This window comes from Micromys minutus, assembly GCF_963924665.1.
Source record: "Micromys minutus genome assembly, chromosome: 5".
Taxonomy (NCBI): Eukaryota; Metazoa; Chordata; class Mammalia; order Rodentia; family Muridae; genus Micromys; species Micromys minutus.
In genome coordinates this window covers 55,534,782-55,606,870 of record NC_137974.1, presented here as the reverse complement: position 1 = coordinate 55,606,870, position 72,089 = coordinate 55,534,782, and the positions used below count along the sequence as shown (strand labels likewise).

General features: G+C 44.4%; 1 protein-coding gene across 1 annotated transcript; it reads left to right on the top strand.

The window, feature by feature from the left end:
- Positions 1 to 19,352: 19,352 nt before the first annotated feature.
- On the top strand, positions 19,353 to 47,592 carry LRFN2 (leucine rich repeat and fibronectin type III domain containing 2; the record flags this gene model as incomplete). Its single annotated transcript, XM_080917191.1, has 2 exons — positions 19,353 to 20,761; positions 46,626 to 47,592. The coding sequence occupies exons 1-2, from the start codon at positions 19,362 to 19,364 to the stop codon at positions 47,590 to 47,592; spliced, it is 2,367 nt and encodes a 788-aa protein (XP_080773317.1). The 5' UTR covers positions 19,353 to 19,361.
- Between the last annotated feature and the right edge of the window lie 24,497 nt (positions 47,593 to 72,089).

Sequence of the window (72,089 nt, the reverse complement as noted above, 5' to 3'; positions counted from 1 at the left end):
TCACATAAGATGCTACACTAATAAGTGCCTCAGATCCCTCTTCATCAGCAGGAGATGCAGTGGTAGGTAGATAAGAGGTGGGTAGGGTGTGCAGGTAGTTCAAAGAAAGGGGCTGAGCCTAGAGCTAAAGGAGACTATGCAGAAACGTGGCAAGGATGGAGTGAGGGAGTAGGAAAGGACAATCCACGGGAACCATCTCAGGGAATGGGCCACAGCACCACATCTTTATCTTAAAGGAGCCCTCCAAGTCCTGCAAATGCTCTCATTCCTTCTTTCTCTGTAGCTCCTTCAGCCTACAGTCTACACTTCATACACTTGAAGATGGGATGTCATTGTATACATTTTGGAAATTGTACAAAAATTATTTGTCTTGTGAATGACAAAACAAAACCATAACAAACCACCGCTAACAAAAAAAATCCTACAAAAACACTACAAAACAAACCCCAAATCAGTAATAAATGGCCTGGGATAAGATACACACACACACCTACACACACACACACACACACACACACACACACACACACACACACACACACACACACGGTAAGTCCAGGCAGCAAGGAAAGCCTTTTAACAAATAGCAAAGCACTCATGTCCTCTGTACTGTGGTGACCTAAGATGTTGCCGCAGAGGGAAGGAAGGAACACAGGGCTTAGGAATCCTTTACACCATCTTTATAACTGCTCATAAGCCTTCAGCTACACCACAGTTAAAATTATGATTTAACTGCCATGATTAGCAGGATCTAAATTCCTTCCACTGAACTGTACGTATCTCTCAAACATGGTTACCACCTCATGATCCAAGATGACTCCTCAAGTTCCATTCACCCACTTACACCCAGTCAGCAGGAAGTAGGAAGTGTGTCTTTTATTAAGGATGCACAGTATATAATTACTTACACCTTTTGGCTCTAACTTAGTCACAAGACCGCACTTAGTGTACTAGGCAGTTTTACGTCAACTCGACACAAGCTAGAGTCATCTGAATAGAGTGATCCTCAATTGAGAAAATCTGGCTGTAGGCATGCCTGTAGGATATTTTCTTAATTAGTGACTAAAGTGGGAGGACCCGGCCTACTGTGGGTGGTACCGTTCCTGGGCTGGTAGTTCTAGGTTTTAAAAGAAAACAAGCTGAGCAAGCTTTGGGGAGCAAGTCATAAGCAGCACCCCTCCATGGCCTCTGCATCATCTCTGCCTCCAGGTTCCTGTCCTGCTTGAGTTCCTGTCCCCACTGCTTTTGATCAACTATTGCATGGAACTGTGATTGAAATAAACCCTGTCCTTCCCAAATTACTTTTAGTGATGGTGTTTCATCACAAAGATAGTAACCCTAAGACACTCAGGTGTAAGAGAGGATGGGAAATGTAGTCTTTTCTGATGCAGCCTTGTAGCAACATAACATCTCAGGACGATGAGCAGCAGCAGTCTCCTCCTAGACTTTCTTCTCCTCCTTGTTTTTCTCCTCCTCTTTCTTCACTGCCATCTCTTGCTCCTCCTCCACTATGCACACCTCTGCTTCTTCTTCTTTTTCTTTCTTATAAGTTTATAACATGTAACTGCATGTACTTAGGGTCTATAAACTGATGTTGTGATTGTGACTATAGTGATGAATAATGACATAATGCCAAATACTTGATGTTTTTATTGCGAGAGCTTTTGAAGTGTACTCTTAGCAATTCTTAAGCATGCAATACTCTATTATTAACTCTATTTTTTATGTACACTTGGGGCCTCTGACCAGTAAAGAAGAGTGGATATTAGGGATGAACAGGAGCCTCTACACAGTCATTCCTTGGTCCTTTATCCTTCTAACTACAGCAGTAAGTTGCTAGACTTCCTTTCTTTAGCACACAAAGCCCATTCCACTTGTACTGATCTGCAGCCCATCCATTCAGTTTCTATGACTCCTCATGGGGATATTTAGCTGAGGTGTCAGCTTCCTTAGCTAGTTTTACATCAGTTGGAAGAAGACATCCATGTACTATGATCCAAGGGAACCATTCAGATCCCCCCACACACACCTCCTTGAATTGTTTTTAAGTTCCACATCCACAAACAAGGTTCTGAAGTTCTAAAATCACTAGGATCTCAGTCCTTCAATTAAGTCAGTGCAGAATTCTCATTTAACACAAGTAGCCATTAAGAGTCCAATTGCCTATTTATTTGATTCTTTGGAGTATTGTAGCAAGTGATGGAACTTAAGAGCTGGTGGTAGACTCAAGAGTTTCCTGTCTTCAAACACAAGTCCTATTGTATGTGTAAAGCAGTCCAGGGCACCAGGGGTGATGTAAAGGTGGTGGGCACAGCCTGGCAGCAGTGGGTAAATCTCTTCTGGTTTTATGTGGACCCTGGCCTTCTGATCCTCTAGATAATTACCTCTTTGCCTTATCTGGGCTGGCTGACATAAAGTATAGAGGAAAGCCTTTCCTTGCTGAGGAGACTAAGGGACTTTCTGTGTAGCACAGAACTTACTGCCTTCCCTGGGGCAAACTGTTCCTTGTCTGCTGATCATAGTTGGCTGACATGAGCTTGTGCCCCCAAACTCACAAATTTCTTGAAACCTCGGGATCAGCAATGGGTAAGAGTCAAGGAAGGTTCAGACTCACCCACTTCAAAGATACTACCCAGGGCTTTGCCAGTGAGCCCCAGCCTTTCAGCCTATCATGCCTTAGAACCATGCCTCACTTTACATAAATCTTGTTTCTGCACCCCCAAAACTCTTGGACATGGTTTCCATTATCATCACTACTTGATAGCTGTTTTATTTAGTGTCTGTGTGGGTTCAATGTCAGCATTCAGAAGGCAGAAACAAGAACTTCAAGCTTTTAAGGTCAGCTCCAGCTCCAGAGTTTGAGACCAGCCGAAGTTACACAAAACCTGTCCCCAAACAAACAAAAGTAAATAAATAAAATCAAAGTGAAAGTCTATTGACAAATATATAAGAGATGGTTATCTCGGGTCCCAAGTTTGCTCAGGAAAGAAAAGGTGTCACCTGCCAGCAACAGCTGTCTGTGATGATGTGAAGATAACCAACATGGAGAAAGAAGAAAGACTGAGAGTGAGGACCACTTTCTCTTCAGTCCATAGTGTTGTAACCTTTTGAGAACTGTGAGGTAAAATGATCCACTTTTGTATAGAAGAGACTGAGACAAACTGTAAGGAAATGCTTTGTCTGGGATCAAAGTTATCTTGTACAGTAGAAATAATGAGACTTAAAGAATTACTATCATGGTGAGGAAGCATTTGAACCATCATGGCACCATGAAGCCCTATCTCAGGACACCCTTAAGGGGCCCATTGTCAAGGGAATCCAGTCAAAGAAAAACAGCACTATCCACAGAAAGATCGCAGAGTAGAAGTCTGTCGTCAGAAATCCCCAGTCTGAGGGAGACACAGCCTTTATGGAGACATGACTCATCTTCGGGGGAGCCTAGTGTGAAGGAGACAGCATATCCTCAAGGAACTCTAGTCAGAGAGGGAACAGGATCTATCCACAGCCAGCCCCAGTCAGAGAGATGTCTTGTCTTGAGGAAGCCCCATCTAAGGGAGATGGACCATCCTCAGGAAGCTCCAGTCTGAGAAAACATCCTCTGTCCTGAAGGAGCCTCTGTTTGAGAAGACATGGTTTGTCCTCAAGAAGCTCTTGCTTGAGAGGCATGGCCTATTCATTCTGATACTCAGCCTGAGACATGACCTATCTTAAGTAGGGGCCTTAAGTAGGAGGAAGGTGAACTGTTCTCAGAGCTCAGGATAAGAAGGATGCCATGATTCTGGTCGTGCTTGTTCAAAGGGAACTCAGGTAGCATTCTTTCTTGTCACCTATCCTCTCCCTGCCTGTGGAGAAAGCTAGTTAATTTGTTTGCTGTCTTTGAGGCTTCTATACCCTCCTGTCATGAATTAAAGTCTCCATGAAGAAACAGAGGCATGCCGTTTGCTCAGACTGTATGGACCCCAGCACAGCAATTGCTCTGCAAACATTTACAGCTTCAAATGACAGTCCAGTAAATTCACAGAATCTTACTGACTGAAATATGGTGAGAGACAACCAGTGAGGAAGTACTTGCTAGAAAGTCTGTGGTGATCAGAGAACAGACTGCTCTTTTCTGTGGTTCCTGCTGCCACAGACAGGGATGCCTTAGGAACACCAAGAGGCCATAATGCTTTTACTCTGGCAAGTTTCTTCCTTCACTAAAACAGTTGTTCTCTACCTCTGCTTGCCTTTCCTTAGGATTATGAGGCATCCTGCCTTAAATCTTGAGATAGGCAAGTGGAGGAGGACTCATCCTGGCCAGGAGCACAGCTTGGGTTGTGTTGGGTCCTCCCATGCATACTGCCTTAGCCTCCTTTCTTTCAGCTAAAAAGCTCAGATCTCCCGAGAGTGTCTGAGAGTTCTGTGAATATGCCTCACACTTTACCTTTTTGCTTCAATGGCAATTGAAAATCCATTCTCTTACAAGTTCCCTTTGGCAGTATCCAACTGCCACAGGAAGACCTAGAGCATAAGAACTGGGGTGTGTGGAGAGCTTTGAGGTTTCACAATGCGCATAAATGTTTTGCACCATTGACCTTAGCCATCCACACAAAAGTCACCTTCACAGTGGAGAAAAATTTAGAGACATCAAGAGATTGAGCAACATAGCCAAGGTTCCCCAGCCAGAAAGAGGAGAGGCAGGGTTCAAGTTCAGGGGCACCCTCAGTTTTCTGGCTGCTGGACTTGGGCCCATGTGACTATGCCTGGTCACCAAATCAAGCTCAGGTCTTCCTTTAAGAAGCATCTGTAATCCCAGAAGAGGCAGATGGATCTCTTTGAATTGGAGGCCAATCTGATCTGCATAGAGTTCCAGATCAGCCCACATGCTGAGTCCCTGTCTCAAAATCAAACAAATAAATAGCATCTGTAATGCTCACCACTCTCTAGCCAACATATCTCTGTTCTACCAACTATCTCTCCAATTAACATCTTTGTTCTACCAACTAGGGTATTCTCTGTAACACCATAGCTTCTGAAATCCTGCCACTCCTCACTTAAGGGACAAGTGAAAAAGGTACCTCTTCCAAGAAGCTTGTTCCCTTGTCCTAGTTGCTGGGCAGGCTTCTACAGAAACCCCACACTTGATCTACCTTTCTTTCCTCTAGAGAGCCGTGGCTGTCTGTGATGGGTGGGGCATGCCTGGTTTGGAATCTCAGTTCAGCCTTTTTTCTAAACCACTGGGCACATAGTATCAGATTCCTGACCCTCCATTTCTTTTGTAAAATGGGCAGAAAGTACTAATCCACGACTGGTAGCTTTCTCTTCTCTAGAGCCTGGTTGTCCAAGTATGGATTTCTAAGCTCCCCCAAGGGAAGGAAGGTGACCCACCCCATCACATGGATTATGGATATCTGAAGGCAGCTCCTCACACTTGCCTGATAGTCACTTCACTGACTGTACCATCTCCCAGCCAGTGCATTGTCAAAAAAGGAAGCAAGGATGAGCGGGTACCAGCATATCTGGTCTTTAGGGTGGTATTTGCCTGTGTGAATAGAGATTAGAGATGGCATATTGGTGTGGTATCCCTACTTTTGGAAGGTCTTGACTATAGGCTACCATCAAGATACCATCCATCAAAGGAAGCTATCCTGAGAAGAGAACCTGTCCCTACATTCCATATGCCTACCTGAGTAGATGCTCCCTAGGAGCCTGGCTGAACTCATTTGCAGAATAGAGCAGGCTCCTGTCAGTGAGGAAGAGGGAGTCTAGCTAGCTACAGGGTCTTTAATCCACAAAGGCTCCAGGGACTAAACCAAAGGAAAAAAAGAAGGAGTGGGAGAAAAGAGGAAAACAAACAGAGAGAAATGAAGAGGCCCTGATCTGAGACCAGCAAGAGATGGTTCAACAGGTAAAAGTACTTGCTGGGCATGCCTGAGGATGTTCCCTGAGTTCGATACCCAGGGCTCACGACGGCTGGACATGGTAGAGGGAGAGAATCTACTCTGACAAGCTGTCCTCTGACATACACACACAATGTGGCATACGCACCACTCTGTGCAATAACATTTTTAAATAAATAAAATTGAGCAAGCTGGAGGAAGGGAGACTGCCCATCTCTTTGTAAGCCCAAGGCAGGGGCAGGACAGAGCCTCTGGGGACTTAGAGAACTGGCCATGTTTTCCCTGCTGTCCATCAGGCAAGAGGCCAGTCCACCCCAACATGACGATAGGAACGATTAGGAATGCAGAAAGCAAACCTTGGGTAATGGAGCCTGGTGTTTGCAATAAAAATTTAAATGTGCCATCTTGGCGACAACAGCGGCTTTTATCTGATCGGCCCTGTCAGACCCTTCGAAGGCTGGAACCTGTAAATGGCAAAACCAAATTGAATTCATATTTACTGCCCTTTAGTCTGTGGGCTTCCTTGTTTCCAGTGGATTAATCTTTTTCTTTTTTTTCCCCTGCCTCCTTTTCTTTCCTCCCCCTCTTTTTTCTTATACTTCTAAGAGGTTTCGAGATCCAGGAGCTCCTTGGGCGAGTTAGTGGGAAAGAGCAGGGGCTCTCCCTCTTGGTGGTTGGTTTTTGTTTTTCTCCAAGTCATCTCTGACCCCTATTCAGCATGACTTGGGCCCTGGAGGTCACACCCCATGGACAGCTGAGCATTCTCCCTGGCCTCTGACCACTGGTGAGGTTTGGCCAATGAGGAAGCATCTGGAGGAAAGTCACTCTTTGGCTGGTCCCTCCCAAAGGATAGGTCACCAGGGGTTGTATCTGTCTACTTTGTGGGGAGCTCTTCTTTCAACCTCTATCCTGGTTGGGTCTGCTTTGGCTCCCTGTCTAACAGTGCCAGGGTAAAGAGCCCTCCTCTGCCAGACTCTGGAGCACGTCTTTGGTTCCTCTAGACCGACTTGCCATGGACAGCAGTCGCGACCTTTCAGCTCCCCTTTGATTATGTCCTTTGCTACTCAGCCCCCAAGATCCTGACAGATAAGTTTTTCTGTCCCCTCTTTTTAAAATTGGGTGACACAAAAGAGCTGCATAACACGAGCAGGTAGAATGACCATGTCCCCGTGCCTGTGTGTGTGTGTGTGTGTATGAGTGTGTGTGTGTGTGTGTGTGTGTGTGTGTGTGTGTGTTGGTGTGTGCTCATGGCTGTAGAGTATAGAGACTAAACAATATTCTCTTCTCTCAGGTGCCATCCACCTTGATTTTTGAGGTACCGTATCTTGTTGATCTGAAACTTGGTTAAACTATGCTGGCTGACCAGTGAGCCCCAGAGATCCACTTGTCTCTGACTCCCCAACACCAGGGTTATAAACATGGGCCAAATGTCCTACTTTGTGTGTGTTTGTGAGCAGGCACACATATGTAGTTATGTAAGTTTGTGTAGTGGCTAGATGTAAACATAGATCTTTAGTCACTCTCCACCTGATTTAATGACTTCTTTGGACACGGAAGAGTGCTCTGCTTGTGTGTGTGAGCACGCACTGTGTGCTTGCCTGATGTAATCACGGGCCTATAGAGGGCCGCAACTAAAGTTACAGCCAGTTGTGAATACCATGAAGATGCTGGGAATTGAACCTTGTCCTCTAGAAGAGAGGCAGGTACTCTTAACTGCTTAAGTGCTAAACCATCTCTTTGATCCATCTACATCATCATCATCATCATTAAGAAAGTGTCTCTCAAGGAACCTAAAAGTTCATTGGTTTAGGTAAGCTGGTTTGCCAGGAAGCTCTGTTAGTCCTCTTGTCTCTCCTCTGTCCCATACTGCAGGGATGACAGCTACACACAATACCTCACTTTTTTACATGGGTGCTGGGGCTCTGGAATCAGGTCCCCATGTGTGCACAGCAGTCACTTTACTCACTGAGCCATCTTCCTATCTGCCAATCACCATTTGTAAAGTGGAAGCAAAGATAAGGAAGGTCAAGACAAATCCAGTCTTTGGGGTGGTATTGCCTGTGCATATCGGGTAGAGATGGCGTGATGGGCTGACTCCCCTTTGACCATGAAGGTCCAAGATATGATGCCCCTCTATTGTAAGCCTGGAAACAACCCAGGGCTGGCCAGAGTATAGGAGCTAGGAGAGAACGTTGTGGGACCTTCACAGATAGGCCTGTTCTCCGATATGGATTTGTGTCACTTACACCTGGAGGGGGAATTTGTCAGATGGTCCCTACTGAAAGACAGTCATGTGTTCAGTCTGGGTATCTTGCAAGTCCAAACTTACCAGCAGAAAAAACTGATATCCCATGGACCCCCAAAAGTACACCTTGGAGAGGGAATATAGAATGTCTTTGTCCCCGATGCCCCATTTCAGGGGTTTTCCTGCTGCTTCACAAACAGGTGATGTTGGAACATACAAATAAACACCCATTGAGAAGTTAGTTTCATTTTTCTAAATTACTATTTTGTTGTAGTTAGTTAAGCCTTGATCTTTTTCCTCTAAGCCCCATGCTCACAAAAATAAGACTCAGACTCAGGATAAATTTACAAATACCTTGGCCACATAGCTAGGCTCTACTCTGATGAGACCATAACAAAAACAACCCAATAATTTCAACCTACCTTCTGCCATGTGGCTGGTTACCTGTGCTCAGAAACCATGTGTCTGACTTGTCACATCTTTTCCAAGGACCTACTGTACCTGGCTCTATCCCAGAATCCTTTCTCCTCCTGGAATTCCTCCTTCTACTTCTTGCTTAATTCATAGGTCATAGGCGTCTTAATTGACAAGTGATTCACCTGTATAATACATAAGATATTCTCTCTACATTATTTTGTTTTCATAATTGTGTTATCCAGAGCCCAAGAGTAAATACATTGTATTTGGTGTTGTACCAAATGCCTAATTACAGAGTAAGGTAATAACCACAGGCTTGTGTATGACATGAGACACTCTCCACAGTACTATGAGCTTTTGGATTATCAGCATAGTCTATGCTCCTGATGAGACCAAAGATGCAGGCTCAAGAAAGGCTTAAGGAGTTCCAGGCCTCACTAGGGACCCTGTCATGAAGCATTCAGCTTCAGACCTAGGAGACTTTATTTTAAGATTGATACCTGAGATATAAAAGTAGACACAGCCCTGCCTGCCCTTAGGGAGCCCCAGTCTCAGGGTGTGGTGGTTTGTTTGAGACATCTCCCATAAGTCTCTGGCATTTGAGTACTTGATCCCCAGTGGGTGGCTGTTTGGGGGAGGATTAGAAGTTGTGGCTTTGCTAGAGGAAGAATGTGACTGGTAGGTGGGCCTTGAGGTTTCTAAAGCCTTCTGCCATCTTGAGCGCATCATCTTCTTCCTGCTTGTGGCTCAGGAAGTGGGTTCTCAGCCATTTTTGCTGCTTTGACTCAGTCCTGCTACCGTGGTCTGTAATTCCTGGAATGGCAAATTCCAAGTAACACCCCCCCCCCCATTTTTTCTTTAAGATGCCAGCCATAGACAAATAAGTAATAGTGAAGAGAGAGACAGTCTTTTCTCAGGGAACCCAGACTGAGGGATCCTGAGTCTAAGAGACAAACACTATTCGTAGAGAGACTCAAGTTGAGGAGGACTCATCCTAGTCTTCAGGGATCCCAAGTCTGCTGAGAAAAATGCAATCGCTCTCTCAAGTGACCTTCAAGTATAATAACTTGCTCAGATGCTAACACATAATTACGATCCGTAACCACAGTGAACTTTAATGCCACCTAGTCCATGACTGCCCTGTAGCCTGCCTGGCTCAAATAGGAGAAGCCAATTTTAAATTTGCCTGAGCCAGACATAATGAGGAGACTAAATCATAGACAGACCATTCCCTGGCAAAATGGATTATCTCCTGCTTTCAATTATCTACCCCACTGCTCCCTCCATTAGCCTAGTTGCAGAGTGGACATGGACCAGTCTGGAAACTTCCCTTGAGTGAGGCACCAGGAGGAGGACTGAGGGTAAGGAAGAGCCAATGAGGCTGACATCTTTTTTGAGGTAGAGGTAGGCAAGGGGGTTGACTTCAGAGAAGGCAAGGGCTTGGTCCTGGGATGTAAGTCTGCTGAGGAGACCCTGGGAGAGAGAGATGGGACTTTACGACGGGCAATGAGTGTCCTCGTTCTCTCTGAGGTGGGGAGGGAAATGGCCCACTCAGGTGCTTAGAACTACCTGCTGGCATTCAACTTTGGTGAAAGAAGGTGCAGATATTGGAAGGAAATTGTTGAGAATCAAGAGCGAATCAGAACTCCCATCTCACTACGACCATCACCCGAGAGTCCCACCGCTGCACTCCGGGGGAAGCTGACAGGCGGAAACAGGATAGCTAGAGGCCTAGACTGGTGCAGAGAGTTGCCAGCCATGAGCTTTCTGCATTCCCAACAGGACAGATCAAAAACTACATGGGGATGAGTGCATGTGACGGTGACAGCGCTAACCTGGCATTTGTCTCCTTCATCAGGGAACAAGCAAGCCCGCTTGCTCCCCATCCCTTCTCTGTAGCCTCATTCCCGCCTAAGATGTGTGGATGGTTGTGTGTAAAGTTTCCTTCGCCCACACAGCACTCTGTCACGGAAACCCACCTGTTCATTCGCTTGCTCACCTCCATTCATGCGACACCCCCTCACACACCCTCGGGAGGGAGCTTGCTCAGTCACACATCACACATCACAGCCCTCCTCACATTCCCCAACCCAACCCCATCTTTATTCACATCCCAATCTCCTTGTTCTTGGACACTTTCACCCCATACCACATGTGGGCGTTAACCCCGGAACATTCATTCACACAGGGATGTGGGCGTCTCCACTGCTTCCTAAACCCAGTCAGGGGCTAGGGCAAATGTTTCTACTGGTTTGCTGGTGCTAATTTTTTGTGAAATGTCTCATGTAGCCCAGGTTAGCTTTAAACTTATATAGCCAAAGATGACTCAAAAGAGACCTTATTGCCTCCTTCCTCTCTCTTAGTGTTGAGAGTACAGATGGTCACTGCCTGGCCTGTGTTATACAGTACTGGGAATCAGACTCAGGGTTTTGTGTATACTAGGTAAGCACTTTACCAGTAAAACTACCTTCCCACTCTCTTCCATCCCAACTTTTCTTGCCTCTCTATTATATGGGGGACAAATGTTATCCTACTAAATTTCTTTCTGGGTTTTATTCTTCATGAATGTCATTGACGGTTTTCCTGCTTTAAAATAGAAAAAAGAAAAAAAAAAAAACTATTCCCAGTATCTTGCCTACATTGGGGGTCTAGCCTGTTGGAAGTTTATGTAATATAATCCTGGTTATAATTATGAAGCTTGCCTGGGGCTAGCACTCCTCGGAAATGGTACAATGATTTGGAACAAGGAATTCAGTGTAAGTGGTTTACGTAGGTTGTAGATTTGGGAAAGACCGGAAGAGAAGTTGGGAACTCAGACAGGGAGGAGTAACAGGTTGCAGTGGAAGAAACTGAGGCTTATGCCTACTGAAGATCCTCCAGGGGGTGTAGACAGTGCCTCAGCATGGTTTGTCTTAATTGAGGGCTGAGAAAGCAGAGGTCCAATAGCTTTTGTCAGACACTGGTCTCTGGGGAATTCATTCCCCAACATTCTTGGCCTACCCCACAGAAACAAGCTCACCCCTGTAGCAAATTTGAGGGTACAGGCTGGCAGAGGTGTGGTGGACTAAGGCTCTTCCTGCTAGAGAAAGTTCATTCGTTAGCCAATTAATTCACTCAGCCCAGGTGCCTCTTCACGACCATGGACTAAGCTTACTACCAGGAACTAAGAACCGAAACATCAACCAATGAGCACACATGGAGAGACCCATGGCTCCAGCTGTATATGTAGCAGAGGATGGCATTGTCTGGCATCAGTGGGAGGAGAAGACTTTGGTCCAGGGAAGGCTTGTTTCCTCAGTGTAGAGGAATGCCAGGGGGATGAGGTGGGAGAGGGTGGTTGAGAGTGGGAATAACTTCATGGAAGCAAGAGGTGAGGGAGGGGTATGCGAGGAGGAGGGAATAACACGTGAAATGTAAATACAGAGAGTATCCAATAAAAAAAAAAAAAAAAGACAAAAGAAAAAAAAAAGAATTGACCTTACCAAAAACAAGGTCCCCAGGTGTAAAGGAGAAATAGGCCAGCAAACATAGTTGCACAGTAAAAGCTACCATAGATATGTTAACGTGGAGGCATAATATGATCTTCCAAAGAGGAGGTAGTTGTAGTTTAATAGCAGATGCCTGATAAGAACTGGTTATCTCATTCGAAGCCTTTCAAATAGCCCTGGAGGGGTTCCTGTTGCCCTTTAGATATAAGTGTCCCCCCTCTTGGCTGTTATTAAAAGGTGGTTCCTGTCCCTGTGGCTTTGTGTGGGGTGCTGCTTTCAATCCTATATGGAGTTGTCTTTCTGTAGCTACCAAGAGAAGACTGTCTCTGGACTGTGAGCCTCCCCTAGAAACATTCATGTGTTCTCTTTTCTCCCCTCTCCCTCCTATTGTCTTCTTTCTTCTTCCTTTCCCTCCTTCCTTTGATGCTAAGACTCCAACACCCAATGTCTGAGCAGAAAGCTCTCTCCTTCCCTGTCACAAACTCACAGACCTTGTTCGTTCTGTCCTGAAGAGTTAGCAGAGTTGCTCTGAGGTCTGATCTGGACCCTGTCATCCTTGGCTCTTCTACCTATCCTCCATAGAATTAAAGAGCCAAGTCAGTATCAAAATCAGAGAAAGCAGACCAAGTGGTCAGTCGCATCAGGAAAAGAAACAAAGCACTCCATTTGGCCTCCATCCCACACCCTCTGCCACAGATTCATCTCTGGGGTCCTGATGTGATTTACCCAGAACACAGAGGAATGGAGACCTTATAAGTTCTAGTCAAGGGGCTGGTCTCACAGTCTCTGTGTGGCCTGACAAATTGTTAGAACTGAGATCTCTTTCTGGGAGCTAAGTTCCCTCTGTGCTCACCTCAGGCTTTTCCTGGGAGTGTGGGGAAACTGCAATTTCTCAGAGTCCATAATCTCAATAGTCTGAGAGCAGGAGGAAGGAACACTGTCTGGTTAGGAGCACTTCAGGCTGGTTACCAAAGGTTCCTGCCTAGTGAACCAGGGCCAGGAAGAGGGCTGAGGAAACCAGATCCCAGCTCATTCTTAAATGGATGTAGGTCCAGACTGTGGCTTCTGGTGTCTGTGTTCCTCGCCCAAGTGGAAAAAAGTCAGGTTTCCTCTCCCCAATACTAGGCAGGACACAGCCTCCAGGGCTCCTCATGAGCGCGAGAGATGTGATTCTCAGGCACAGTGGTGCTTGAACTCAGGAAGACTAGGTGAAAAGAAGGCATAGGTTGCTGCCTCCCTCCAGGTGGCTGATCCCAGCCCCTCCCACCCTCCTACCTGGAGCACTCTGCAGGGGCTTACCCCTTTTTAACGGAAGCAAGAGACAAAGCATCTCACTACATTTACAAGCTTCAGGAGCGAGTGGGGGTTCAGGCTGGTTGCTAAGATATCTTTTAAATGGAAATCAGGGCGGAGAGACAGCACATATATCTAAGCAGCCATCTGCTAAATGTTGCTTGCCTCTTCTGTTGGAAGCAGCTCCTGGTGGTTCAGGCGAAGAGGATGGGTGTGGGGAGAGCTGCAAAGGATGGAGGGTCTAGGGTGGGGTCTGTCTGGGATCAGCCAAAGGAAGTTTTCTTTTCTGTGCCCAGGTCCACTGCTCTCTATTCCCCCAATTTAACTGATCCCCACATTGTTTTAAGTATAAAAATCCATCTGCAGAAGCTGGAAAGATGGCTCAGCAGTTAAAAGCACTTACTGCTCTTCCAGAGAACCCAGAGTTCTGTCTGTTCCTAGCACTTACGTGCTATGGCTCACAATCACCTGTAACTTCAACTCCAGGCTATCTGCACACATGTGCTTACACCCACCTACAACAGGCACACACTGAAAAATAATAAAACGAAATTTAAAAAAGATCTCATCTAGAGGCACTGATAATAAACTAACAGCCTAGCTTCACAATTCTGTATTCATTGCCAGTATGCTTCTGTGTTTGCATATATGTGTGCATGTTTGTGCATACATATGTGCATGTATGCATGTGCATATGCCTATGTGCGAATGCTCCCTGTCATCAGGACCTGATAAGTGGGCTTTTCATAGCCAATGAGCCCTCTGCTTCTGAGAACCCCAGCCTTCCTTCCAAGTTTCTCTCCAACCAGAAAACACAAGTGCTTAAATGTAGTGGAACAGCTGGACCATCTCTGGTTCCTAAGCAATCCCTAGTAGAAGCTGCCAGTTCTGGATACATCAGGCCCATGTATACCTCAGGAGGGGCTCCCTTTGCTTGGAGTATGGCCTGGCGCCAGGCAGTCCTGAGTAAGTGGCAATTCTTTCCGGGGTGGAGAAGAGTTCTGTTGGCTGCAAACTGCTTTGATTATCAATTCCCAGCAGCTAAAACATGGATAACTGTTCACAGGGCACCAAGGTATGGTGGAGGAGACTGCTCATTGTGCAAGGTTGCTCAGTTAGGGTGTTCTGCCAACAGCCAGAGAGGGCATCTTGTTCTCACTACACAAGGGTTCCTTACAGAAGGTGAACTGTTACCTTGCAGAACTGTGAGGACCACATGAAGAAATCCAACAGCATGGTGGAAGCAGGGAGGTACCATCTCCATCCTGGACCAGTGCTCAAGTCTAGGTTAAGTAAGACTCTAGGTTCCTGCTGTTTCATCTCTGTCTCTCCTCCTTCCTCTGCACCAGTGCTGCTCCTCATGGACAGTCCCACCTCCTCTGCAGGCTGACTGTGACATTTGATAACAGACCATCCATAGCTTCTGCTCTCAGAGCACTGCTCACCAAAAGGACTCCAGTCCCTCCTGTTTGATTTCAGGACCCTTTGTCCAGCCAACCCCTGTCTCCTAATCTCCATCCCCCCCACTACATCTCAGAGATGCTTAAAGGTACCTCTCTCTCTCTCTCTCTCTCTCTCTCTCTCTCTCTCTCTCTCTCTCTCTCTCTCTCTCTCAGATTTATTTATTATATATGACTACACTGTAGCTGTATTCAGGCACACCAGAAGAGGGCATCAGACTCCATTACAAATGACTGTGAGCCACCATGTGGTAGCTGGGAATTGAACTCATGACCTCTGGAAGAGCTGTCAGTGCTCTTAACCGCCGAGCCATCTCACCAGCCCCCAAGGTACCTGCCTCTTGAAAGCCAGTCTCCTCTCTCAGCTTTTGTTCAAATTCTTGCTTCAAACAGGAAGCACCTTCCCCATTTTATCTGTCTGAATCAGGATAATTTATCCATTTCCTTTGACTCCCCCTCTTCAAAAGTGGGGGTGACACCGCCTTTTGTTTGGCTGTTAGAGAAATGGGCTAAGTGACAATTCTCAGAATACAATTTTAATTAAGATTCAATAGTCACTTGTCTGTCAGTAATCCTCCACGCTGATTACTTAAAATATATTTACCCAGCTCTATTATGTCACCCATTTGAATTCATTAGACGTTTCCTAATCCTCAACAAACTTTTATTTTATTTTATTTTTAATTGTGTGCTTAACATCACTGGTAGAATGAAGATGTTTGAAGCAAAAGAGTCTGGGATTTCCTGGCATGACGGTGTGAGTCCCACCTCCCCGGCTTCTTTAACCACCTCAGCTGTGTAGCAGAAACAGTTAACAAAAGTCAATGATGGTGAGGCCCAAAAGATATATAGGTGATCACAATCTACACTACCCTGATGTAGAGTGCAGAATCAGCCTCTCAACACACAGAACTGGTCGGGCTGGCTGAGAGGGTTCTGGGGACCAAACAGAAGATGCTAGTGCAAGCCTTAGGTAGACAGCCTGGGACTAGCTCTAGCTTTTCCTGGCTAAAGCTGATGCTGAAGGTTTCCTGCATCCTTGACTAGGCTCTTCCAAGTGTGTATCTAGAAGACCAGAGCTCCTCTTGGGAACAGAGGAAGGCAACAGGTAGAGGTCTCCAGTGATTGACAGTCAGAGAGAGAGGTGTAGGAACTTGGTGGACCCTGGGGCAGGATGGTTGTTCTGCCTCTGCAAGGAGTTTGGTGGCAGTAGGTACTAGCAACAGAGAAGTGAAAAATACGTACTATATACACATACCATATATAAAACCCTCTTCCAATCATATGCTTGGTCACTCAGATTTCAATTCTATTTCAGTACCTCTTTAAGGGAAATGCCTCCCTTGGGACTCTTCAAGGACTAGCGGCTTTCCCCACATTCCACCTGTAGATGGCGCTGTCCTGAGAATGGCACTGTTTGACAGAAACTCACTATGAGCCAAATGTAATATTAGACTTTCCAGTGACGGTATCTTGTTAAAAATTAGATAAAGTTCATTTTAGTAGCATATTTAATTTCACCCACAGTAGCACGTCAATCTCATCAGTGCTGTTATTGATGAGATGTTGAATATTCTTTCATTTGTATAGTGACTTTGAAGTCTGGTGTGTATTTCACACTTACCAGCACACCCCAAATGATCGTCCTCCATATGTGGCTATGGGCTCTCCTAATGATCAAGACCGCTGTCTGCTTTGTAAATAAAATTTCATTAGCACACGGCCCACTTATTCCTTAGCGTCTTTCTTGGGCCATCTTACTTAACTATGTAGCAGAGGTACTGGATGGAAGCGAGAACACTGCCTTCCTCTGTTCCCAAGAGGAGCTCTGGTCTTCTAGGTACACACTTGGAAGAGCCTAGTCAAGGATGCAGGAAATCCTTGCCATCAGTGTTAAGAAGGCAACAGATAGAGGAAGGAGTTTGCTTGTTCAGAGAGTTGAGAATCCTTGGGGGGGGGGGGCGTTGGGAGAGAAAGCAAAGGGCAGGAGCAGATAGCTGAGAGTTCACACCCTGAACCATAAACACAAAGCAACAGTGAATGCCAAATGATGAGAGTCTTTAAACTCACCGCCTGCCTCCAGCAAGATCACACCTAAGTCACCTCCCACATCACAGTACCAATTGGGAAGTAAGTGGAAGACTATGGAGGGCACCTCTCACAAACCATTAAGAAGTATGTATATATGTAAACCGTCTGCTGGGTGCTTTCTCTGGATCTGTGGCACTGAACTTGAGACACTCAGAGTCCTACTGCCTTGGAGTACTAATGACTTGCTCAAAACAAAAATAGGACAGGGACAATAGCTCAGTTGATAAAGTGCTTGCTATAGAAGCAGGAAGAATTGTAACTGCATTTGGGTCCTTAGCAACTGTGTGAAATCCAGCCTGGAATTCCAGCTTGGGGCTGTGAAGTCAAGTGAAGCTCAAGTCCAGCCTAAAGTGGGGCATTACAGGATCAGTGAGATACCCTCTTGCAGCAAATAAGGTGGGAAGCAAATGAGTTTGACATTCAGTGTCAACCTCCAGCCTCCACGCACATATACATATGTGCCTGAACACACAAGTGTGTACATGCACAAGGAAACAAAAAGTTCAAAAAGTAGCACAGAATTAATCATGAATCCAGTGTCTTCCCAACTGCAGACTACCTCAGCTCTTCCAAACTTGTTAACATGTGCAGAGCATTCACAAGAGCCAGCAAGTGGGCAGCATGTCCCCAGCTTATTGGCCTCTGAAGCCACTTTTGTGGAACCTAATTAGCACTCTGAGAAAGCCAATTTTGGAAATTCTATTCTTTAGAAAGCTGTACAACCCAGGATTTTCTCACAGACCAACCCAATGGCTTGGTTTAAGCATTGCACGCACACACACACACACACACACACACACACACACAAAGGTACACAATTGTTACTGCATGGAATAGGGAGATTCTGTAAAACTGTAAGATTGGAAGGCACAGAAAAGTCCAGAAAATTCTCGTCTTTTTCCTACTCTATATATCTATTCAAGAAAAATGCCTACTAAGTGCAGGACAATGAGTGAGGCTGTGAGCACCCTAGGTAAGTGAGTATATACCCAGCAGGGAGAGTGATGTGTGTGTGGGGGGGGGGGCGGTTTCATGGGAATTGGGTATCAGGATATCACCAGAGGCCTTAATGAGAATGTGACTTTTAAATAATGACCCAGGTAGGCTGTGATGCAAGTTCCTGTCCTTGCACACAGGCAATTCCCCCCACCCCACTTTGTAACATGTGCCTCTGAAGCCCACAGAATAGCATGGATGGGCAGAATCTACAAAAAGGACCTAACACCAGTCAGGTTCTTAAAACAACTTCCCTTTAACATTTTGTCTTTCCTAAACTCTCAAGAATTGGCATCTAAATGGCTTGTCCTTGATAAAGAACCACACAAAGCCAGTTCCCACCAACCCTGGCTTCTCCCAGGAGCAATTCTCTTCCTCCCCACCTCCTTCTCCTTTAGCATCACTGTTCTGCCTTAATTTCATGTTTTCCTAGAACCAACTAAAATATTAACACTGAAGTTCACAAGACAACTATAGTATGTACCTCAAACATTCACTACATCAGTGGATGAACCACTAATATTATCTATGCATCTCTCCATCCACACATTTATGAATCCATCCATCTATTTACACATTCACTCCATCCTCCTATATAATTTGCCATGTACTCATCCACACACCTGGCCATCTCTCCATCTATATAGACACACCTATCTATTCGTCTATCCACCTGCCAATCCATCCATCCATCCATCCATCCATCCATCCATCCATTCATCCATCCATCCATATGCAACTACCCACCCATCCATTCATGTATTTGCTTTCTTTCCCACCCACCAATCCATCTACCCATCCATCTATCCATCCATCCATCCATCCATCCATGTCTGCCCACCCATCCATTCATCTACCCATCTATCTACCTGTCCACCCATTCATCCATCTATCCTTTTATCCACCAAGACACTATCTACCACTCTCCTACACATATAAACCATCCATCCTTACCTGCATCCACTCATCCATATTTTTATCTATAGATATACCAACACCAAATCTACCCATTCAGCCACCCACCCATCCAACATTTTTTCCGCAATCTGTCCACTTGCTTATTCATCCAGCTAAAATCTAACTACCTATTTATCTGTCCATCTACCATCCAACAAATACCAAATGAGTAACTAGGTTGTTCTTGACGTTTGGACACGGTGCTAGATATATTGGACACAGCATAAAATATATAAAAGGTCTGCTAGCATGGTACTCACATGGTGCATGTAATTTAGGAAATAATCTAAAACCATACAGATAGTGAATCAAGTTGTTAGGAGATAATACCAGCTGAAGAGAAAAGATACAGTAGAAAAGCATTAGAAGAGTTAAATGAAAAGGTATGAGAACTTGCCTGTGCACAGCCTGTCTCTGTTGTTCGCCAGTGCAGTGTGACATTCCTTGGAGAGAAGAAGCTCTCAATAAGGGCAGTTGCCTGCTAACCTTGATCTTGTGTCCCTCCTTCCAGGTGCAGAGGCTGAGTGACCAGACCATGGAGACTCTGCTTGGCGGGCTGCTGGCTTTTGGCATGGCGTTTGCTGTGGTCGATGCCTGCCCTAAGTATTGCGTCTGCCAGAATCTGTCTGAGTCACTGGGGACCCTGTGTCCCTCCAAGGGGCTTCTCTTTGTGCCCCCTGACATTGACCGGAGGACGGTGGAGCTGCGTCTGGGTGGCAACTTCATCATCCACATTGGCCGCCAAGACTTTGCCAACATGACGGGGCTGGTGGATCTGACCTTGTCCAGAAACACTATCAGCCACATCCAGCCCTTCTCCTTCCTAGACCTTGAGAGCCTCCGCTCCCTGCACCTTGACAGCAACCGGCTACCTAGCCTTGGGGAGGACACACTCCGGGGTCTGGTCAACCTGCAGCACCTTATTGTGAACAATAACCAGCTAGGTGGCATCGCTGATGATGCCTTTGAAGACTTCCTGCTGACTTTGGAAGATCTGGACCTATCTTACAACAACCTCCATGGACTTCCCTGGGATTCTGTACGGCGCATGGTCAACCTCCATCAACTGAGTTTGGACCATAACTTGTTGGACCACATCGCTGAGGGTACCTTTGCAGATCTGCAGAAACTGGCCCGCCTGGACCTCACGTCCAATCGGCTGCAGAAGCTTCCCCCAGACCCCATATTTGCCCGCTCCCAGGCCTCCTTGCTCACTGCCACACCCTTTGCCCCACCCCTGTCCTTTAGTTTTGGAGGGAACCCACTGCACTGCAATTGTGAGCTTCTCTGGCTTCGAAGGCTGGAGAGGGATGACGACCTGGAGACCTGTGGATCCCCTGGAGGTCTCAAAGGTCGCTATTTTTGGCATATTCGTGAGGAGGAGTTTGTGTGTGAGCCGCCTCTCATCACCCAGCACACACACAAGCTGCTGGTTCTGGAGGGCCAGGCAGCCACTCTCAAGTGCAAGGCCATTGGGGATCCCAGCCCTTTGATCCACTGGGTGGCCCCTGATGACCACCTGGTGGGAAACTCTTCCAGGACTGCTGTGTATGACAACGGCACCCTGGACATCCTAATTACCACCTCTCAGGACAGCGGGCCCTTCACCTGTATTGCAGCCAATGCAGCAGGAGAGGCTACGGCCACAGTAGAGGTCTCCATTGTGCAGCTCCCACACCTCAGTAACAGTACTAGCCGAATGGTACCCCCCAAGTCTCGCCTTTCAGACATCACGGGTTCCAGCAAGACCAGCCGGGGAGGGGGAGGGAGTGGGGCTGGGGAGCCTCCCAAAAGCACCCCAGAGAGGGCTGTGCTTGTGTCCGATGTGACCACTACATCTGCCCTGGTCAAGTGGTCTGTCAGCAAGTCTGCACCCCGGGTGAAGATGTATCAGCTACAGTACAACTGTTCGGATGACGAGGTCCTTATTTACAGGTGAGCCAGAGGCTGCAGTGTGCTCAGGTGGGACAGGAGCGTGCTTGGGGAAGAGCTGGAAGGTTACAGCCCTCTATACCTGTCTCACTTCTCTCCAGGGGTGTCTGAATTAACTGGGTGTGGGAATCCTAGGTCAACTCTTCTGCTACACGTAAGGGGCTCCCACCAGGGTAGCTGAAGAAGAGTGTATGTGGAAGTACCATGTTTCCTACGAGAGGGTGAAGGTGTGATAGTTAAGTGGATAAATACTTCTGAGCTTTTTGCTATGAAAGCAGAGTCCGAGCTGAGCCATTGGGAAATCCAGTGGCTGAAGAATCTCAAACTCCTTGTAGTCATGGTGGAAGTGATGAGAGGAGAAAAGAATTGAGTATCACAGCCTGGCTTTCCATTTCTCCTGGTCTGCCTGATATTACTCAGCTATTCTATGAACCCAACCTACCCAAGCTGATAGAAACTTGTGGTGGACAGTAGTTTAATCAAAGTGAGTCAGCGTGTGTGTGTGTGTGTGTGTGTGTGTGTGTGTGTGTGTGTGAAATGGTAGTGAAGCTATCCTTTACTACCTCAAATCATTAAAAGGAAACTACTTGAGGCTTGGCTGCATCAAAGGCCCCATGAATTCCCCATATGCTCAGTTTCTCATTACCCAAAATTCTGTTTTCCTCTGGATTGAATCCTGCTTTGGATTGCCGGTTTTTTTGTTTGTTTGTTTTGTTTTGTTTTTGTTTTTTTATCCAGAGATAAATACTTTTAATACATGCATATCCATGTATTAAAAAAATGTCTCCATTCCTTTGTTTGTTTCTCTTTCCATCATTAAAAAGAGTAAAGCTTCCCCTTGCTGGCCAATTTCTGGCTGCCTGAGACTGGCTTATAGGGTTCTTTCAGATCTTAGAAAAGCCTCATCCTGTTCACCACCCCTCTGGGCCCTGGGCCCCTTATAGAAATGGAATCAATGATACTGACTTTGAAAAGTGGATGTGAAGGTCACTGTGACAAGGGTCATCCCAAGGCCTGGACAAAAGAAGCTAACAACACAGGGCAGTAGGATTGTATACCCCAGCCATATTAATGCATGGATATAATCTCAGAAATCTGAAGGCAGAGGTAGGAAGATCACAATTCCTAGGCCAGCATATGTATAGGTCGCAGTCTAGTCAAAGCTTCATGGTGAGACCCTGTCTCAAAAAAGCAACCATCAATAGAAAAGAATCACATACCACAGGAGCCATAGACAGACACTAGTACCTGCATGAATAAGCTCAGATAAATCTCTTCCCATAATGCCTTGAGAGCTGTGACCTGTACCCCTACTGCTTAGGGAATGTGTCATATCCTGTGACATTCTCTTTCATGATGTCCTCAAAGAATGACTGTTTTGGGAATGGAGCCACAGACCTCATGACATGACCCCCGAGATTACAGTGCATGAACCCTAGTCATATCATAGAGGGCTTCCAGGTTGATCAATTTCTGGATAGAAACCAAACTGATAAGGAAGAAGTCAATGTGTCCTTGAGGGTCAGAACACCACAGAAACAACAGAGCTGAGAATGCTCTTACCTGGTGTTTACTGAGCCTGGGCAGAGAGTGTGCAGAGGGGACAGTGTGCGAATTGAGTTTGGATATACATGTATTAAAAGACAGTTATAAAGCTACACACACTCTCTCAAAAAGAAGTAAATAACACTTTTCGCTGTGTGTCTTTCTGTCTCTTTGTCTCTCTCTCAAGAGAATTATAAAACTATACGTTCTCTCAAAAGACAGAGTTATAAAGCATCTCTATGTGTGTGCATGAGTGTGTGTGTGAGTGTGTGTAAGTGTGCATGAGTGTGTGTAAGAGTGTGTGTGTATGTACATGAGTGTGTGTGTGAATGTGTGTTTGTGAGTATGCATGTGTGTGAGTGTGTGTGGTGTTTGTAGTAATGAAATATAGTCTTCATAGAAAACTAAGAGAGAAAGTTGCAGATTGGGCAGTAAAATCACCTTGCTTCCTACGATGCAGATCTAACTGGACAGCTTTAGGAAGTGCTTCTGCTTTATACAAGCACAGAATGACATGTGCGGTCTGTCTACAGCATTATTAAAGTTTGTCTTTCCCACTTGAGATCTCAGCTGACTCAGCTTGATTAGTCCCCATGGTACTAAAATATTTTGTGTTGATTTAACCATTAGCCATCAATCACTAGAATTTTAGGTCGCTTCTTGTTTTTTAGTATTTAAAGTAATATGGTGGATTTTTTTTTTTTGTACCAAAGTAAAAATACATTTGGTAAAATGCCAGTTCTCAGCACATATTCTCCTCAGGGTTGAAATATTGGCTTAACAAGTTAATTATAACACTTGCTTGTTGAATTTGATTATTTATCTACTCTCTCATAGGCAGCACATAACAATGTTCCTCTTGACCACAGCTTTTCCAGGACCAAGTGTGCAACGCCTTTTATCTTTGTCAGTTGCAGAGGTGGAACACAGACCTTATTTAATTTACATTTGTCCATAGCCTGTGAGGCTGACCTTTTGGAAAATGAGTGTGTTTTCTTCAAGTGTGGGTTTTTCATGTGGCTTTGGCTTGATAAAAAGCAAAACAACTAAAAGACACCAGCTGTGTGGCTAGCTTGAGCATGTGTTGATGAAAGGCTTGAGTTATGAGTTTGCAGAGACAAGATGGGCATACGTAAGCAGTGTGGGCATGTCATTGTCATGAAGATATCACCTTCTACCCTCACCAGGGGCTCATAAATACCTGGAGCAGCACCAGGCCCAAGCTGGGTTCTTGCTGTTACTCAAAGAAAATACAAATTTGTTCTCTGGGCTGGCTGAAGAGCAACCTGGAGAGTAAAAATAAAGTCAAAGTGTCCAGCTGAATGTGGTTGGGTGGGACTTTGATGCCAATGCCTTGGGAGGCAGATTCAGGCAGCTCTCTGCAAGATCAAGGCCAGCCCACTTTATGTAGTGAGATTCAGGCCAGCTTACATGTTTTAGTCACTGTCTATTGCTGTGAAAAGACAGCAGGACCATAGCAACTTGTATAAGAGAAGGCATTTAATTGGGGCTGTCTTATAGGTTCAGAGTTTCAGTTCATTACCTTCATGGTGGGGAGCATGGTGGCACTCAGGCAGACATGTTGCTGGAGAAATAGCTGAGAGCCTTACATCTGAATTGGCCGGCAGCAGAAGGAGAGAGACTCTGGGCCTGGCTTGAGCTTTGGAAAGCTCAAAGTTCACCACCAATGACAAACTTCTACTAACAAGGCTGCATCTACTCCAAAAAGGCCACACCTCCTAATCCTTCTCAAGTAGTGCCACTCCCTGATAACTAAGCATTCAAATATACAAACCTGTATAGGGCCAACAAAACAAACAAATTGCAGAGGTCAAGGGTAACTCTTTAAAGCTATCCATGAAGACTAGATGATATACCACAAGAAAAATGCTTCATATAGAGTCTAAAGAGATGGCTTAGTTGATAAAGCGCTTGCTTCACAAAAATGAGTACTTGAGTTTGGATCTCTAAAATTCACATAAAAGCCAAGCATGGTGGATGCATGGCTTATGTCTGTTTCCCAGCACTGGGATATTTAACTAGGCTAATCTCTGGTGCATTAGCTAAACAACTTAACACATGCATGTTTATGCACATACACAACACACACACACACACACACATACACACACACACACACTCCCCAAAAGCAAAAAAAAAAAAAAAAAAAAAAAAACCAGAAAAAAAAGGCCCTCCATATAGTATTAACTCATATTTAGCAGCAACAGAATATAGGGTTCTGTTAGTATTGTTAATACTAGCTGAAGTAATAGCAGTCCGAAACAAGATCATTATATTCTCTATTGTCCTACGGGAGGAAGTGGAAAGAGGTTCGATATTCCATTTAGCATTATCTGCCAGAGGATAGATTTCCAAAGCTTTGAAGAAAAGTCTATGGAGGCTATGCTCTCAAAGGAGAGTAGGAGCAATCACCAGCACCAACATTATTGAAGCCTCACGCATGTATGAGGCACAGCTTTCCAGAGTCTATTTAGCTTGGTCCACCTGGTTATACAAAGTATAAAGGGATAAGAGAATATCACAAAGTCCCTGAAGGGCTCACAGTCAGAAAAGGGCAGGTCTGTTGCTATGTTTGGGTGTACCAAATGGCGGTACTGGAAGGTGCTGTGGGACCTTTAAGAGGTGGAGACATGAAGGAGGTCCTGAGGTCATTGAAGCATGCTCTTGAAAGGAATTAAAAGACCCTAGTCCCTTCCTCTCCCTTAATCTATTACCTGTCATTTGTCTATCATCTGTTTATGTATTTATATATCTATAAATTTATGTGTATATGTATGTATGTATGTATATAACCTTTCTATCTATCTATCCAACTATCTATTTATTTATCATTTGTGTATTTATCTTCTAGTACCTATGATTTATACTATCTGTCTATCTGTCTATTTATCATCTATTTATCTACACATTATCTATTTATTTATCATCTATCTATCCTCTATTTGTCTACCTGTCCATCTACCATCTGTTTATCTACCTATCATCTATTTATTTATTTTCTACCTGCCTATCTTCTATCTACTCATCTATCATATATTATCTATCATCTATCCATAATCTACCTTCCTATTATCTATGTATCTATCTATCTATCTACCACTTTCTATGTCTGTCTATCCCTGCCTATCTGTCTGTCTATCTATCTATCTATCTATCTATCTATCTATCTATCTATCTACCTACCTACCTACCTACCTATCATTATCTATCAATCCACCTCAAATATTCCTATCATCTGTCTTGGTCGCCTTTGTTATTTATCTGTTTATTTCAAGGAGTACATTATAATTATAGCCACACAAGTACAAGGTAAGAAGAACGGGGCTTGCTTGGAATTGTTACCCAGTCTTGAAGTTGTTGCTCACAAGGACATTACGGCCATGTAACAGTGCAGTGTTAAAAGACACCATAGTTCTCTGCTGTGTCAAGGACACATATTGCTCAGGTCAGGGGACGTTGTGGTTCTATGGAGCAGAACGAAGCTGTACTGTGTTTAATCCAGAATGAACAGAATAGAGCTGTAGTGAGTGCAATACAGAATGGCCCAGCATAGAAATGAGATTCTGTATGTTCCTGTGAGATGAGTCAAATTTGACCTTGAAAATGAAAGAACTTAGAGTTCCCAGTTCCTCTTATGTAGTTAAAGTATTTATGAATAGAAAAGGGCAACACACAGCACGCATGCAGAGATACATGTGTTAGTGCATGTATGTGTGTATATGTGCATGTGTACATGTGCATACATAGGCACTAGCCCATCACAAGAATAAGATCCCACCAGTACTACCCTGCATAGCTCACAGGTGAGGTTAGCTAAGATGGGATGCCATGCTCTGTGGGTGGGGGAGGGGCCGTTGCTCCCCTTCCCATGCTCACTGCCCTCCCCTCAGAGTGGTCCAGCCCTGGTGACTGAGAGACCTGACTTTGCCTCCCTTTTCTTCTCCAGCTCACACTGCGCCAGTGCAGACACCTCCCACCCATGGTCACTGATGAATCTGACCTCATATAGGCTGCAAATTTCACACTTGATGAACAGAAAGGAAACAGACCTCAGAGCTACCCTGTGACAGCCTAAGCATCAGCCATGATAATATGAGACCTTCTAGGGCTCCAGAAGAACCCAGCTAATACCTCCCAGGGAAGATAGGAATGTCTAACTAGTGTGACACCAATCCTTTCAGCCAGCGACTCTTCTTCAGCAAGGCAGCATGGTTTCTGCAGCATTTACTGTGCAGGACCCTGTGTTCTGATGTTAGGACCTCCCAGGCATTGGAGCCCCAGAGCCTGAGGCCAGAGACAGTGATCATGTCAGAGGCTAGAGAGTCTATCCTCACCCAGATCCATGTCACTGACTGATACTCAATGGTTCCACCTAACCCCAGGGGATCTGTGAGCAGTGTCTAATGGGTATGGTTCTAGGTCTTATTCCAGAACATTTCAAGTTCTGGCCTCTCTCCAGATGAGGAGACTTCGCTAATCTCAGGTGACCAAAGACAATTTCTGTCATGAAAGCTCTCTTGTTACCAGATGCCTTTTACACCCCCCACCCATAATTCTTCTCCCCACACAGAAGCGCAGGCCACCCCTCCAGGCAGGTCCTGGGATGGTCTGGGCTCATTTAGTCCTCAGGTGGTTTTTGGCATGCTTCCAGTGTGACTGAGGAAGATTGACAGTCACATCTCACATTATCAGGGTCAGGTCTTTCAGGAAAAGAATAATATTAATGGGGATCCCTCAGAGGGGAAAACATTGAACATGGCGAAGGGAGGAATAGTCCCCCCCCCCCGACTCAAAGAGAGCGACAGCCCATCTCAGCTAAGCCTCATCTCTGGTGTGACATGAAAAGTTAAGTGCCCTGCATGTCATTATCGGCCTAAGTGACATTCTCCAACACTTGTCTCTAAGAGCTGTCAGGAACATCTGTCAGCAGATGAGATGTTGGAACCAGTCCCAGAGAGGGCCCAGGGCACAGCCAGCTTGCTACCTACAGCTTGGTGGGACAAGACAGGCTTTAGGCTTGCCTTCACACTATGTCTAGCACCTCAATGTAGAGGACAAGAGGGCCCTTGAGGTATGTTGTGCCCTTTGAGGGAACAACCACAGAGTCTTCTTGCTCTCTTGGTTTCTAGGCTGCCCAACACCTCACCTTTAGAATATGGAGCATAGATCTGAAACTGTTTAGGGCTCAGGGTGGATTGTTTAACTCAACAAGATTACTTAAGAAGGGGTTGATTCTTATTCAGTCTTTCAGGGTAGAGAAGGCTTGGGGCAGGAGTGTGAGGCAGCTGGTCAGATTGTACTGAGTCAGGGAGCTGAGAGAGATAGATGCTGGTGCTGAGCTTGTTTCTTTATTTCTTTCCTCCTCCTCCTTTTCCTTTCTCTCTCTGTCTCTGTCTCTGTCTCTCTGTCTCCGTTTCTTTCTCTCTTTCTCTGTCTCTCTCTCTGTCTCTCTCTCTGTCTCTGTCTCTCTCTCTCTCTCTCTCTGTCTCTGTCTCTCTGTCTCCGTTTCTTTCTCTCTTTCTCTGTCTCTCTCTCTGTCTCTCTCTCTGTCTCTGTCTCTCTCTCTCTCTCTCTCTCTCTCTCTCTCTCTCCCTCTCTCTCTCTCTCTCCCTCTCTCTCTCTCTCTCTCTCTAAGTCCTCTACCCCATTCCACTAAATGGTGCTGACTACATTTAGTAAATTGGTCTTCCTGCAGCTTCCGCAACTAACCCATCCCAGAAACTTATTCCCAGACTAGCCAGAGATTTGCCTCCTGGATAGTTCTAGAGCTTGCCAAGCTGACACTCGATACTCACCTTTATGCCCATTATTGCTGTACCATCACACCCAACCCTGGGAAGGGATATAAAGATGGAATCTACACTACCAGGATTCCATCGGATCACATCTCAGTTCCCTGCTCTCCGCCACCCAGAAAGTTTACTCATGACTTTGGAGACAAGAGGGGAACACATCAGAATATTTGTTACCTGAAGAGTGAAGGGTATGTGAGGTGCAGGGGCCTCTGCCTCTGCTCAGGACTTGCTTATGTCTATAGGCAGGCTGGCTTTTCCTGAAGGGATATAGAGTACCCACAGATAGAAAGAGAGAAATATGTGTCATTTGAAGTTGGGGAGACAGAGACAGCGCTGCTGTAAGGGGTCACATCAAGTCAGCCTCCCTGAGGATGCACAGTTTTATAACTTCTGGTCCTTTTGAAATCATGTACCCACAAGTAGAATGGATAGGAAGGCAAGAATGAACCCTGGCTCTACCCACCCCAGGTCTTACCCTTTGGGTCATTTTACCAGTGCCCCTAATGTCCTGGAAAACTCGGACATAGGCCAGGCACCCACTGCAGCCTCTGTTTCAGGGCATTTTCTGAGCAGTGTCACTTCTTCATAATTTCAAGTGCCAGCAATGTTGGCATAAGCTGGGAGCAAGGGTGACAATCCAAACCCTGGTTCTATCCAGAAACAGCCACCCAGGGCTACTTAGCAGCTAATATGGGCAGGATGTGGCTCTCTGAAATCCAAAGCGGTTCTAATGGCAGAGACCAAGTTCCCAGAGGCCTCACAGTAGTAGCGGCAGCTGCAGAAGGATGATGATGATGAGGAGGAGGAGGAGGAGGAAGAAGAAGAGGAGGAGGAGGAAAGGATGAACAGGGGTCTCACCAGTATTCCTGCTTTTAAAGAAGAGTCCAGGGAAAGAGTTGGGGTTCTGCTTTTCTGAGCTGCCTAGTCACCAAGGATCCAGCCCGCTTCTGTTTTTCTCCCTTACCACCCTCAGCTCAGTTTCTGCCTTTAATGTTACCTCTTAGTACAAAATGTCTGCTGCAGCCAAGCTACCAAAAGCCCCTTCTACATAGAAGGAACAGGAAAAGATGGGAGTAATTTGCCAGAAGAACCAACCAATGACTTCCATTACATTGTGTGGCACACACCCGTGCACAGCTGACTACATCTTGAAATACAGAGATGAAGGGGCAGCTGGCACTCTTGAAGCCTTTGGTTTATTCCCATTTACTAATCCTGCAGCAAAAGGCAAAGCATGTCACTGACGTCAGTCTTGTTATGTTCATCTGTAAAATGGGACAAGATTACGTCTTGCAAGTTTCATGGTCTAGTGTGATAAAGCAATTACATAATGAGTTTGAGTGAGTACCCTTCATAGTCAACCAACAAGTACTAGGACCAGCCAGTACTGTGATCAGAGAGTACTGGGACCAAGAAGCATTGGGACTGGAAAACACTAGAAAATAAGAATTCCTGGGACCAGGAAGAACTGGAACAAGGGAATATTGAGACCAAGGAGTACTAGAATCAGGATATACTGAGTTCAAGAAGTACTGAGCCAGGAAGTAATAGTACCAAGAAGTACCAGGACCAAAAGGTACTTGAATCAGGAGTTATTGGGACCAGAAAGTACAGAGACCAAGAAGTACTGGGAGTAAAGATTCCTGAGACCAAAAAGTACTACTAGGACCGGGAAGTACTGAAGCCAAGAAGTTCTGGGATTGGAAGTACTACTGTTGAGAAGCCTCCCCACCTTCCCTTCTGGACAACCTTGTCCTGTTCATTTGCCAGGCTGACTTGTGTGTCTTCATTTTCCTGAACCAGGAGAGCTATAAAAGGGACAACTGATTTGATGAGGGATGGGGGTGGAAAGTATATGTTTGCCTGGTCAGAAATGTCTGTCATTCAATTGGGAATTCCAATGGACACACAGGAGTGACAACAACAGACAGTCAAAATCCCCAACAGGCCTGTGCATAGGGTGACACTTCACAGGGTGCATTGTCAGAGATCCAATTACACTGCCATGTTCCCATCCTGCCTCCTTTATGATGGTAGAATAAAGGTGACATGTCTCAGATTCAAAAGCACCCCCATTGGGGCTGTTGAGTGGTGACCAATTCTCCTTGCCATCCCCCTTGCTCTGGAAGAGATTTTTGGCTGGGAACATCTCTGCAGTTGAGAGGAGCTCTGTACCCTCCTAGTAAGAGTAAACCAGACCTATAGTATCCATGCATGTTTGAGTGGTATGGAGGTAAGAGAGCCTGGGGAGCATCAAGAACCCCAAGACAGCACTAGTGGCCACAGGTCTCAGAGCAGTACCAAATACCAAATACCTGCTGGATAGCTAGCCTTTCCCAGGGACGTTCATATGATCCAGCTCTTTTGAGACAGCTAGGGCATGCTGAAGGCAGGGAAGCATGGTTTCCAGGCACTCAGACCTCTGCCTGATGTTCTGTAGCACTGTGTCTCCAACCCGGATTGTACTTTAGGACCCCTTGGTTGCTGTGTCACCCGCCACCATCTACTGAGTTGTCTTAGGCTGGGCATCTGATGTTCTAGTCTCTAATGCCTCCCCAGGCACTTCTGGGATCACAGCCTCATGGATGGCATTGGTCTACATGGATGCAATCGATTGCTGGGGTAGGTCCCTATTATCAGGAGAAATAGAAACCCAGAGCTCCTGGTCCAGCTTGATTGTACCATGTGCTCTGCATCTCTGGCTCTGAGACTAGAGCTCTGAACTCTCCAAAGAGACAATGTGCAGAGTCTGTGGGGAGACCCCATGCAGAGCCCAGAGCGGCCTGGGTATGAACTACCAATACAAGGATGGGGGTCAGTCAGGGCTCTGTTCTCCACTCTTTCCTGGTTGCTCTGGTTTCACTTCAGTCACTGTGATAAAACAACCCAATAACAGTAGCTATAAGAGAGAAAAGGTTTATTTTGGTTACAGTTGCAGCACGTGGTCCGTCTTTGCAGGTAAATCAAGGCAGAAAATAGTTACTGAGTATCTGGACAAGACCTCTGGGTTGCAACAATATAGTCAAAGGCTGGGTCTTGAAGAAACTTTCAGGCATATGAGGGGGAAGGATGGGAGGGAAATAATTTAAAATATGGGACCGTAGATTTAGCCCATTAGAGTGCCAGCCTAGCATTCTCAGCATCACAAAAACTGAATATGGTGGTGTGTACCTCTGATCTCAGCACACATGAGGTAAAGGCAGAAGGATGGAACATTTAAGGTCATCTTAAACTCTTATCTTGAGTCTGATCATCTTGAGCTACATAAAACCTTGTCTTAAAAAACAAGACAATGTTTTAGAGGCTGGAGAGAGACTCAGGTTAAAAGCATGTACTATCCTGGCAGAGGACATGAGTTTGGTTCCTGACACCCATACTGGGCAGGTCACAATAATAGTAACTCCAGGTGCCAAGGATCTGTTTCTTCTTTTGGCTTTCAATGGCAACTGAACTCTGATACACACACACACACACACACACACACACACACACACACACTATATATATAATATATATATCTTTAAATTATTTATTTATTGTAATTAATTAATTTCATTTAACATAAATTTTGGTTTTTTGAGATAGGGTTTCTCTATGTAGCCCTGGCTATCCCAGAACTGAGAGATCTGCTTGTATCTGCCTCCCAAGTGCTGGGATAAAAGGTATGTGTTACCACGGCCAGGTCTAAAGTTGTATTTTAAGTGTGCACTAGGAGAAACAAAGCAAAGTGACAGCCTTGGGCTGTCGTTTTATGTGGGCAATCAGAGATGGCATGTAAAGGGAGTGGCATGGGGGCAGAGACCTGAAGTAATGGAGGAGTCAGTACCCTCATGTGCCCTTGGGTAGGAATGTGCCTGTCCTGTTGGGAAGGCAGTAAGGACCCCCGGGTATCTGGGGCAGAGTGGCAGGGAGTGATTGGGGGTGGGTCAGGACTACTTCAGGTAGACCTTCAGAGGCCAGAGCGAGACTTGGGTTTTTGCAAGAGGGGGAGCCATGAAGATTTAAAAGCAGGATGGAGGTACGCTGGGGTGAAGGACATGGGTATAGAGTATGTCCAGGGAGAAGATGGATGGGGTGGATTAGATCTAAACGGACGAGAGGCCTGCCATGTGTGAAGACTCTTGTCTCCAGGCATCCACACATATTCAAAGGCCACTAGGATGTGATGTGGGAGTAAGCCAGATGTCTCTAGACAGGGCCCTGGTGAGTCTTCTGAGAGAGCCTTGGCTTTGTTTTTCTCTGCTGGGGAACCTGATTATGGCCCTGAATGACTCCTGGTGAGGAGCAGGCGCTCGGACTTCTCAGTGTGTAGCCGAGCCTCCCCTGCATCACTGACCCAGCTCCTCTGCCACTGTGCCTCACCGCTCTCTCCTTTTTACTTTTTCTCCCCCCCCCCATTACCTGACTTTTTAATAGGGTCTCATGTAGCTCAGGCTGGCGCCTAACTCTCTGTGTAGCTAAGGATGACCTTCAATGTCTGGCCCTCCGGATTCTACCTCCCAGATGCTAGAATGGCAGCTGTGGATTACCGCACCTGCTCTGTACCGTGCTGGAGATGGAACCCCAGGGCCTCGTGTATGCTAAGCAACCTCTCTACTCACTGGGCCACATCCCAGCAGCCCTGATAGTCATTATGTCTGATACCGTTTAATTAGCCCATTAGGCAGGCCACAGCACTCTGTCAGCCCTTCACATTCTCCAGAGGCTTAAAGGCTTTTTGTACTAGTATCTGACCATGATGACAGGAGCAGCCATTACAGGGATAAGAGTGTCTCTAGACTGAGGGCTTGGTGACCTGAGTTCTATCCCTAGGACTTGTGCACAGAGTGCGATTTTCAGGTTCCGGGCATGGGGACAAGATCTGAGAAGTTACGATACTGGCGGGATGGCAGCTGGCCCTGAACACTTGGGAGATATTTTTACCACCCATCAAAATGCCACTTCGTGCTCGCTGAGCTGTTGCCAAGGCTGCTCCGAGCCTGTGCCTGTCTCCTCCCCCGGCTTTGACTGTTGCCAAGAAGGTCTGAGTGGAAAAGCTTGGAAAACTCCATGTGGGTGTGGCTCAGAGTCAGCCATTCTCTCTCCCTCAGGACAGAGACTGGGGAAGCTTCCAGGTGCTGGGCTGTGGCTGAGACAGGCCTGCTGTCCTCACCTTACAAGTAAAAAGGCTCAGAGGAGCCCATCCCAAACCATTACAGATCAAAGGACCCGGAATTCTGCAGTTAGAGGTGTTTTTGTTGTTGGCTGGTTGGTTTTTGTTTTGTTTTGTTTTTTGCCTATGATGGGCAGAAATCTGGGAGGGAATGGGATGGTCTCTTTGGGTAATAGACAGTAGAAGAAGCCGATGCTATGAAGGTACAGTCGAAGTCTCATCAGCTGCGGAAAGAAAGCAGAGAGCATTTCCTGGATATATGGTCAAAAACCTGAGAGAGCTTGGTTTGGGAAAGGAAAAGTCAAGGTCCTTGGTTTTTCTCCAGTTCCATGATCAGCACATCCATCTTGGACTTGGTTCTTCTTTAAAATGGAACTTTTTTCTTTTTCAAATTTCACAACCAGAGTAAGAATCAGACCATCCAAGCTCATCCACACAAGTCTTCTTCTTCACCCATTACCCCACCCTCACTCCCACTACCCACATTGCTGCAGTGGTCCCTACATGAAAATAAGTTTGGAGCCAGGCCTAAGGACAGGCCTCACCTAGTGAGATCTGATATGTGTGTGTGTTGAAAGGGGACATCCCCCAGAAAGCTTAGCAGTGAATAGGTTTCCAGATGTGACAAAAGAACCTAGCATGTACCTTAAACTCATTTCTTAGTTTCTGGACTCCTAAGAGAGTTTTAACCTAGGTCTGCCATACTCTACAAAGATTGTCTCCATACCTCTCCCAGGACAAGAGAGGATTGGAGGTGTGAGGTGGATCTGGGGTTGGAGGTTACAGATGACATGTTTAAGTCAAGACCAGAGACTCCATTCACTTTCACACGACCTTGTTCCCTTGCTGACACCCTCAGAATTATCATCCATTTCCAGTGGAGATGCCGTAAGAAAACAGAGGATGTATGAGCCCAGCTAACTCTCCTACTATCCACCTACACATAAGTAGAAAGTGGGCAGGCACTTTAGAGAAATTGCACTTGCACAAGTGAAAGAAGCTTCCAGGCAGTGCTAATGATATCTGAGGAGCAAAACTTTGAATTGAGGGCAGGGTGTGGCTTCGAGGGCCTGGAAGAGACCATCTAAGTCAGGTAGATGCATGTCTTCTTCCCACAGACAGAACTCATGGCCGAGCCATGAGTGTGCTCTAATTTATAACTTACAATTTGAGTCATGGCTACACTGGCTGCTATCACCACCTTTGAGGAGACTGAAAACACCAGGCTATACCTTGACCCTAAAAGCAGGCAGATTTGGGGCAGACAGCAGAGAGCAATGGCCTGGCCTCAGCCCTTCAAGAGCCATCTTTTCCCTAGAGACATGCGGTCACAGATTTTTTACCCTAGCACCACGTGCCAAGCAGGCAAGAAGAGGTAAGAGAAGATCCGTGACTCTCTTGTGTGAGCTTCTGATGCAAGGGTATCTGGCGGACAAAGTCACTGGTAGAGCATAGCTGGGCTGTTGACCTTGCGTCTTAAACTAAGCAAAGGATAAAAGGTCATATTTACTCTAGCAAAGCCCTGGGAGCCATGAAATATCAGAGTGTGGATAAAGACATTAGTAACTCATTCTCTGCCAGGAGTGACTGCTCTTCTTCCAGCCTGTGGTGGGTATCTTGTGGGCAGAAGGGGAGGAAAGAAGGTAATGGCGTCTGGGGATTCCAAATAAAACTGTCTCTGGGCTTCAGTGGTGTTGAAAACCCATGAGCTGTAGACGGTCAGCTCTATCCATCTCACAGAGACATGGCCCTACCCAGAGGTAAACAATGGCGGTTTTCTCTATTGCTTTCCACCTTGATTTTTGAGACAGTCTCTCATTAAACCTAGAGCGTTCCAGTTGTCTAGACCAAATGGCCAGTGAGCCTCAGTGACCTCTATGTCTCCACATACTGTTTTTTTTTCATGTGGTCCAACGGCCTGTCAGCAGGGCATCTACTGAGAGGTCAGGAAAAAATAGAGTTGATGAAGGATGGGTTAAGTTAATGAGTAGACAAGTTATGGGTCTAGCCATCCTGGACAGCTTCCCTTAAATATATGATTCCAAATGCTCACTCCTTAGTACAAACTCATCCATCCATCCATCCAGCTATCCATCCATCCACCCACCCATCCACCCACCCACCCACCCACCTACCCACCCACTCACCCATCCACCCACCTACCCATCCATCCATCCATCCATCCATCCATCCATCCATCTATCCATCCATCATCCATCTATCCATCCATACACCTACCCACCCACCCACCTACCCATCCATCCATCCATCCATCCATCCATCCATCCACCCACCTACCCACCCACCTACCCACCCACGCACCTACCCACCCACCTATCCATCCATCCATCCATCCATCCATCCATCCATCCATCCATCCATCCATCTAAACCAAAAGAATGCCTCATGAAGTCAGGTTAGCCAGAAAACCATGACATAGGATTTGAACTTGATCTTCAGACCATCATGGCTATTTTACAGTATATATTTTTGGTGTGTGTGTGTGTGTGTGTGTGTGTGTGTGTGTGTGTGTGTGTGCATATGTGTTCTCAGATGTGCATCTATTTTCTGTACATGTGCTTGTTGAGATCATTAAGTCAACTTAAGATGTCCTTCTTCAGCAGCGTCATTCAACTATATTTTATAAGATTTGTTTTTATTTGTTATTTCTGAGTATGAATGTATATGCATGTATGCCACATGTAAGGCACTGGATAACTGGGATCTGGAGTTACAGGTGTTTGTAATCACCCAGCAAGAGTACTGGGAACCAAATTTGAGTCTTCTATAATAACAGCAAGCACTCTTAACATTCAAGCATCTCTCCAGCCCCTTTTCATTTTATTTCTGTAAAAGGGTCTCTGGATTGTCTGGAACTTGCCCTTTTGGCTATACTGGCTAACAAACCTCATACCCAGTTTTCTTTTTTTAATTATCTGTTGAGATAAGTCCAGATTTCAGATTTTGGCTGAACATAAACTTACTCTTGTGAGGCTTTGGGCAAGTCACCTCCCTTTAACAAGCTTCAGTTTCTTTATTGATTCATAGGGATAAACGATAGTTTTCTACCTCCTTGTACATAGGTTGCTAAAAGGATTAAATTAACATGTAAAACATATTCAAAATAGCTTCAACATTAGTAAGCATCAATAAATGTCCTTCGGGACCATTACATGTGTATTTTTTCTTTGTGAATTATGGTAAAACAGTCTGCTTTAATACTAAAATGTGCTTCTTGGCAAGCTCTAATTGTGCAGATGCTCTAATTCTAGCCTGATGTTCAGGGTAACACAGTGCTGTTATTCTTTGCTGTATGCAGACAACTGATTACAGAGCACCTCTCTAGCACACTAACATTCACATTCAAGAGCTTTATAGGCATGCAACCTGCACAATGCCTGAGCACCCTGCAACTCCTTCCTACACACCTCTTTCAATACTGAAAACAATGTCAACACTGTCAAAATAATTGGAGAGCTATTTGTTTCAGGAATATTGACCAGAAAAAAAATGTATACAGGATATGTGAAAGTAGCTCAGTAGGCAAAGAGTTTGTCTTGCAAGCATGAATTCCTGAGTTTGGATTTCATAATCCATGTAAAAAGCACAGCAAATCAGAATGTATGTATATGTGTAACTCCAGCACTAGCAGGATATAGATGGGGACCCCTAAGTTTTCTGGATCCCCAGGATGTTCTAGCCAATTACTGGGCTCCAAGTTTAATAAAGTAACTATGTCTTCAAAAATATGGCTCTGGCATCCACATGCACCTGAAAGATACTCATGCACATACCCAAACATGTTCATGTACATATTTCACACAGAGAGACAAATATAGGCAGCATAATATACCTACATTCAGAATTTTTGTTCACATAATTCTAGGGCATAATATGTTTAATTTGGAGACACAGCACTTGCAGATACAGAGGGCCAAATGGCTTGTCACACTGGCTCAGACACTTTTGACTGGGTGGGACTTAAAAAGTGATCTATCTACTTGGGACTAAGTTTCTCCATCTTTGATTATTACTGTATAGAATAGATATGCTGTTTGATAAGCTGTGAGTAGCTGTCACAGGGTAATAACTAAATGAGTGTGCACAAGTGTGTCAATAAACCAGACCCAGCTCCTTTCTACCTGGGAAGGAAACAATCCACTTTGAGGCTCATGGGCCTACATGATGCTGGATCATAGGTTATCTGCCTTTGTTTAGTGGGATTTTTTTTATTGTTATTATTATGGGTGTGAGATGTGGAAACTAACCAAAATGGGTTGTAGATGTGGGGCTGTGAAGACTGATGATACAGGTGCAGAAATGGTAAGTAAAGCAGTTAGTTAACAGTACCTCACTAAATGAGAGCTGCAGCTCTGTAGGCAACATTGTTATGTTCTCTGATGGAGGGAAGGAAGACAAGCTTCTGAAATGACTGGTTCCGGGGAGCTGGAAGAGATAAGACTGAAGGAACGATGAAGATAAAAGAGGGAGTATTTGTGGATAACTTAAAACAGGCAAGAGCGAACCTTCAGACATAGACTAGTCGCTTCCACTAACACAGACCCACATTTGTCCTTGTTTTGTTCACTGGCAAATAACAGACTTTTCAGATCTCCTCATCTTGCCAGGGAACTGTATGAGGCAGGCGAGCCTCACTGTTCCAGAAGAATGGTGCAGTACTGTTCAGTACTTTGAGATTTCTACCATTCAGCATGTCACATTAGGAAAGACACTTGATTTTGACTTGTACTCTAGACAGGTAAATCCCTACACAGGCCAGAACAGAAGGAACATGGTAGGGATGCATTCCTGCTTTTAAAAGTCCACCACATATGATGTCTTTCCATCTGTGTGCCAAAATGTAGCACTTAGACTTAGCTGCAAGGGATACTGGCAAATATGAATGAAGATGGGAAACATTGTATATTAGTTACTTGTCTAGTTATGGTACCAAGGAGCATCCAAAAGGACTTTAGAAGGTACAGGTTTATTTTGATTCACAGTCTGAGAGTTTAGGTACATCATCAGGTAGGGGGAGGCTAAGCAACAGGAAAATAAAGTGGCTGGTTATGCTGTGTTTGTAGTCAGAAATGAGAGGAAGTTATAGGTAGATAAAATAGATAGCTAGATAGCTAGATAGCTAGATAGCTAGATAGCTAGAAAGCTAGATAGCTAGATACCTAGATAGATAGATAGATAGATAGATAGATAGATAGATAGATAGATAGATAGATAGATAGATAGATAGGATAGCCAGTGCCCTTTTTTTTTCCTTCTTTATTAGTCTGGACCCTAGCCTATGGGTTGATGCTGCCCATATTCTGGGCAGATTTTTCCTCCTCAGTTAATCCTCTAGAAAATCTCTCTCCAGTTACAGAGCGTCTTCTAGGCGTCTTCCAATCCTGTAAAGTTGACAATGGGGGTTAATCATTGTATCATGGAACCAGAGAATGAGTTGTGGCACTCAACCTAAAAACTTGACCTATTCTTGGAGGCAAACTGGGTCATTAGGAAATAGTAGACTAAATCTGACATAGTCTATAAGAAGTTACAGAACATCAGAGGAGTAAGTATGTGAGTGTAAGCATAGATTTTTTGCAACCCACATTTAATAAAAGTCCAACCTCTCCTCTAGCCTAGCAACCACCTAGCAGAGGTAGTTGAAAAGAAAAGTTACTAGGGCATGGAGGGAGTGGACTTGTTCAGCAATAGTTTTTTGAGGGGTGAGTTTGATCTTTTTGGGCAGCAGTTCAGTCCTGTAGCAAACACCAAATACAATTTAGCAGCTGCAGACCAGTCCTTTCAATAAGCAAGCACTAGGCACAAACTGGCAGCTACAGTCAAATCCTTTCAGCAAGAAGACACCAGGCAGCTGTATGTCAATTCTGAAGAAACCACCTAGCTCAACAACTGGCCTGAAATGTCAAGCTGCTGCCAGAACTTTATGATCCATACTTGAGCAAGTTTCTCTCAATGTCAGAGTTATCTCAATTGAGCTCAACAATGCTATGTAAGGTGAACCAATACCTGCGTGTCTTTAGAGAAGAATAGCAATGTGAAGCAAGCTAAACCAAAGCTCAGTGCTCTTTCTCCACTGTCTGTGGGGTCATGTTTAAACTCCTTCATCTTGGGTCCTTTTACATGTTTGCTATATCAAAACCTCTTTTCATCTGTGTCTGCTTCAGAAAAAGTCTTTTGTGTGTTTGCTTTAGCAAGACATACTTTCACCTATGTCTGCTTCAGGAAAACAGTCTTTCCCATGTTGGCTTTAGCAGGACTTATGTTCACCTGTGTGTCCCAGCAAAACATCATTTGACATAACTAACTTTCCAAAGAACTAGAAGTTTCCAGTTTCCTTTGGGCAATGGAACAGAGTAGTGACTGATATGACCAAAATTTTATGGACCATACCAACACAAACACATACACACACACACACACACACACACACACACAGAGAGAGAGAGAGAGAGAGAGAGAGAGAGAGAGAGAGAGAGACAGAGAGACAGAGAGACAGAGAGAGACAGAGAGAGATTTATAACACAGACACATATACATACACACATAGAGAAACATATATGTAGTTATATATACAGGCATGCACACACATAATTACAATGATACTTCTCAGACACACCAACAACCCCCACATATTTTTATCTCTCACATAATGTTTTATCTATACACATGCTCAAAGATATCAAACCCATATACTTGTATTTACAAAAGGACTTCAGATGTCCATATAGTAATCACCAAGGAGGGAAATGTACTTTTCTGGAAAGATCTCCTCAGACACATTCAGGGTCTGAGAGATAACTATGAGAGACAGAGAGAGAGAGAGAGAGAGAGAGAGAGAGAGAGAGAGAGAGAGAGAGAGAGAGAGAGAGAGAGAAGAGGGACAGAGGAGAAACCGAATCAGCTATTTAGGCCTGTTTTGTTTTTGATAAGTACTGAGTTTATGTTTCAAATTGTATTTTAGAACATTTGAGTTTAATTAAATATAACACTTCAGAGCATCTTAATTTAAAATAGCAATTCATACTTTCAGCTAACAGGGATGTTATCGGGATAAATGATTTTTAAAATGGGCTAGAGAGATGGCTCAGCAATTAAGAACACTGGATACTCTTCTGAGAACCTGGCTTCAATTTCTTGGCTCTATGTGGCAGCTATATGGCCGCTCACAACTATCTGTAACTCCAGTTCAAGTGGCTCCAACACCCTCACACAATATTCATGTAGGCAAAAGACCTGTGTACATTAAAATAAAAACAACATCAACAGCAACAATACTTCAAAACTTTAGAAATATGTTTTTCACAGACAGAGACATTACCCTGCTGGATGTTAACTGCTGTCTTTTAACCCACACCCCATTTTTCCCTGCATCATTGATTTATATTATGGAAGGGTGGTTAGTGTGATCATGGAATCTAGACTTAGACAGGTTCACCAGGGTGATTAACAGCTGATGGTTGTGGGTGTGGCACTGGAATATTGGGTGACATCTTCATTTGTTTCTCACCTTTTGTGGTTACCCCAAAATTTTCTATTCATTAACCAAATTCTATGTCTTTTAATGTCAACAAACTGTGATTTTTGTCTTCTGGAAAGCCAACAACAATGTTTAGCAACTTTTTAGATTGTCAGGGCTTAGGAAACCTGACAAGGGTTAGAAGTAAGGAATGCTGCCAAACCTTTTATAAAATGAAAAGAAATATACACACCCCATTTTAGAACATATCAAGATTGTTAGAGGAGAACTAGAGGATCCATAATGCTGAAGGATGTTAAGAAGTAACTTTCTAAATTAGTAACTATCAGAGCATTCCCTAATACGATCTCACTTTGCCTCTTCTTAATTTATTGCAGACCTAGGATTTTAGGAGAATATAATCAGAATAAATTCTCAGAAAATATATCACATGCTTACATGTGACAGGCAGTGCTAAATTGATGTAAAGGGTATTCTTAGTTTTTGTATTGTCTGATCATTAAGCAGAGACAGCCATTATGTAGACTAGTACCAACTTGTGGACTGTATTTATGTAATTTTTCTCTCCTCTCTGGAGCAGCAATATGTGACAGCTTGGCTGGTATTGAACATGGTTATTGCCATTCATTTTGTTCCTCTGTGCCCTGACTCCCCCTTTTTCAATCTATCAGTCCTTTTGTATAATCTTTGCTTCACTATGTAATTCTTAAACTATTCCCACTTGGAATCCCTTACTGATCAAGAAAGTCACATTATTCCAAGTATGTAGGTCTATGAAATAAATATACAATTCAAAGACTTATTTATAATATACCATTAATAAGTTAATTTTTTAACAACTACTTGGTATACATATAATTTTATACACGTATAATGGTATACATGTGCTGAAAAGCAATGCAAATTTGCATTCTAATGAGATGGATGCTCTTGTTTATTTTTAAATAAAGAATTAAATCTTGGCTGAATATTTGAAACTGAAGGATGTGGAGTATCTTCAACATTTTTCAGAGTTGATTGATATTTTGATTTTGTAATCTACAATACTAAGAATGCCACTTTGCATAAATACATAATATAAAATGGCAGAAGTATATTTATGACCATTTCATAAGAAATTGACAGAAATTCTGCTCTAATTCTAAGCCAAAAAAAATAATTTATTTTGAATTTTTATAAAACTCAAGCCAGCAACTCAACAGTTTTTTAAATCAATCACAATACAACTCAAAGATATATAATTTGATACTTACATGCTAGGCAAGTCTGGGAGGAAAATAGTAAGTTTTGCTTTCTATATTTAACCCAGTATGTTTCTATAGGAGCAGAACTCTCTGCATGTACAGTAAAAAATATAGTAAAATATACAACTGTCTAGTTTGAGGTGTTTCAGGCAGAGACTTTTGGCTTTGGTTGGTGTGACATCACAGACAGTAGAATGTATACACGTTGTGTGTTCATAATCAAGGCTTCAGTGTAACATGATACTGCATAGGCACATGCAGCCAGAAACACATTAGATCAATTGTGCATTTGACCTTGAATTAATTTGAGGCAATAACATTCAACTGTTTCTGAAATGTTTATAACAGTCATGGTTACATGTTAAATGATTCTATTGAGTAGCCATGATCTATAATGTAAAGAATCACTAATATCTTTTAATTATGTGTATGTATGTGTGTTTGTGTTACTATGTATACATGATTGTTGTGAACTGGGAAGTCCACAAGATGGCATTGGACTCCCTGGAGCTGGAGTTACAAGCAGCTGTGAGCCACACCGTATGTGTGTTAGAAAATGAACTCAGATCCTTTACAAACGTAGTATGTACTCTTAACTGCTGAGATCTAGATTGTGCCTAATACTACAATTATTCCTGACTGACTTGGGATGCTCCTACCTAAGCAAGAAAAATTAGTGGGTTTCTAAGGGAGTGGGTAAGAATATAAGAGGTAGCCTAGGTTGCAGTCTCCGATGAGGAGTTGATGGTCACTTGTGAGTCACAGGCAGTTCTTGACCTTTGGAAAGTATCTAAGGAGCTAAATTGTTTTACATCTAGGTCTCAAATTGAAGAGGCCCATGTGTAGAGCTGAAAAGCTTGTTAAGATATTTTACTGATGAGGCATAGGCAAGAATGCATGTGAAGCCCAGGATTCTGGACTTGCTTTAAGGATAAATAGCTTTTCATAAGGGGTTATGATGGGGTTTAAAATTTTTCATGGATAGGAGATGAGATCCAGTTAAAGCTCTAAATTTTTACTAGCACCAACTTTACATGGGTCTCCTGTGTAGTTGAACTACTAGATGCCTGAAGACACTTATGGTCTTGCTTTGGATTAAGAATATTATTTCTGGATCTAGGAAGACTTTTCAGACATTAAAGCTCTTACTGTGAACCAAAGTCCTGAGTTCAGGCCACAGAAACTACATGAAAATCTCAGTGGGAGATGAGACCAGAATTCCTGGGGATTGCTGAGCAGCCATCCTAGCCTAACTAGTACACTCTGAGCTAATGAGAGATGTTATTTCAAAAAGTCAAGGTGGACAAGCCACCTTAGAAACAATGGCTTACATCTGGCCTACAAGTACACACACACACACACACACACACACACACACACACACACATACACACTCACATTTGTACATCTTTGTCCTAGCTCTGTCATTTCTCAAAAAAGTAAAAAAAGTTCCCAGTGATAAGTTTTCTCCTTCTCTAAGTGGGAGTAATGAAAATGGGGCAAATAATAACTTCCCCTGAGGTGACAAGAAATTTAATGAGTCTCTGTGTGTAAACCTCCAAGCACACAGAGAGGTCCAGTGAGACCTATTGCTAGTTCTCATTGACATTGAGGCTGCTACTGGTAAAGGCAAACTTGATTCTGCCAGCTTGGCTCTCTGATCTCTGTCTCTGTCAGTTTCTGTCTCTCTGTCTCTGCCTCTCTCTCTGTGTGTATGTGTGTATGTGTGTGTGTGTGTGTGTGTGTGTGTGTGTATGTGTGTGCTCGCACACATGCATGCGCTGCACACACAGATTCCTAGGTAGGCCATAAGAGCATGTCAAATGCCCTGGAGCTGAAGTTGCAGGCAGTTATGAGCTATCTGACATGAGTGCTAGGGACTGACCTCGGGTCCTCTACAGGAGCTGCAAGCTCTCTTTACTACTGAGTCAACCCTCTTTTCTCCCCTCTGCCACTACAGTTGCTGCTACCGGCAACATGGGCATTTCTGTTTTCCAAGAAAACGCAGCGAACCTCAATCTGACTTCTAGGCTCATAATCCCACGTCTCATGGCTGCTATTGTTAGGCTCATTAAGTGTGGAAATTTGTGCTACACAGCAGGTGTCCAGGCAAAGGGACATGATACCCCCCTCAGGTGTGTATTCTGTCAGTGCCCACAAGCCAGTGTGACAATTCAAGGCTTGACTCACCACAGCCCATAGCTACACTACCTGACCTGGGTATGGCTCTGCCTTCTCATTTGGAAAAGCATCATGGCAACCAGCCCTGAAGAACCTAGAAGACAAATAATCATGTCAGGTTGCCTAGCTTACAGTCACCAGTGGGCTCTGTTCTTACTGGGATTAATCAGCATCAGCTTTGACTGGCATCACTGGACCCCACAGGGAGCTGGTGGATTTCAGTGTCTTCTGAAGTCTTGCAGTCCTGGTCACACCTTGACCCATTCTTAGGTCCTGCCCAACAGATAACCCAACAGTCTTGGAATTTTGTAGGTGGTTATGAACCAGAGAACTCTGAACAGTGGTCCTGAGAAATGGTTGGCTAATCAGCTTGAGGCTACTGAGGACTTAAAACAAAACAAAACAAAAACCTTACTTATAGCCTAGCAAGATGGTTTGGTGTGTAAAGGTACTTTCCCCAACGTCTGACAACCTAAGTTCAATTTCTGGGTCCCATATGAAGGAGAAGGAGAGAACAGACTCTGGTCTCCATATATGCTTCATGACATGCATGCATCACCCTCTCCACACACAAATAAATAAATAAAATATAACAAAAAGAATAATTTCATTTAAAAATCACAGGTTTGTTAGTGCGTGCATTCACCTGTGCAGTGGCACATGAATAAAAGTAGGAAGAAAACTTTGGAAAGTTGATTTTCTATATCTACCATTATGAAGACTCCAGGGTTGTGAGGCAAACTCTTTTACCCACTGAGCCATCTTGACATCCCCCCTACCAAGAAAGTTTTTTTTAATGAATGGGAGAAAACATTTCCACATCTGTCAATGAGTGAGGGATAGTCCTATTTATGTAACCTTTGGCAAACCATCTACCTTCTCTGAACCTCGGCCATTTCTCTCTACTCTGCAAATGAGGAATACAGTTATTCTCTCTAAATGGTCATGGTGTCTGGATAAAGAGAAGGTTGCAAAGTACCAGACAGACCTATGGTGTTGATCTGTGGGCTCTCTGCCTAGCAGCGGCGAGGATGGCAGCCCCTAGGGCTGTACTCTTGTGGATTGTCAATAACTCTCAGCTCCATCCTCCCTGCGGATTCTCAGGTAGAAGTCTTCAGGCGTTGATATTTTATATTTGATATCTTAATTGTGTTGCTTGGCTCTGAGCTTGAGGAGCTGGGAGAGGGTGTTGAGGAGCCATTTTGTTCACAAGGGGACAGGGAGTGGAAGGCATTCAAGATGGAGTAGAGGGTATTGGAAACCTGGAGTGGGTACCCTTATGCTTAGACTGACCGCTCTACAGGTTTGCCTGTGGAGCAGCCCAGAAGTCATCTCTGGGAACAGCAGAAGCTGGATGCCACAGCAAACGTATTAAAGCTTGTTTCCAGGCTTCTGAAAGGTTTGCCCAGAAATTCTCAGGCTACCGCAGACAAACTCCCATGTGAGGTCATTGCTCCCAACTAATCCTTCCTCTAAGGAGGATGAACCAGGCAAGGATGTTTTAGCCCAGGAACTCTGCTACAGGTCTCATGAATGAGCCAATTTACTAGCTGGATGTGACATGATTTGAATGCAATGTCAGTGTTCTTGTCTCCTTGGGTGTTGGGGTGGCTTCCTGGGCTTCAGTGGGTCACTATCTCCTCCTCTGAGCAGTATGTTCTCTCTCTACTTCATGCTTTCTTGTATTAACACCCAACAACCGGGAAACAGAAACTGTTCCCTTTTCAGCAAGAGGATCCTTGTAGGTGAGAGGTGCTGGATGCAAGCTCAGGGTAGTACCTGGGTTCTGATTCTCACAACAAAGACCCAGAGAGGTTTCCAGGATCTCTGATGCCCTCTAGCATTAGGGAAAAGGTAGGGGGGGAATGTTAGCAACAAATGTGGGGGGAGGGCAGCCCACTAATTCTGGAATCATTCTGCCTCTAACCTCTCTTCTTCCCAGGTGCCTTTGCTCCCTTCTATGACCCACCCCACCCCACTACCACCATTTCTTCCTCTGCTCCATGTCTACAGCCCCCCCCCCACCATCCATATTCTCAACTAATTTTACACCCTTACCCATCTTTGCATTCATTTCCTCAATTTCTGAATCTTTTGGGCACTTAACCAGACCCGGAGAGGATACTTTCCATCTCCCTCCTTTCTCTGACATGCCATCCCAGAATATTTCTCTTCCATCTTTTCTTTCACCCCAGTTGTCTCCTAGATCTTCCAGGTCACATGTATACCTTTGCTTCATTGTTCTCTATGCCACACTCTTAACTGTTTGCCCCTCCTTCCTCTCCTTTCTCCTTTTCTCTCTCCTACCTCACTTCACTGTTTATTCATCTTACTTTTCCAGTCTCCACCATCCTGTCAGCGGGCCTACACGTGTCTCTATATCTTCATCACCCTTCCATATCTTATTCTTTGTGTCTGCTTCTCTCCCCAGGATGATCCCGGCCTCCAACAAGGCCTTCGTGGTCAACAATCTGGTGTCCGGAACCGGCTACGACTTGTGCGTGCTAGCTATGTGGGACGACACAGCCACAACGCTCACAGCCACCAACATTGTAGGCTGCGCCCAGTTCTTCACCAAGGCTGACTACCCACAATGCCAATCTATGCACAGTCAGATCCTGGGGGGCACTATGATTCTGGTCATCGGTGGTATCATTGTGGCCACACTGCTGGTCTTCATTGTAATTCTCATGGTGCGGTACAAGGTCTGCAACCATGACACTCCAGGCAAAATGGCAGCTGCCACTGTCAGCAACGTATACTCGCAGACCAATGGGGCTCAGCCTCCACCTCTGGGTGGGATACCTGTTGGTCAGCTTCCTCAGGCACCACCCAAGGTTGTGGTGCGAAATGAGTTGATGGATTTCAGTACCAGCCTGGCCAGAGCCTGTGACTCTTCTTCCTCCAGCTCCCTGGGCAGCGGAGAAGCTTCAGGGCTGGGCCGGGGTCCCTGGAGGCTCCCGCCCCCAGCTCCTCGACCCAAACCCAGCCTTGACCGTTTAATGGGAGCCTTTGCCTCCCTGGACCTCAAGAGTCAAAGGAAAGAAGAACTTCTAGACTCCAGGACTCCTGCAGGCAGAGGGGCAGGGACATCAGCCAGGGGCCACCACTCGGACCGAGAGCCACTGCTGGGGCCCCCAGCAACCCGTGCCAGGAGCCTTCTCCCTTTGCCCCTGGAGGGCAAGGCCAAACGAAGCCACTCTTTTGACATGGGGGACTTTGCAGCTGCAGCTGGAGGTGTTCCTGGTGGCTACAGTCCCCCTAGACGGGTCTCAAACATCTGGACGAAGCGCAGCCTGTCTGTCAATGGCATGCTCTTGCCCTTTGAGGAGAGTGACCTGGTGGGTGCTCGGGGGACATTTGGCAGCTCAGAGTGGGTGATGGAAAGTACTGTGTAGCCAGGGAAGGCATACCCTTTCTCTTACCCTCAAAGTGGAAGAGGAAGGAGTCAGAGTTTGCACTGGCAAGTATTTGTGGAGTTTCCATGGTGATGTTTACATCCAGGGACAGTCTTGTCTCCCTGTCAACAGCCTCATGTCCTTCTGCCCAACTACACCCTTTTCCCCATGTCACCTTCCCAGGCCTGTCCCCACCACCCAGCGGGGTGTGCTCAGGGAATGGGACTCGCTCATGTGTCAGACTGAGCCCTGAGTGTTTGGAGAGGCGAACAACTGCCTTTCTATTCACAAATGTAGCGACAAGCAAGCGGCTTCAGATTGCTTACGGATCCAGTGTTGTTTTGATTTCTTAATTTATTTTTCCATTTCCCAGACTCCTCTTTATTCTTCTGGATAATTGAGAGTGTCCTCTACTTGTGAAAGTGTGTGCCCAATAGCCTGGAGGGTGAGGAGAGAGAGAGAGAGAGAGAGAGAGAGAGAGAGAGAGAGAGAGAGAGAGAGAGAGAGAGAGTTGGGGAGGGGTAGTAGGTAATTATTGAAAGCCAACAAAGCTCTGGGTATATTGTAGTACCACATGCCCAGAGACCCTATAACCCCTGGCCAATCCTATAGCTTGCTCTGGGATGTGTGAATGAACTAGTTTTCTTTGTTTCCCAGACACAACACCCAGCCCAGCACAACAGACAAACGTATAATGCTAACCCCAGGCTGCAGGTTGGGATTGAGAAAGGGCTTTATGGTACAGGACAGAATGGATCTTATTCTATGGATGCTGTCCCCTTTCCTGGGAATCTGCAAGAGCCTCTGCTGATCAGAAGCACTCTTACGGAAAGTCGATGAGGCTCAAGGCTTTAGACCCTAAGTCTGGTTTCTGGAGCCATGAGAACAGGCCACCAAATGGCATGGGGAAAAAAAGGCCCTTTTTTATTTTGAACCTTGTTTTCCCACCTGGAAAAGCCCTTGGAAAGTTCTAGAAAGCTTGCAAACATGAATTAGGTCTTCCCAACTCTAGATCTATGACATGTACCAGAGAGGAACCAGGAACACAAGCCACTAGAATAGTCCCAGCTCTCCCCGGCACAATGGGAATATGCTAAAAGTCTGAAACAGAAGCCGAACCTTCTTCAAAGTATTCTTTCAGAGCTTGAGAAATATCTGTGATCAACCTGTTCTTTAACAGCCCTCTTTCTCCCCAGAGCATAAAATTTGTCTAATGTGATCAAGCCACAATGGAGGCCAAGGCTACTTACCTTCTAAAAAACGTTTATTTTAGATTCCATGACCCAGACACCACTCCTCCAATTACCCCCTCCAGGGTAATTCTGAGTGCAGAGTTTATACCTAGCAAATGATGTTTTGGAGTGCTCTTGTTGGGGCGTGTGTGAGGGTGTGTGTGTGGGGGAGGTGCCTTTTCATGGTTCCCTATGGAGTATCTACCCATGGAGGTAATGGAATGGGAACAGAAGAGGATCTTGGGCTCATGCTCACCTGGGCATGAATTGCCCCCATGCTGCCACACAGCTAGGGAAAGGCTGCTTTAGACAAAGAGTGACACCCTGCCTCTGTCCTTCCTGGTGTCTCTCTTCTGCCTTCCAGCTCTTTCCTCACAGAAAACACACTCCCTATCTCTCTTTTCTGTCTTCCTGATTCATTCAGTCTAGCCTAGACTTACTTCTTCTACATTCCACACAGCCTGCAAACCATGCAGGTAAGAACATTCTGGGCATCACCCACCCAAGAATACACAGTAGAATTGATGCTGTCTCTGCAGATGACCTGTGGCTCCAACCAGAGAGCCTCACACTCCACACCTGTATCCTTCTCCCCACCCAGCCATCTCTACTCCTTCTTCTGCCCTCTGCTCTCATTTTCTAGCTCTTACAGAATCAATTGAACATCAGACGCATGTCTCCAGAAACCACAAATTCATTTTCTATGCTAGCCAAGGCACCAGGATGTGTCTCTTCTGTCATACCAACCCAATAAAAGGACATTTCTAGGGCCAGGGATGGAGCTCAGTTGGTAGAATGCCTGCCTCGAATGCATAAAACCTGGGGTTGATCCCCAGCCCTGTCTGAACCGGATGTGGCAGCACATGCTACAATTTCAGCACTTGGGAGGTGGATGTAGAAGGATCCAAAGTTTAAGGTCACCCTTTGCTGTATGATGAATTTGAGGCTGGTCTGGGCTGTACAAAAGCCTGCTTCAAAACAAAACAAAACACAGCCAAAAGGAAACCTCTTTTTCTTCCTTACCTACTGCTTTTCTCCCCTCAAAATTTCCCCTGCACATTTTCCACCCATCCTCTCTGAGTGATCCATAGAGGAAGTAGTCCCAAAGATAGAAGGAGAAGTGGAGAGACCAACCTATGGTCTCTTCTGGTTGGTGACTCGGGGCCATGGTGGCATGACATGGACCTGTCTTTGGGTCATCACCTGGGTAGGGAAGCAATGCCATCAGCATCAGAATGTAAGTGGCTATCTTTACTTTTTAAAAAAGTCAGGTAAAATGTACACTTTTCTAATACAATCACACCACACTGCCTGGAAGGAGAGGAAAACGAATCTTCTTGTGACTGTATATGACTGATGTTTATTTCTCTGGAAACTCTTGGTTTTCTAAAGATGACATTGAACTATCCATTTTTCCTCATACCTGTGTCTGTGAATACATTAGGAGACTCTGGTTCCTGCCAAGTTCACACACAAGCTGTGGGAGTCTTCTGACATACGGAGTGGGCCTGTCTCCCTGGGACAAATGAAGAAAACTTATCTCCAAGAAGGGATGCATTTGTCTTTAGCCTCCCTTAGTGTTCCTCTGGCACTTCTGGCCACTAATAGGCAAACTCTACCAGCCAAGTCCAGCCTCCTTAATTTGCTGGTTTGTGGCTATTGCCTTACAGGGCCTTGGGGAACACAGGTGCCTTCCATCACTTTAGCCAAGCAGCAGATAAGATTATGTTCAAAAGCCTGCCTGCAATTGCAGCAGTAGGGGCAGAGGTAAGAAGATCTGAAGTTCAAGGTGAACCTTGACTACACAGTGAGTTGTGAGCCAACCTGAGCTACATGAGACCCTGCCTTAAACTAAGAATGGTGGTGGATGGAGCTGAAGAGATGATTTCAGCAGTGAAGAGTATTTGTTGTTCTTGCAGAGGACCTAAGTTTGGTTTCCAGCACAAACATTAGGCAGCTTCCAACCATCTATAACTCCAGACCCAGGGGGACACAGCACCTTTTTCTGGCTCCTTGGGCACTCACACACTCATGGCATGCCCGAACACAGATAAACATACCTACATATTTTTTCAATGTCTTGCTGGGTAACCAAATACAAAGTGAAAAGACAGTGAGTTTCTAGCAAACAGCCTCTGAGCCAGACTTCATTCATTGCATGTCTACCCAACAGAAGAGCTCCACTCTGATTTTGAATGTTCTTGTAGATTGCACTTGTAACCTTAATTTGTACTGACTACCTCTAAAGGGATGGAATCCTACTTGGAGCTAGTTCAGACCAGCACATTGGACAGTGTGACTCTAAACATAGAAGGCCTTGGAGGTGGAGCTTCTGGAAAATGAAAGAGATATTTGTTGAATTCCTGGGGGTTCCTATAGTTTCCAGGTACAGTGCCTCATGTGCCACCAGGAATTTTTACTATGTCACCTCTAAGGTTCTTTCATGGTAGGTATTAGCACAACGAATCACTCAATGCTTAATAGGGTTAGGGAACTTGGGCAAAATCACTTGAGAAGTATGATCATATGGCCTGAGCTCTTGATCTGAAGACTCTGAGGCATTGTCTCTGGGCTCAAACTCCTGGTTAAAGGATCTCCCTGAGCCTACTTTAGACTTTCTGGGCCTTCTTCCCCTGGATCAGGAGATATCTATAAACCAGACCATACTTCCAAGTTCATCTTGTGGTCACTGGCTTCTCCCGTCTGAGGGACTTTCATGGAGTCCCTTGGCTAGTCAGCCTAATCTGGTCCCTTCTGCTTGTAACTTGTTTTCATGAATATAAAAATGAATATAAAAATGCATATACATGGTCACAACCATATGGCCACAACCAATCTTCTCTTTCTTTTTTTGGTCCCCAACCCTTGTTCTTCTCAGGATGCTTCTTACTTCAAGATCTACCTTCCTTGTACCTTTTGGTCAGCCATCTTTAATGGAGACTGTTTGTTCCCACCTGATTGTCAAGCATTTTGACTAAAAGCTAAACCCACTTTTCCATTATCCTGATATCAACACATCCTTGGATTTTCCCCACAGAAAATGTTTTTTTATTTCCCCAAGGTAACTATTGAAATTCCAAGAGGTACACCTTTTCCCCCAGAGAATGTTAGTTTTCAGTTAAGTTAGAGAAAAGGTCAAGATGCCAGGCTTGTGTTTTTAATGTGGAGAAGAACTGGCCCTAGAGTCTGGGATATGGAGTTTTTCCACAAATATGACCCATCTTCAAGTACACTTAGTCCAGGTCTCAGGGTATCTGTAGACTTCTCTGCCCTCCTCCTGTAGCCCTTGAGAATTCTTCAAACTGCTGCTGGAGACACAGCCTGGCTGCCTCAAAAGAAAGATGGTAGGCAGGCAGCAGTCAAAGCCTGAACATGCTGGAAATATCACACGTAGATTCTCACACTTGGATGTTCTATGCCACACACTGGCAGAGGCAAGAGTTTGTTGTGACAAGACAGCTTCTCACAGATAAGCACCTGAGCTCCCTAAGCCTTTGTAACAGAATCAGACCCAGCCCACTGTTCTCCCATCATCATAGGAACGATGCCGATTCATACTTTAAAAAATATCTAAGCGTTTTACACTGTAGAGTGTCAGCTTCTGCTGCCTTAAGAATGAGGCTTTCCAGGTGGTTTCTACAGTGAAATTCTTGGGATTCCTTCTGGGCAACTTCTAACTGAAGGAAATAGTGTGCTTCCCCTAAACCAGAGAGGGGAGTTATCCTTTTCCTCATATGTTAGTTAAATTTCTTGATACTGAAACACACCGCAAAAGCTCCTTGAGGAAGCAAGACTTTCATCAGCTCATGGTGTAAAGGGATACGCTCCATTATGCAGGTGAATACACAATCATGGGAGTGGGAGGCAGCTGGTCACATTGTATTCAATCAGGAAGCAGGAAGATGAGGTCTGGGTTCTACCTCACTTATTCCTTTTCACTCAGTCCAGAATACCAGTCCATAGGTTAGTGCCACCCACACCTATGTTGTGTCTTTCTTTCTCAGTTAAAGTTCTTTGGACAGAGCTCACAGACATACCCAGAGATCTGTTGCCTAGGTGATGCGATATCCTATCAAGTTGTTCAATATTAACCATTAATACTGTATTTCCGAGTCCACACCATTGCCATGGTAGATTGTCTGATAAGGATGACCTTGTCCCTGTCTTCATCTTATGTGACATCTGACAACTCTCTTCTAATTAGTCATTCCCAGGAGAAGTGGAACTAGGTTATACGGTCTTCCTCATTTTTGCTTCTGTTTTGAGTGAGATTATTGATGTTGTAGTTCCTCAAAACACCAACCAATGTGCTGCTGGCCAAACAGAATCAGTATTCTTCTCTGCCATTTCACACTGGTGACTTGGGACAGGATCTCAGGACCTGACCATGGAAACAGCAGTGGATCCCACAGCCACATGATGACTCCCCTGAAGATAGGAGGGAAGCTCCAACCATCTCCATGAGATTCCCTATGTCCATCAGTCCTTAGTCATTCATCCCACTGGCCAGCCTACCACTCCATTAGCCTCTCCATTCAGACTGTCTGTCTGGAAAGTCTGGAATACTAAGGGAGAACACATCCTGCCTTTTTTTTTTTTAAACCTTCTCTGTAATCTGTCTACTTGGAGCACTTCATAGCGACTCTTAACATTTATTATTTTTATAGTAGTTAATTTTTTTCTCTGAATGACTCAGGCAACTTCCTTCTTTCCCCAGTTCATCCCATTCTATAGTTACCTGTGTTAGCTGGCCTCTCTGTTGCTTTAGAGCATCACTAATTTCTTATTATATAAGACTCAGAGGCCTACCCCTGTTCCCTCCAGCAGGTATTCCATACATTGTGCTAACTGTTTGAGAAGGAATATTGCCAGAATGGAGAAATGGCTCAGTGGATAAGATTGCTTATCATGTAAGCTTGAAGCTCTGAGTTTGGGTCCCCAGAAGTCATGTAAAAGTTAACCATAATGGTTAGTGTCTGTAACCCTATCGGTGTGGCTTGAAGACAGGATAATTAGAATTCACCTGCCCTCCAGCTCAGCTGAAAAGCACCAAGTTCCAGATTCAGTGAGAGTACCTGTTTCACAGCAATACAATGGACAATGAGCCAGCAGGCCACCAATGTCACCCTCTGACCTTCACGTGCCCTTCTGTGGATGTGTATACCGCATCCACCCACAAAGGTATAGATAACACACGCACAGAGAGAGAGAGAGAGAGAGAGAGAGAGAGAGAGGGAGAAAGAGAGAGAGAGAGAGAGAGAGAGAGAGAGAGAGACAGAGAGACAGAGACAGAGAGACAGAGAGGGAGGGAGGAAGGGAGGGAGGGAGGGAGGGAGAGGGAGAGGGAGAGGGAGAGGGAGAGGGAGAGGAAGAGAGACTCCCCTGTTCACCCATTAGGCCTCAACCCAATCCTAGTCCTCCACCATGTTTTTCTGATCAATTTCTGGGGAAGGTAGGAGGTACTTGAGGACATGGTTTTGCATCTCTGTTAAAGATAGCCTAGTTGTTCCTATAGTCAAGATCAGTTATGAGAAATTTCTTGAACTTTTTATAGGTAGATAAAAGCTAATATTTTCATATCAAACAGCAAAACTGAACTGATCATCATAGCTAAGATTTATCATGACCTTCCAGTAGACCACAAAGTTCCTAAAAGCTCAAGATGACTTGCCTCAGTTTATCACAATCTTCAGGAGAAACAAGGAAGTGCTTAACTTGCCTTGGCTTTACCTACTACCAAGCAACAGAAATAAACACTGGATGATTAGATTTGCTATGAAGTCTCCAACAGAACTTAGGGAGGATTATAAACACAATGTCACTTGTGTCTCATGTCACAGGTGTGGGAACCTTGCTTTTTAGAAGACTGAGCTTCCCAGAGAAAGAGAGAAATACATAAATCCACAGCGACTCACTTCTGATGATCTGAATACCAACACCAAGCCCAGTATTAGGGAAATCAGAGAGAAAAGGATATCACTTGCCAGAGGGCATGTCAAGCTTCTCTGAGGGGCAGTGACACAGGCTGGTTCTTATAAAGGTGCCTCACATGCCTTGAGAGAGCCTAAAGCTCTAGAAAGTTTATCTAAGGAAAGATAAACAGATGGACTAGCTAAATCCTTACAACCCAAGATGGCACCTATGGCTGGAAGAATGAGTTTTTATAAGATGTTTGATATTCTTGATTATGTGCACAGGCTGTGTGTATGCGCAAATAGCTCTGGAGGCAATAGGTGAGCTTCGCCCTACGTGGGTTCTGAGAGTCAAACTGAACTCTCCAGCCCTTGCCATTATTATATCTTAAGTCCTAAAATCTTGACACACCTTAGAGAAGGCAAATTAAGACCTGGAATGAGGAAATGATTGGCTTTGAGTCGAGCAGGGTCGCTCTCATGGTTGTTCTCTTGTACAAACAGGCTGAAGGAGGTGGTTCTAGATGCTACAGGTGTAGAAAGGTGGCGGTGGGAGAAGAAACAAGGCCCACTTGCTGGAAAGACAGCTGCAAGTTAGAGGGTCTTAAGTAACCCCAAGCAGAAACAGTTGCTCCTGGGAGAGGGTGTGTTCAGTGGGAGAACCCAGGTTGCCATCCTGTTTCTTGGACTTGGCTTCCTTTTCTGGCAACTATCAATCAGTATTGACTCTAGTAAGCCCACCTGTAGAGTACCATGTTCTCATAAAATTCTAACCAAGGAGGAAAGGTAGAGTGAGGAAAACCATTAATACTAATGACAGGCAAGATTGAAATCATTATTATAATTATAGCATAGTCGTTTCAAGTATGTCAGCATCTCAGGGTTGTCAAAAGGAGTCATCCTCCTCAGCCTCCCTATATAAGCATCAGAGTTCCCTGCTCAATATCCATGAATATTCTTATTAGTCTTTTTTAACAGCAAAGCAATGTATGATTAATTTCAGCCTTAGCTCCAGAGCCCAGTCAGAAAGCAGCTCCCAGTACATCTAAATAATGCTGGAAACTAGGTAGATAGGATTGGGGATGTAGCTCAGTTAATAGAGTGTTTGCCTAGAATGTATCAGGCTCTAGGTTTTATCCATAGCCCTGCATAAACAAGGCATGGTGAGGCATTCCTGTAATGCTAACACTTGGGAAGTAGAGGGAGGAGGATCAGAAATTCAAGCTCATCATGGGCTACATAATAAGTTCAAGGCCACTCTGAGATGTACAAGGAAATGAAGGAAGGAAAAAAGTAGAAGGGGGAGAGAAAGAGATGGGGAAAGAGGGAGGAAGGAAAGGAGGAAGAAAAAATAGACAGAAAGAAAAAAGGAAGGAAAGAAGGAAAAAGGAAGTAAGACAAAAAGAGAGAAGAGGAAGGAAGGAGGGTGGAAAAGAGGAAGTGAGGAAAGGAAAGAAGGAGAAAGACAGACAGAGACAGAAAGAAAGAAGAAAAAAGAAAAAAGGAAGGAAGCAAAAAGAAAGAAAGAAAGAAAGGAAAGAAAAGAAAGAAAAGAAGGAAGAAAGCAAGCCAAGCAAGTAGGCAGACAGAGACAGACAGAGAGATAGGAGAAGGTAAAGAAGTAGAGAGAGAAAGTGAAAACAGAGGAGAACCAGAGCCTGGCAAGGAACTTCTCAGGGATCGCTGGACCCTTGCAACATCACCCCTGATCTCCATGACACTGAGAAAATGAATGAGACAGAGGACGGGTGGAGAGCATGAGATAATTTCTCCAGTCCACTGCACTTTATGTCTGAGATCCACAGTCCCCAGAGCACCTCTAGGAAACTGTAGCCCTTACTGCTGGATTGAGAATAGCACCTCCGCCCCTCACAGTAGGGTACCCAGTTCTTGCTCACTCTTTATCCCACATGCAGGCAGTGTAACAGCCAGCATAGAACAACCAGGGCTCTGGAGGAGAGAGACATGTCCATTGGTCTCTCCCTGGCTATCCTTCTTGTATCTGTTCTAAAAACTTTTATAGGATGGTAACCAACCAGGGAGGACTTCATGTGAGAGCCTGGCCCTGCTGTGAATTGTGAGAATGGCATACAGAAGTAGTAAGGGTGTTGCTAGGGTCTGTGGATAACCATTCAGCCCACTGACCATTGTTTCCTGCTCAAAGTCTCCTGCAGCCCAAACAACTAAGGTCTAGAGAGGACCTCAACAACGGCAATGTAGAGGACACAACTTCTGTAGAGTCTTCCACACTTAAAAAATATCTGTCTCTCTGTCTTTCTTTCTCTGTCTCTGTCTCTGTCTGTCTGTCTGTCTGTTTGTCTCTCTCTCTCTCTCTCTCTCTCTCTCTCTGTGTGTGTGTGTGTGTGTGTGTGTGTGTGTGTGTGTATGTGTGTGTGTGTTTGTGTGTGATGGCACTCATGTGAAGGTCAGAGGTCAATTTCAAGTGTTGGTCCTTGCCTTCCTCGTTTTTTGAAACCAGGTTCTTGTTGCTCACCTATACAAATGCCAAGCTAGCCAGAGCTGGAAGAGGCTATGCTTTGGTGGTCCTGTGGCCTTCTTCCAAGTAAAGCTAGGAGGCAAGAAGGGTCACACAGGAGTCAATATTGAGCTTTGAGCAGTTCTGTTTGCTTTGAGGCTTCACTGACTCCTCCCTATGGGAAGGCAAAGACTCCCCTCCCCCACCACATAGAGACATGCTGGTTAAGTTCCACTGTGTGGCATCTGCCTACAGCCAAGGAGAGCTAGAGAGTGGTTCTCTGTAGCTTTGAATCCTGGATCCTGTATAGCAGAGTCCCACTCAAGGGACCCATTTGTTTCTTCTGGGTCTCCATGAAGGAATAGATGAAGACTTAATGTGTAAAAAAAATCGGCGAAGATCGGACTTCCAGATCCCTGCAGAGTGCACCGTGGCTCTGTCCAGTTTCCTGGGGGAGGAAGGCTATCATGCAGAAGGGCAGATCACCAAACACGGTGATCGCCTCATGTGTATTATTTATTCTCTCACTACGGTGAGAAAATACTTGATTCAAAGCAGCTTAAAGGTTTACTTTGACCATGGCTTGAAGGGATACAGAAGTGAAATCAAGGCAGCCAGTTACATTGAATCTTCACTCTGCAGCCCATAAGCAGAGAGAGACAAATATTAGTGTTCAGCATGTTTGACCTTTTATTCAGACTCAGAACTCCAGTCAAAGGGATGCTATGGTCCACACTTAGGGTGGGTCTTCTTTCCTCACTTAAACTTTTCTGGAAACAGCCTTATAAACACCCAGAGGTATGTCTCCTCAGTAATTCCCAAGCTTGTCAAGTTGATGTTCACATTATGGGGGTTGTTTTGTATTTTTGTTTGTTTCATTCTTTTATGTGTTATTTATTTCTCAAAAGCTTCATCTTACTATGATATAGGGATGAGATGGTCCAGTTTAGACATAAACAGAAGCTAATCAGTTTGTAGAGGATGATGACATGTGAGCCAGGGGAGGAGTCTCAGAATCACCTAGAACATAGCCAAGGGCACAGAGATTTCAGTAAATCTTCTGAGTCAAGTGGAGGTCAAAGAGTAAACTTGATGTGAAAACCCAGAAGTCATATAGAACCCATTGGACAAACAGCTTTCTGTCTCAGTTCCAGGACTTCAGAAAGCTACTCTTGGCAGCAGCAGGCATGGGGAATTCCTTAAAATTGTTCCTAATAAGCATTAAATAATTCCCAAGCCATTGCATTTTAGAAGTGTGTTTGGCTGGATCAGCAATTAAGAGCAGTGGATGAAAGTTTGGTTCTCAGCATATACACTGTACGTCTTATAACCACTTCTAATGCTCTGTCTAAATTATGTGAGTTCTCTCTCTCTCTCTCTCTCTCTCTCTCTCTCTCTCTCTGTCTGTCTCTCTCTCTCTCACACACACACACACATACACACAGTTAAAATAGTCTGTAGAAAGAGTGGGGACTGAACAGAGGAGAAAAACAAGATAGAAGAACCTGCATAAGCTATGTGGGTTCCTGTAATAGTAACTTTTATTTTCCTGCTCTAATTGTTGTCTCAGAGGCTGTCTCTGTCTGCAAAACTAGGCCAAGTCCTGGAAGCTGTTCTGGTTCAAACTCCTCTCCATGCTGACTGATCCAGTCTTGCTTCTCTGTTTCTACTGAATTGTTCTGATTGGGCATACTACTTTAGCAACCTGTTCTAATATTCAGGCTCCTCCTCATTCTCTGGCTCATCCTGTCTTCACCTGTGTCTCGCTTGTTCTTTCTCTGCAACTTGTCTCTGTACGACTTTCCCAGTTAAACTGCCTCCTTTGCTCTTTCCTCTCTGTTCTCATGAGAGTTGGGAAGATCCCATTCTGTCAAATCTTTCTCTGACTCATCACTTTGTCTGACATTCAATTAGACATCACTTTCAAATGTGGCTGCTTCCTTCTACAAACTAACTTTATCTTCATTATTTGGGATTAAAGATATGTGCTAAAAGTATGTCTATATTCCAGCCAGAGGAATTAAAGGACTGAGCCACACCACAACTAGAAATAGTTGTTTTGTTTTTCTCCCAGTAAATAACACAATCTCAGGATTCACAGTGTGATCAAATATCCTGCCATGGTTTTCCCCTCCAGCCAGAACAATGGCCCCATTCATATCCTCCTTTAAGGAACTTGACTCTTTCCCCTGCTTCTAGAATCCTCAAACAAAAAATGGCTCTGGTCCTTGGGGAATCTCAAAGGATCACTGTGTTGTAAATTACTGGCCTCTGCATGGAACACAAACACGCCATAGGATTCCAGGAGTCTCCAACTTAAGATGAGGAATGTAATGGGTCACTGATAACACAAATCACAGGACATTAATGCTCTTTATATGCATATTAGACCAGGCTCTCAGGGCTAGGAAGGATCAGAAGTCTCCAGATAAATGCTCTTCTCCCCCATCAATATCCCCATCAGCCGGCATTATCCTGATTATATGGGATTTCATTGTTTTAATTCGCAACACCTGCAAAACAACAACAACAACAAAAAACCCCAGTATAATGTCTCTCACATTTTGTGCTCCAAGAGGTCATGGTGGCTACAGATGTGGCCAGGCTCTACCATTCAGGTTCCTAAAAAGCCCAAAGTTGATACAGAAGCAAGCTCCCAGACTCTTCCACGGTTAGCACAGGGCAGAAAAAGTCACTAGGGTCACTGCTGAGAAGGCTTATGGGTGGCTTTGAAATCTTAGGGGGTCTCTGAAATCAGTTATAGTTTCCATAACAGAAAATGGAGAAAAGGCAAGCCACTGGGCAGCTCGGAGGTTCTGCAAGTGGATGTGTGATGTTCTTGTGTTTAACATTTGCATATCTGTGTGTTCTATGCAGATGAAAATTTTATCTCGTCTGTGCACACATTTAGAGTTCAGAGTCAACAGCAGGTGCCTTACATTCTTCCCTATATTGAATAATGAAGAAATGACCCACCTTATTGAGACAGGGTGTTTCATTGAACATACATACAGCTTACCACTTCTCCAAGGCTGGTTGGCTAGTACCAGAAATCCTCCATCTCTTCAATGCTTCCATTATAGAAACAAGACACTAAGCCTATCTTTTAAAGTTGTCTATAATGCATTTATAGCATACGGTGTTTGGCACGTGTGTGCCATTGCACACATATGGAAGTCAAAGGACAACCTCCCTTGATCCTTGCCTTCCCCACTGAGACAGTGTCTCATTGCTGATGCATACCCCTAGCCTAATTGGCCATGAACTTCTGAGGATTTCTGTCTCCACACACCCTGTTCCACACATGACTAGGGGTGTGAACTCTGGTCTTCATGCTGCCTGGACAAGTGTATTACACACTGAACCATCTCCTTAGGCCCCCAGGCCCAGCTTTTTGCATGGATCTTGAGGATATTAACTAAAGTCTTCCGGTTTACATGTTGGGGCTGAGCAGTTTCCCCACCCAATACAAGTCATACTCTCTATCAAGCAAAGATTCAGAGGATTTCTTGACCCCAGCTCTTTCTTTACAGCATCCCTAACAGGACCACCACCACCTTCCCACTAGGAGTCTCTTCCCTAGTAATCTACCTCTCAATGACTAGAATATGTATATATATGCACACACATATATAACTTGTAAGATTTCAGGACTTCCACATGAATCACCACTTCCACCCTCCTACACCATTCCCCAACCATCTGGCAATTCTGGTGGAAAAAAATGTTTCCTTGGGTCTTCCCCACCACAAATTAAATTTGCAGAGAAAACCAGGCCAGATGTCCAGTAAGCCAGCTAGGATCACATTTTTACTGAACAAGAGGCTCATTCAAAGGGACTTGGAAGGGCCAAGGACATGCTCTTGGCCCAGTTTGTGTAGGAATGGAAATAAAATCCTGCTCAGTCGATACACCAAGCAACTCAAAGCAGTAAAGCATTTCGCAAAGTCTTTATTAGGTCCCTCTCTCATCCATCCTGTGGTATGAGGGTCTTTATTTTAGGGCCTGGGTGGCTGGCCAGGCTCCCTGCGTTCCACAGGCCTTCTTCACAGGGAGAGCAATTTGGAGGAACCAAACTGCACAAAAGAGGGAGAATACACCCAGGCAAAGAGGCAAGTTTCAATGTTGATGGTAAGTGGGAAAACCTCTGTGATAAAGCTCAGCTCTGGACAAGGAACCAAAGGCACTCATCCCCCACTTCCAGCCCTCAGCCACAGGAGAGCTAGCCAGTCCCCTGTCAAGTCCTTCCGAAGGATCCTACCTCTGAGGGCTGAGTTTTCTTTCCTTCTGCTGTCTAAGGCAGAGGGCTGGAGAGAGGGAAGAGTGAATCTGAAGAACCAAAGTTCCAATCATCCTAAAAGATCTTCTTTTAGAGAGCTGGGGGTCCAGCAGGCTGGGAAGACATTGGCTCAGAACAAGGTCTTCTTGGGGTGAATGTTCCCTTGAGGTTGGCTTCTTAGTCCCTACAAAAGGTTGCTGTGGTTTCAGGGACTGCCTCGACGGCGCTTTTTGTTAGAGTTTGACAGATAATCTAAAGCACTAAGATATCATTGAAAACAAAAACAAGACAAAATTTAAAATCCTCCATGAGATGACACATGGAAAAGCAACGGGGAGCACCAAGTGACTGGAAGTATATGTTCTCACTAACACACAACCATTGCCCTCACACTTCTCAGGCAGACAGAGAGGCGTTCCTGACCTTCAGCTTCTAGGGAAGCCCTTGGCTGACTCCACAGCTCTTCTGATGACGTCATCTACCCACTGTCCCAGGAGGAAAAGACCAGAGTCAAGAGAGCTGAAGGGAAGAAGGAAAGCACTTGCCAATATTGGAGAGGTCACAAGGTCCGGAGAGGTTGGCTTTGCTACACACCTGCTGGTTCCAGGCCATTAGGTCACAGCTCTCTACAAATAGAAGGGTAACTTTCTGGGTAGGACAGAAGAAACACAAAGGAAAAGCATAGGGGATATCTGCCCGGCAGCTGCCCCAATGTGTGGGGTAAGACCCCACTCACTGTGGGCCTGAAATACTTCTTGGTTACCACCACTGAAACCAGCAGGGCGCTCAGGGTCTGCAGGTCTCAACCTGGACCTGGTGGGCATTCTTCCATCTTCACAACGGTCCCTGACTACCTGAAGAGTCCCCACCAACCAGCTGATCAGCTGAAGCCAGCTTGCCTTCACCCCCGAGAAAAGCCTCCTGCAAAACAACTGCCAACTGCTCTCCACTAGCTGTTAGCCAAACCTTTGGCCACGCCCATCAGAGAAGCTCCTCCAATCAGAGACCTGCTAGGCCCTGTCCACTCTGGACTGAAGGAATGTTCCGGAGACTTGAAGTTATCCCTTTCTGTGCCCACAAGAAAGCTGGCGTGTGGGACCAAAAGAGGCAGAGGCAGCTTCTAAAACTCAGGGCTGTCTCTGGGTTGGCCTCAGAAGGCACAGACTACTTGAAGGTCACTCAATGTTGCACCCCGGTGACCCCAGGGGAGCCATTTCCACTCTACTAGAAATGCATTCATGAAGGCACTCTCTCTGAGGTCACTCTGAAGTTGGGGAGACTCCTTTTTCTGGCACCAACCTAAGCTAACCATAGGCTTTTTATTACACAGATGTGACTCAAAAAGCTCTACCATCTCCTGTGCACCAGGCCCTCTAACTTGAGGCATTGCCAGCCCCTATTTCCCATTGTAGCCCCTGCCCCACTGTAGCGCCTTCCAGGCCCCAGAGGCATAGCATTAAGCTTCCAGCCAATGGGAGATGGCTGCAGAGTAGAGGTTTGTGTCTTTGACCACTAAGAAGTGTTTCAAATGGTAGCTGAAGGACTCTCATAAGTTACTGTTAACACTGCTGTTTTCTGCTTTAGGAAAGACTGTGTCAACCAATAATGTTCGCCATTGTGCTTGAGCCTCTATTTCTTTTTTGTAAAGAATGACTGACATAAATTGCAGATGGCACGATATAGTTAACAGATAATGAATACATAAATAATTTGCATGTATACATATAAAGATTTTTGACATGCACAGATTGTTCTGTCCCCAGCTCTGATTCCAGAATTTTCCATTATCCTCAAATGAAAACCTATTCACATCAGGCACCCGGTCTCATTTCCACTCAGGTTCTAGTAACTTGTAGGCGGTTTTCTGCTTGAATACGGACGCACTGTCCTTTGGTTGCCCAGCTCCTAGTGAGAAATCCGCTCTTAGCCCTATGGAAGATCGCCTGGACACAAGTCTCTCCTATCTTGCTACTCTCAAGAGTGTCTTTGGACTTCAGCCATTTGACTACAATAATTCTTGCCCTAGATATCTTTGGGTTTATTATTTCTTTATGGATTCTTTGAGTGTAGGTTCATGTCTTTCATCAAATTCAGGAAGCTTGGAGCTATTCCTTTGAATATTGCTTTCACCCCATTCTTTCCCTCCTTTTCTTCTGGGTTTCCCTTGTATGCATTTGTCTGGACATGCTTTACAATGTCCCACAGGACGGAGCCCCCAAAACTTGTTTTGTTTTGTTTTTTCATTTTTTTTTTAGCCTCTGTGGTCTCTGTTGGCTTTATCCTCACAGTTGATTCTTTCTTTTTATCTTCTCCAATTTCTCAAGTGAAAATGTCTGTCTATGGAAAGTCAGTGGTTTTTAGTGATTTCTGTGTCTTCCTTTTGTGTGGTGTGTGTGTGTGTGTGTGTGTGTGTGTGTGTGTGTGTGTGCGCGCGCGCGCATATATTTCTATGTTTTTATTTATCACTTATAATATATTCTATGTTTGTAATTATATATTTGTATGTTTGTATTTATTACTGCTTCTCTAATCTCATTGTTTCCTTAAATGTTATATATAAGGCTTCGTTTATAATTCTGAGTACATTTGAAATAGTCGATCTAAATTCCTAGTATCTGGGATCCTCTGGGGATGGTTTCTTCTCATTCCCATTTGCTCTGATTTATGAGTCATACTTTTCATTTCTTTCCATACCTCATGACTTTTTTGTTGAAAACTGAATATTTTGAATGTTATAATGTCCTAATTTGGAAACATACACACACATGTGCCCCAATTCCCTGGTAAAGCAGGCAAGCACAGTAAAGAGTTCAGTAGTCTGGGATACCCATTTGGATTGGAGTTACAGTGAGTGTTCTTAACTGCTGAGCCATCTCTCCAACCCGTGAAATAAGCATTAGTGACCTGAGTCCCACAAAACTTTAGTCACTTATCCAAAAGAGAAGACCAAAGACTTGGACCCAGGCACCTTGACTCTATAGCCTATTCATTTATTCATTCACTCACTCACTCATTCATTCACTCACTCACTTATTCATTCACTTATTCATTCATTCACTCATTCATCCATTCACTCACTTATACTTATGGAACTGAGGAGATGACACCTTAATTAAGAGCAAACACTCCTATTACAGAGAACACAAGACTAATTGCCAGCACCTGTATCAGGTGACTCACAACCATCCGGAATCTCAAGGCATCTCTGCCCTCCTGGGTACTTGTGCTCACGAGCACGTGCTCCCACACAGAAGCACATACATCCAGATAAATGACAACAAAATACATTTTAAGAGTATTTTTAATCCCCTCAGGCCTAGACATTAATGACTATTTGATTGTGCAAAAAAGCAAAGATTCCTGTTCCCCAGAGCCAGAGGTTTTTATGGAGAGTGGTTTGTAATTAACATAATAAATAGTCGAACTGGGGACAAAGATGCATTGTGGCCTAAAGAAACTGAGGGATTAGTTACCATTTCCCTCTTAGCTGCCATCTACCTGGGACAAGAAGCAACTTAAGGAAGGGCAGGATAATTCGGGTTCATAGTTCAAGGGCATATTTTCACCCACCCCACCCTGAACCCCACCACCTGGGTGGGGATGTGGTGGAGAAAGTGAGCCAATCACTCAAACTGTCAGCACTCAGGGAGCAGAGAGACGAACAGGAAGTGGGGGTGGGTAATCAAACCTCAAGGTCCACCCCTAGTGACTCCAGCAAGGCTTTGCCTTCTCCAGATCTCACACCCCTTCAGAGCAGCGTCAACGTCTGGGGACCCAGAGCTCAAACCGGCGAGCCTGATGCGCATTGGGCACCATGACTATACTGGGTGGTACAGTTGTAAGTTTTAAGATTTACTTTGTCATATTGCCCAATTATCTTCAAAAGCTGCAAAAGGAATGCTTGAGTTTCTCACTATGCTTGCTCAGATCTGCTTATAACGCAGATCGGTTATTAGTGGACCAGCCCTCCCCGCTTCGTCTGATGGTGAGATGCGTCCTGTCATGTTTGTTTTCGCCTCGTAATTATTTCTGAAGACATTCTGTCACATAAGCTCAGGGCAGCTGTCAAACAGGAGAGCAAACATTGCTGCAATTCTATCAGCTAATCAATTGCTTATGTTTTAATTCCACCCATTATTCCACCAGCCTCCTTTATGAAAACTGTGTTGTTTGTTTTATGCAGAATTCCATTTTCTTCACTGGGCCTCCCCGGTCTGGAACAGTCTCCTCCCCTTCCTTTGTTATACACACCACTGGCATTTTAAAACACTTCCAACCTGTCATCTTTTATGATCTCCCACTGTCTGGATGGACCTAGTGTCTCTTGTGAGTGATAATCAGTGTACTTTTTTAAATTTTATGGATTGATGTGTGTGTATGTGCATAAATACATGTGTGATTTGTCTGTGTGTGTGTGCATAAATACATGTGTGATTTGTGTGTGTGTGCATAAAAACATGTGTGATTTGTTATAAATACATGTGTGATTTGTGTGTGTCTGTGCGTGTGCATAAATACATGTGTGATTTGTGTGTGTCTCTGTGTGTGCATAAATACATGTGTGATTTGTGTGTGTGTGTGCACTCCTACATACACACATACTTGGCGTCCACACACTAAAGCTGATGTGATTTGAATGAGAAATGCCCCTTATAGAATACTTGGTTCCCAGTCTGATGGTGCCAATTAGGAAGGTTATAGAACTTTAAAGAGGTGGGACCTTACTGAAGAAAATGTCACTAGTGGTGGACTTTAAGGTTTTGTAGCCTGGCCTCTCCTCCCCCTTCTCCTCCTCCTCCTCTTTCTCCCTTCCTCCCTCCCTCCCCACCTTTCTCTCCTTTCTGTCAATGGAATGGTCAATTAGGCAGCTTTCTGGATCCAAAGCAGGCCTCAAGTTCCTGCTGCCATGCCTTCCTCTGTGTGTTAAAACTTAAGCCTAAATAAACCTTTCCCCCCAACTTGCTTCTTGTGGGACTATTTTATCACAGCGACAGAAAATTAGCCAATACCGAAGTCATAGGAGGTGCTGTTTGTCCTGCTGTCACTTTCTACTGTGTTCCTTTGAGACAGGAGGAGATAGACTGGCAGCCTGCAGGTCTCAGCCACTCTCTTGTCTGCTCCCTACAGTGTGAAAGTTGCAGGCATACATGAGGCCACGCTTGGCTTTGGTGAGTACTGGGGGGGGATCTGAACTCTAGTTCTCACGCTTGCGTAGCAACTGCTCCGACCTGCTACATTACCTGCCTGGGACTCATAAGGTGATCTTGGTGGGAACAGTAACTAAGTAATTTCTGTTTTGTCACTGAAGAACAGAATAGGGGTTATACTGGTTTTTTTTTTTTTTTGTTTTTTGTTTTTTTTGATATTCTTAGATCCTTTAATTATGATATTTTGAGCTACCATTCTCTGTTATTTTTTTCTTTTGTATTTATCTGGGACTTTCATGGAGAGTACATAGGATCATATTTATACACTCTCTCAGGTTGGTTCTGCTTCATTCTCTGAATATGTGAAATACTAACGTGATTCTACATTTCAAAACATATGCAAACTTACAGTCTGTGAACCTGCACCCTATTCCTTTCTTGTTCTCCACCTCAACTATTAATCCACTATACATTAATTATTTTTTCTTGCATTTTTGAGGACGCATTACATATTTTTAAAATTAAGCCATTTTGATTCGTCAGTGTTCAAGTCACAAATGACTCTCTAATTATTACTTTAAATGTGTTTTATAAATGCAATAGTTTGTGGTTTGATTATCTGTGATTTACAGAATTCTCTAATTTCCCTTACATTTTAATTATCTTTCCAGAGTTCTTTGATAATAAGCTGCTCTAAGTTGCTGTTGGAACAGCATCATTAAAAATAGTTTGGAATCCAGGCAGAGTGTGTTTCCCTGTCACTCAGGCAGAATCAGGAAGACGCCTTCCAGTTTGAGATAGATCTAGACTGCATAGGATTTCAGGCCAGCCAAACTAAACAGAGACCCTTTCTCAAAAGTGTTGTGTGTGTGTGTGTGTGTGTGTGTGTGTGTGTGTGTGTGGTGTGTTTGTGTGTATTTGTGTGTGTATGTGTGTGTGTGTGGTGTGTTTGTGTGTGTGTATGTGTGTGTGGTATATGTGTGTGCATGTGTGTATGTGTGTAGTGTATGTGTGTATATGTGTGGTATATGTGTGTGTATGTATGTGTGTGGTGCATGTGTGTGTATATGTGTGTGTTTGTGTGTGCATGTGTGTGTATGTGTGTGGTGTGTGAGTGTGTGGTGTGTTTGTGTGTATGTGTGGTGTGGGTGTATGTGTGTGGTGTGTTAGTGTGTGGTGTGTGACTGTGTGGTGTGTTTGTGTGTATGTGTGTGTGATGTATGTGTGTGTATATGTGTGGTATGGGTGTATGTGTGCGTGTATATGTGTATGTGTGTGTATGTGTGTATGTGTGTATGTGTGTGTGTATTGTGTGGTGTGTTTGGTGTAGGTGTGTGTGTGTGTGGTGTATGTGTGTGTGTATGTGTATGTGTGTGTGTGTGGTGTGTTTGTGTGTATGTGTGTATGGTGTATGTGTGTGTGTATGTGTGGTGTGGGTGTATGTGTGTGTGTGGTGTGTATGTGTGTGTGTATGTGTGTGTGTGGTGTGTATGTGTGTGGTGTATGTGTGTGTGTGTGGTGTATGTGTGTGTGTGATGTGTATGGTGTATGTGTGTGTGTGGTGTATATGTGTGTGTGTATGTTTGTGTGTATGTGTGTGTTTGATTTGTGTCTGTGTGTGGTGTATGTGTGTGTGTGTCTGTGTGGTGTATGTGTGTGGTGTATGTGTGTGTGGTGTATATGTGTGTGTGTGTGTGTGTGTGTATGTTTGTGGTGCATATGTGTGTATGTGCATGTATGGTATGTGTGTATGTGTATGTGTGATTTGTGTCGTTGTGTGGTGTATGTGTGTATGTATGTGTGTGTGTATGTGTGTGTGTGTGCATGCTTGCAAGTATAAAAAATACAGAGATTTTAAGGTAGATACCCCTGGTGCTTGACTGTACTCTTTACTATTCAGGAAGCTGAGGCAGGACAGTGGTGAACATAGAAGACCCTGCCACAAAAATCTTTATATGAAAGTCTTTTCTTAACACCTTATTGAAATAGAATTACTATTCAACAAACTGTATGAGTTTAAGATGCACCACTTGACATTTATGAACACTAAAGAAAATGCTATCATATCAGGATGGTGAACATGACGCTCGAACACAAGCCTGTGGGCATTCAGGATCCCCGCCGTCTCACTAAGTGGGTCCTCATCTGCTTAGCCGCAGCAGGGCAGTTTGCATCCCTTAGAATGTAATATGAATGGAGTCCCACAGCATACATTTTTTGTGTAATTTCTTGGACAAGGCATAATTATTTTGATATTTGACATGTTTATGCCTTAGTTTACTTTTTTTGAGTGCAATTTTGTCACAATATGGATCCCTAACAACTTGCTGAAATGTCTACCTGATGGTGTTTGTCACTTAGAGGCTTTTCTTTGGTGGAGCTTGCTTTGGGCCCCATGTTTGTACGGTTGGTTTTTATTTGTTTTGGTTTAGTTAGTTAGTTAGTTTGTTTGTTTGTTTTTCAAGACATAGTCTTGCTTTGTAATTCAGGCTGGCCTAAGCCTCACAAATTCTCCTGAAGTAAAAGAGTCTTAGGAACGTACCACCGTGCCTGACTGTTTCTAGTCTCCAGCTAATGCAGATAAAGAGGCTAAGAAACATGAGGCACATCTGTATAGAAACCTGCTTTTATTCTTTGGTAAGCACCTCGTATTTGAATGACTGTATCACAAGATAGAGACATGCTTAGGTTTAAGAAGCTATAGAATTTGTTTGCTAAAGCAATTCTATATTTTACATCAATAGCAGATTTTTTTTAAGTTGCATTTCCTCCAGACTGTCTCCAAATGCTTAAAATGAACCCATGCATCTGAAAATACGTGTTTGTACGTGTGTGCGGTGATGTCATCATAGTTTGAGTTTGTGATCCTCTTATAGATGTAACACACCTCCACTTATCTCTGTTTACTTTAATTTTCTTCAGTAGTCTGTGTGTGGGTCTCATGCATCTATTGTTAGATTTATCCCAAGTAGTTCATGTTTCTGATGAAGTCATAAATGACATTTATCTAACTTCAGTTTTCTACCATTTGTTAGTTACATAAAGAAAGAGTGCTGATTCCTGCAGGGTGGTGTCTAGTTCACTTTCTGTTGTAATAAACTGACTAAAGGCAATCTGACAAAGGAAGGAGCTGTTTGGTTTGCCCATCTGGATCACAGCGCATCACTAAGGGAAGCTGTTGCAGGAGCTCAAGCAGAACCAGAGGCAAGAATGAGAGAGGAGCCTTGCTTGGGTCCCCTGCTTTACCCAGCAGGCTTGCCTCCGCAGCCCAGCTGCCTAGGGATAGAACTGCCCACAGTGGGTCTCATGTTCCCGAATCAATCAGCAATCAAAAAAAAAAAAATGTGCTCATAGACAAGTACACAGGCCAGTCTGATAGAGGCAACAGCTTTTCTCATCCTAGTGTGTTTACAACTGTGTCAACTTGACAGAAACAAAGTAACAAAAGCTAGTGTTTTATTACAAAAAATTGTTAGTCTCCTCGTTTTTTTTTCCCCCTTGCACTTTCTATGTGAATTACCACAATGAAAAGGGCAGCTTTCTTTTCCTCAGTCTGGATGCTTTTCTGTTCGTTTCCAGGTCCATTGCTTCAGCTGGAAGCTGCGGGAGATGTTACTCAGAAATGGCGAGTTCTGGTCCCATCTTATCCTGGGGAAAGAGTACATAACAAGCCATGGTGATCTGTAGCATTTTCAAAATAATCTGTTAAGTCAAAAAGTATTCTTCCATTCCTCCTGTTCTGATTCAATTCCTCAGACACTTTTTCTGAGTCTGTGGAGATGGTCACCTGGGTTTTGTTTTATTTTGTTGTTTGAGACTAGCTTTTACGATTGCAGGCTTACCTCCAACTTTCTGTACAACCAAGAACGATCTTCGACTTCTGATCCTACTTCCCAAATCCTGGGATTACTGGCATGCTTCTTGTCCAGTTCATGTGGAACTAGAGATCAAACTCAAGGCTCTGTGAGTGCTAGGCAAGCCTGCAGTAACTGAGCTATAGGCCCCGACACAACCACACGATCTATTTTTATGTATTGGCTTTTAAGAATTATGTGTATTAGTGTCTTGCTTCTCTCTCTCTCTCTCTCTCTCTCTCTCTCTGTGTGTGTGTGTGTGTGTGTGTGTGTACCAGTGCACTTTTAGTATTTATTCTATGGAGGCCAGAAGAAGGTATCCAGTCCTCTGGAACTATAGTTTCAGATGGTTGTGGGTCATATATGGCTGCTGGGAACTGAACCTTTGTTCTTTGCAAGAGCAGTAAGTGCTCCTATCTGCCTAGCCATCTTGCCAGATCCAGCCACATAGTTTGTTTCTTAACACAGTAGCTTGTCTTGAGATGATTTGTAGAATGTTAAACTAACCTCACATTCATAAGGGTAAATTCCACTTGGGCATATTTTTTTTTTCTTTTCACATTTTTTGTTGTATTTGAGTTACAAAAAGGTTTTATTAAGAACTTCTGCATAAAAATTACAAAGGATAGTATGATTATATGATTTTTAAGTTGATGTGCGTGTGTATGCATGTGCAGGTTCAAAGACTACTTCAACACTCTGTGTTCCTTCTTTTTGAGGTAGGATAACTTTTGTTCTTTCTGGCACTGTGTTGGATACTCTGGGCTAGCTGGCCCACGGACTTCTGGGTGATGATTCTCCCATCTCTCTGTAGAAGGGATGGGATGGTAGCATGTTACTGCCATATCTGTCTTTTACTGTAGGCTCTGGTGATGAGGTTGAGGTCATCAGGGTTGCTCTTTATCCCTGGGTTGGCTTACTGGCTCCGTCTGCTTTTAAGAGCAGACGCCTGCTTACATTATAAAGTCCACTCTCCTCTTGGAACTTTGGAAAAGTTGGTGCCAGTTGATATTATTTCTTCCTTGAATATGAAATCGATTTCACTGTAGGTCTGAAGCTTTCCTCTGCTGAGAGTTCTCGTTACCATTTAAGTTCTTTCATAGACACAGGACTGCTTACATCATCTACTTGCTCTTGCATATGATTTGAGAACTTGTGTATTTCAACCATTGCATACGAATCATCAAATTATTTGCCATAAAATTGTTCAAAATATTTTCCTTGTCATTTTTTACAACATATGTGATAATCTGCCTGCTCTTCTTTTTATGATTTGTTTTCTTTCTGATTGTGCCAATACAAGAGTCTGTGTATATGTGCACTTGAGTGCAGTACTTACAGAGTCCAGTAGAAGGCATCAGTGCCCCTGGAACCAAAGTCATAGGTAATCATGACAGCACATGGTTGCTGGAAACCTGGAAGAGCAGAATGTCCTCTTAGTTTCTAAGCCATCTTTCTACCACCACATTTATCTTTCATAATGTTCAACATTAGGGACATCCTCTGTGTATTTTAGGCTGATACTGTCAAGGCCTTCAAAACAACTCGTTATTATATTCTATCCACTATTAATTGCACCCTGGTGCATTTTTCCATA